Source organism: Hemitrygon akajei, unplaced genomic scaffold (genome assembly GCF_048418815.1).
Source record: "Hemitrygon akajei unplaced genomic scaffold, sHemAka1.3 Scf000092, whole genome shotgun sequence".
NCBI classification, from domain to species: Eukaryota; Metazoa; Chordata; class Chondrichthyes; order Myliobatiformes; family Dasyatidae; genus Hemitrygon; species Hemitrygon akajei.
The window spans coordinates 894,194-966,127 of NW_027331978.1; the positions used below are offsets into that span (position 1 = coordinate 894,194).

Here is a 71,934-nt window from a genome sequence, read left to right on the forward strand (position 1 = left end):
TTTATATGGCGTTAAAACTGTGGCACTTTAAGTTAATAATACATAAAAGAAGATCCCAGCTGCACGTCAAGAAAGACTGTGTGAGAGTGTTTCAGTTACTGTGGGGCGAGGAACCCATGCAGCTCAGTGGGAACAAGGAATAATACCAATGGAGAGAGTCAAACTGAGCCAAGGCACTGATTGGAGATGGCAGAAATGCCCCATTCTTATAGAGACAGGAAGAGCATCAGGGAATTGATGGTCATTCCAGATACCAGCACTCTGCCCAGTCAGGAGATGATTTCTCTGTCCAACTTCCGTTGAACCTCACTGTAACAGTGTGATACCAGATCAAACCTTGGTAACTCAAGTAATCTCATCTGAAATGTTGTCCTACACCCATTGATGGATTTTGTAAATCTTTTTACAGGTTAAAAATGAGAAGGAATTCATCTCCAGGAAGCTCAAACATGGCACAGCAGTTTTGTTGTCTCTGTCTAGATATTTAAGAAGTGGAGCAAGGGAGCCAATTGACCACCCTTCCTGCTCAGACTGTGGGGAGGGATTCACTTGATCATTTGACCAACTGGCACGCCTGTAATTTACACAGGAGAAAGGCCTTTCACCTGCTCAGACAGTGGGAATGGATTCTCTCGATTATCACAATTGAAGGTACGTCAGCAAGTTCACACTGGGCAAGGCCATTCACCTGTTCTGTGTGTGAGAAGGGGTTCAGTTGGTCATCCCACCTGTTGACACACCAATTAGTTCACACCACACCGGGCAGAGGCTGGTCATCTGCTGAATTTCTGGGAAAGGATTCACTCTGTCATCTGACCTAATGACTCACCAGCAAGTTCACACTGGGGAGAAACCGTTCACCTGCTCAGAATGTGGGAAAGGATTCACTCAGTTAGCTCACCAACAGAGACACCAGCAAGTTCACACTGGGGAGAAGCCGTTCACCTGCTCAGAATGTGGGAAGAGATTCACTTGGTCATCCGGTTTACGGAGTCATCACCGAGTTCACACTGGGGAGAGGCCATTCACCTGCTCAGAATGTGGGAAGGGATTCACTCGGTCATCTCATTTACAGAGTCACCAGCGAGTTCACACTGGGGAGAAGCCGTTCACCTGCCCAGTCTGTGGGAAGGGATTCACTCACATACCCCACCTACAGAATCACCTGCGAGTTCACACTGGGGAGAGGCCATTCACCTGCTCAGTCTGTGGGAAGAGCTTCACTCATTTATCCACCCTACGGAATCACCAGCGAGTTCACACTGGGGAGAAGCCATTTATCTGCTCAGTCTGTGGGAAGAGCTTCACTCATATATCCACCCTACGGAATCACCAGCGAGGTCACACTGGGGAGAAGCCGTTCACCTGCTCAGTCTGTGGGAAGGGATTCACTCGGTTAGCTAACCAACAGAGTCATCAGCGAGTTCACACTGGGGAGAGGCCGTTCACCTGCTCAGTCTGTGGGAAGGGATTCACTCAGTCATCCCACCTACAGAGTCACCAGCGAGTTCACACTGGGGAGAGGCCGTTCAACTGCTCAGTCTGTGGGAAGGGATTCACTGAGTTAGCTAAGCTACAGAGTCATCAGCGAGTTCACACTGGGGAGAGGCCATTCACCTGCTCAGTCTGTGGGAAGGGATTCACTCAGTCATCTACCCTACTGGTACATCAGCGAGTTCACACTGGGGAGAAGCCGTTCACCTGCTCAGTCTGTGGGAAGGGATTCACTGAGTTAGCTAAGCTACAGAGTCATCAGCGAGTTCACACTGGGGAGAGGCCATTCACCTGCTCAGTCTGTGGGAAGGGATTCACTCAGTCATCTACCCTACTGGTACATCAGCGAGTTCACACTGGGGAGAAGCCGTTCACCTGCTCAGTCTGTGGGAAGGGATTCACTCGGTTAGCTAACCAACAGAGACACCAGCGAGTTCACACTGGGGAGAGGCCATTCACCTGCTCAGAATGTGGGAAGGGATTCACTCAGTCATCCCACCTACAGAAACATCAGCGAGTTCACACTGGGGAGAAGCCGTTCACCTGCTGAGAATGTGGGAAAGGATTCACTCAGTCATCCCACCTACTGGCACACCTGTCAGCTCACAATGGGGAGTGGCCATTGTTATGAATCCCTAGGTTTTGTTTGCTGTAGACTGTCATTTTAAGAGAGAGAGATTAAGAAGGCAAATCCACAGACTCAGAGTCAGACGGAGACGAAGGAGGAAAAATGGAAGAATCGAAACCGGGGAACTAGTGGCCAAGGGTCACTGTTTGGAACTTTCCTTTGCCCACAAGGGTGGGCTAATTATCGATTCACCGTACATCGAATGTGTGGTTGTCACCTCATTTGATCCATAGGAGTGGATCTGATTTGGGGTATCCTGCGGAGACCACATGTGTCAACCCTTGCCTGGCTGTGGTGTGGTAATTCATTTGAAGACGATACCCCTTATGACAAGTCACTTCGGGTGATAATTAGTATGTGGATTTGGAAGGATGACAGATAAAATCTACAGCGACTGTTGGTCTCTTTTTACCACCATGGAACCTGTGGAATATGACATAATTGCCTTCTCTCAACATTTACCCTGGATTACAAATATCTCTCTCATCACCTATTCTGTGGTTGAACTGAACTTTCATACTTTACCATCTCAAGACTCCAAGCCTTGTTACCCCTGAGCTCAATAGTTTGAGAGTTATATTTATACACATAACACTCACGAGGAAATCTGCAGATGCTGGAAATTCAAACAACACACACAAAATGCTGGTGAAACTCAGCAGGCCAGGCAGCATCTATAAGGAGAAGAACTGTCGACATTTCAGGCTGAGACCCTTCGTCAGGACTAACTGAACGGAAAGATACTAAGAGATTTGAAAGTAGTGGGGGGAGGGTGAAATGCGAAATGATAGGAGAAGACCGGAGGGGGTGGGATGAAGCTAAGAGCTGGGAATGTGATTGGCAAAAGTGATACAGAGCTGGAGATAGGAAAGGATCATTGGACAGGAGGCCTCGGGAGAAAGAAAGGTGGGGGGGAAGCACCAGAGAGACATGGAAAACAGGCAAACAATTAAATATGTCAGTGATGGGGTAAGAAGTGGAAGAGGGGCATTAACGGAAGTTAGCGAAGTCAATATTCATCCCATCAGGTTGGAGGCTACCCAGCCGGTATATAAGGTGTTGTTCCTCCAACCTGAGTTTGGATTAATTTTGACAGTAGAGGAGGCCATGGATAGACATATCAGAATGGGAATGGGACGTGGAATTAAAATGTGTGGCCATTGGGAGTAGTCTGTTGCTGCTGGTTCGTTTCTAAAGTGTTACGGTTTGTAACAAAATGGGGCCTGCTTCTGGGATATGAACAAATTTAAGGATTGATTTAATATCGATTTCATTGGGGAAATCCCTTTTGATTTATTTGTGTGTGGAAAATCAGCAGCAATAGATGTTGATAGATATCTGGAAGTGTGAACCTCTCAGGCATTAGAGGACACCAGAAGGATTGAGTTGTTGAGTATTGCTAAAACGTCAATACTTGCTAAGGTGAAATTGACAATGAGGAGGGCACAGATGCAGAGGATAATAGCTGAACATTATATATCTGAGGGTGTATTTAAAGTGGAGGAGTTGGAGGTGTTTCCTGAAAGTAAACCTAGTGAGCTTGAGCTCCAGTACAAGTTAGAAAAATTAAAGATGGAGGCTCCGGAAAGGCAGAGGCAGTTTCAGGCTGGAGAGGCAGAAAAGCAGAAAGAAAATTCTCTTATAAACTGTAATTAAGAGGGAGGCTTAGCAAGCCTATTCTGCTTTGACAGTTGCTGAAGCAGCTTATTATTTATTTATTTATGCTGCCCCAATCATCGCCACTGGGCTATAAATGTGCAGGAGCAGTGTGTGGTTCAGTGCTTTGCTCAAGGACACACACGCTGCCTCGGCTGAGGCTCAAACTCATGACCTTCAGATCGCAAGTTCAACACCTTAACCACATGGCCACGCACCACACATTATGACATAGTGAAACAGGCTGTGCTCAAAGCTTACGAGTTGGTCCCAGAAGCAGACAGGCAAAAGTTTAGAAATTTGAAGAAATCTGTGAACCAGACATACGGAATTTGCTTATGAGAAATTTGTGTGTATTGACCACTGGTGCACATCTGAACATGTAAATGATGATTTTAACAGCTTGAGAGAGTTGGTTTTAATTGAAGAATTCAGAAGGTGAGTCCCTGATGGCATAAAGACGTATTTAGATGGAAATAATGCTGCCACTATGCAGGAATCTGCTGGATTAGCAGATCAGTTTGCTTTAACTCATAAAGTTATGTTTACCCTGAATAAGAGTTTCCAAAAGGCACTTGTTAAGTTGTGGGTAAACCGAATGAGCTCACCCCAGTGGACTATACCTGCATTCGGTGAACACTTTTCCAAAGTTATAGTGGATTGTGTTGGCCCATTGCCAAAGACTAAAGCTGGCCATCAGTATCTGCTAACTATTATGTGTACTGCATCCAGATTCCCAGAGGCAATACCTCTCAGAAATATTAAAGCTAAAACTGTGGTGAAGGCTCTTACCAAGATTTTCACATTATTCGATTTGCCTAAAGAAATCCAGTCTGATCAAGGATGTAATTTTACATCTGGATTATTCCAGCAGGTAGTTTCTGAACTGGGAGCAAAACAAATTGCATCATCTGCGTACCATACAGAATCACAAGGGGCTTTAGAAAGATTTCATTCTACCCTCAAAACAATGATTAAGACATATTGTGTTGAAAATGGAAAAGACTGGGATGAAGGAATACATTTGCTTTTGTCCACAGAAAGAGACTCAGTACAGGAATCACTGGGCTTTACTCCATTTGAACTTGTATTTGGTTGCAGAGTGACCTTTGACCTTGTTATAAGGAACGGTGGATTGATGTTAACTCGTTAGACTATGATTTGAAGTTCAATAATAAACTAATAAAAATATAATAATAAAATACACCAAGCCTGTAGTCTAGCGACACAAAACTTAAAGATTTCTCAAGACAAAATGAAGTGTTGGTTTGATAAGCGGGCTTGCGAATGAAAATACCAGGTGGGAGATAAGCTGCTTGCCTTATGTTGACAAATCCACTTCAGGCAAAATTCAATAGACCGTATGAAATAGTCTCCCAAAATAATGATGTGAATTATGTTAGTAAAACACCAAACTGACTTGAACTAACACAGGTGGTACACATAAATATGATAAAGCCTTTTTTGACAGGCAGGTACCATCTGTGTGTGTTGTTGTCAAAACAAATGAAACTGGCAACCCTGAGAATGAAACAATTGACTCGTCTGAGACTTTTCACAAGCCAAACATGGTCCCAGTTAGGCTAATGAACTCGGTTGTTCCAGAAAACATTGATAACAAGTTGTCTCATCTGCAGCCAAAGCAACAACAACAGCTGAAGGAATTAATTCTGAAGTTTAAAGACTTATTTCCCAATGTTCCCAAGCAAACCACGGTCATAGTACATGATGCAGATGTTGGTTAAGCCAAACAGATTAAACTACACCCATATTGCATGAACATAGAAAAGTGTAAATTGGCTGACCAGGGAATTGAGTATATGCTGGAGAATGGTATTATTAGGCCTTCAAAATGAGATTGGAGTCACCCTGCATTATTGTGCCCAAACCTGATGGTCATGTTAGATTTTGCACTGATAATAGAAAGGTAAATGCAGTAACAAAAACAGATGCCTATCCTATCCCTAGAGTGGATCATTGCATCGATAAGGCTGGAAAAGCTAATTTCTTACAAAGATTAATCTGTTGAAAGGGTATTGATGTGTTCCATTGACGGACAGAGGTAGAGAAATTTCTGCATTTGTGACACCATCTGGGTTGTATGAATACAATGTTTTGCCTTTTGGAAGGAAAAATGCTCCAGGAACATCCCAGAGAATGATTGATTTTGTAATTCGAGGGTTAGAACACACAGATACCTATATTGATGACTTAGTTACAGGGTGTGACACTTGGGAAGAGCATATCTCTGCAGTAGAAAAGCTATTTGACAGGCTTTCCTAGGACAATCTTACAGTTAACTTGGCTAAGAGTGAATTTGGCCATGCCAGTGTGACCTGTCTTGGCTATGTTGTTGGTCAAAGCACTTTGGCTCCTGTTCGGGCAAAAGTCCAGGCAATTTCTCAAGTTCCTATTCTGACTGCTAAGAAGGCTCTTAGAAGGTTTCTGGGAATGGATCGATATTATCGTAAGTTCTGTAAGAACTTTGCCGCTATCGCTCTTCCTCTGACTAATCTCCTGAAGAAGGGTGAAAAGTTTGTTTGGACCGAGCCTTGTCAGAAGGCATTTGATTGATTGTTATCAGTATTTCGGTTTAGGCCAATCAATGTAGTGCTGTCAGCAAATTTCAATAGCAGATTGGAGCTGTGGGTGGCAACGCAACTCATGGGTGCACAAAGAGTAAAAGACAGGGCCAAAGAGACAACCCTATGGGGTATGTGTGCTGAGGGTCAGAGAGACAGAGGGGATGGGGCCCACTCTTACCACCTGCTGGCGATCGGACAGGAAGTCCAGGATCCAGCTACACAAGGCAGGGTGAAGGCCGAGGTCTCTGAGCTCCTTGTCGATACTTCACGTCTTCGTATGGCTACTGCTCTGCCCATGACTGCAAGGAACTGCAGCGAACTTTGGAGAACAGAGAACATCAGGGAAACAAGCCTCCCCTCCATGGACTCTTCCTACACTTCCCCTCCCTCGGAAAAGCAGGCCATGTACACAAAGAAGCTCATAACCTGGACATTCTTGCTGCAAATCCGCTCCCCCATCGGGGAAGAGATACAAAAGCCTTAAAGTGCGTAACACCAGGCTAAAGGATGGCTTCCTGTCTGTGGTTATAAGCCAAATGAATGATAAAATGGACTCGGCCTCACAATGTAACTCGACGTGACCCTGCACCATATGTCTATCTGCACTGCACTTTCTCTGCAGTGTTATGCCCGCAGCCCCCTCCTTTGTGAGAACCGCAAGGGCACTAGTGGGTTGGGTCAGTGGACCCAGGAAATGGGAGAGAGACGTGCCGAATGCCTCGTTCCCCGACGATGCAAAATGACGCGACATTGGCTATTGTCTCTTGGAGACATATTTGTGGATTGGGGACTATGCTACGTGCAAGCCCTCGGGCAAAGTGGGCTGGTTGAGAGCGAGATTGCATCACCCCCAACCTGATTGACATCTACTACCCTGTGAGTCAAGATAAAAGAGGGGCTGTAGAGACGGCCCCTCAGACGCACCAGAAGAAACGCTAGCGATCCCGTAATAGCGGGAAGCCATTTGAAGGAAGCCACATGCGTTCGGTTCCCTTGTCTGGGAACCGGTGGCTGATACCACAGAAAACGACTTTGAACTAACAACGGGGAACCAACTCCCCCGACGCAACGGATTGGCCTCATCAAAAGACCCGGGCAAGTTTAAGACTGTCTCTCTCCCCAACCTGAAAAAGAGCTGCATCTTTAATGACAATTGACTTTTATTTCTTCATCGGACAATACAGTAACCCTGAGACAAACGATAGAGTTATTTCTTATTGATGATTATGATTATACCCGCTCTTTAGATTGAGTATTGACGACATATATTATATGAATGCTTGTATTAATCCTATTTTTGTGCCCCTTTATAAATAAAGACTTCTAAAAATAGTACCATCAGACTTCAACGGACCTCTCTATCTTTGCTGGTAAGTGACCCAGTTACGGGGTACGTAACAGTAGCACAGTGCTTAGTTACAGTGAGTGTTTTGTCGTATATCAGCTCAATGTAGTGTTGTAATGTATTGATCTGTGTGGATGGTACATCAGGCAAGATTTTCACTGTAGCTCAGTACAAATTCCCCATTTTAATTGTGTGGAAATATTAGACAGACTGAGCTTCTGCTCTGGAACCGCAGAAGGAAACTGAACTGTTGTCATTTCTGTGGAAAGCAAATATATGGAAAATGCTTCAATCTCACATTACGATCTGCGGTAACTGGGATCAGGTGACCGGTGGTGTGTCTCCCATATCAATATCAGAATCAGGTTTAATAACACCGGCATATGACATGAAATTCGTTGTCCCTGCGGCAGCAGTAGAACCTAATTCATAACAATAGATTTTAACAATTGTGATTTAAAATAAGAATATACATATATATAGTACAAAAATGGGAAAAAAAGTAATAAGCTCTTTTAATTGTGTGGAGCAATTTGACTGACTGGGTGTTGCTTTGGAAATTCTGAAGTGAAGCTGAATTAAACTTTACACATTTATGAGAAGCTCAGATAAATACAAATGGCTAAATTCTCACATAAACGGGTCAGACACCCAGAAACATCGGCTGCAGTTCAGCACGTCGAAACAGTTAATGAAACATGCAGAAAATATTGCAGGAAAAAGACATTGTCCACCCACAATGAGAGGACGTGACAGATCCGGATCTCACTGCCTTGTCTGAACGGGTGAAAGATGAAGCTACACGGACACGTAGAGCAGTGACCCGCAGATGCTGCAGATCTGCAGAAAAACATGAATGGGAAACGGGATCAGGTGACGGGTGGGGGGTCTCCCTCCTGAACTGGTGACTCTGCTCCTCGCCCCTCACACACTGCCCGACCCATCCACCACATTCCCCACATTATTCCATATTTACACCAGATACTTGATTATTTTTCTACACCATATCTTCCCCGATTCCTTTCCCTCCACCTGCAGGTCACAGAGTCACCGGCTTAATTCCCATCCCGGTCCAAAACATAATTCAAACCCAAACAGGAAATGTTCACTTTTCATTTAAATCAGTTCTGTGTTTATAAACACTAATTTATATTCACTTTCCTCCGGAGCCTTGCTGGACAGGAACACTGAAACAGCAGGAAGAGGCCATTCAGCCCCTCTAACCATCAGCAAGATGGCGGCTGCTCTCCCATCTCAGCCACATGTTTCTGTCCGATCCTCATTTCCTCCACCCCTTCGGTCTGCACACATCTGCCGGCCTCTGTTTTACGTGAGGACGATCACCGAGTCTTCACCGCCCTCTGTGGTGGGGATTTACAGACATTCACCACACTCTGAGTGGAGACATTTCCCCTCATCTCAGTCCCGGACAGTCCATCCCTGTTTCAGAGACTGGAATCCCTGGTTCAACCGATAATGATGTTGGGCATTTCAATGTGTCTCAGTCCTCGATTCTCTAAATGAAAGGATTATCGCATTTCATCTTTCTTCATATGATGACCCCACCACCCCAGGGATCTGTCTGGTGAATCTTCATTGCACTCTCTATAACAAATACTCTCTAACCTCTTTGTTAATCCTCTGTGGAATTAATTTCCATCTTCTGCAGCCCCGTGTTGCCCCAACTACTCACCTCCCACCCCTGTCACTATTTCCACCTTCCCACCTCCCCCCTCGCCTGGATCCACCACTCTCTCCCCAGCTCTTGCCCCATCCCCGACCCCTCACCTCTGTTCTCTGACTATTTCCCGTCCACTCTCAGTCCAGAGGGAGGGTCTCGGCCCGAAATGTTGACGGTCCATTTCCCTCCACAGATGCTGCCCGACCCGCTGTGTTCCTCCGGCAGTTTGTTCTTTGGTCTGTATAACCCGTGTTAGTATGGGGATCGGGATTTTACACCATATTCCAGGTACAATCTCAACAAAGCACAAATAATTGTCACTTTGCCCGGACCACTGGCCCCGCTTGCAGGGCAACAGTCTGCCGGTGTTTGCCCCCAATGTGGTGAATCTCTCTGCTCGACACCACGGTGGGCTCGGACATTTCCACAGATGAGCCCTCCTGTCCCCACCGGGACAAACATCCTGTCCGCCCCCTCTTACACCATCTTCATCCTTGCAATAAAATCCCCCCTCTCCCTCCCTCCCCAGGGAACCGGCATCAAACCGATGGGCCGAGTGGTCCCCTCCTACCTCTCGGCGATACATCAGACTCCGGCCGCAGGAGACGCTTCACAAACGCCCCAACTTCCCTCGGAGGGAAATAGAAATAAATCAGAAAGCGGACATTTACTTTGAGGTTTTCTCCGCTCTGAGGAGGCGGTCGGCGCCTGAGCGGGAGACGGACTTCTCTAGTGCCTTTAACACCATCCAGCCCAAGATCTTAAGGCATAAACTAACGGAGATGGGAGTAGACTCTCACATGGTGGATTGGATAGTGGACTACTTGACAGATAGACCTCAGTATGTGCGGTTGGGAGACTGTAGGTCTGACACGGTGGTCAGCAGCACAGGAGCGCCGCAGGGAACCGTACTCTCTCCGGTCCTGTTCACCCTGTACACATCAGACTTCCAATATAACTCGGAGTCCTGCCATGTGCAGAAGTTCGCTGATGACACGGCCATAGTGGGGTGTGTCAGGAATGGACAGGAGGAGGAGTATAGGAAACTGATACAGGACTTTGTGATATGGTGCAACTCAAACTACCTGCGTCACAATATCACCAAGACCAAGGAGATGGTGGTGGACTTTAGGAGATCTAGGCCTCATATGGAGCCAGTGATCATTAATGGAGAATGTGTGGAGCAGGTTAAGACCTACAAGTATCTGGGAGTACAGTTAGCCGAGAAGCTAGACTGGACTGCCAACACAGATGCCTTGTGCAGGAAGGCACAGAGTCGACTGTACTTCCTAAGAAGGTTGGCGTCATTCAATGTCTGTAGTGAGATGCTGAAGATGTTCTATAGGTCAGTTGTGGAGAGCGCCCTCTTCTTTGTGGTGGCGGGTTGGGGAGGAAGCATTAAGAAGAGGGACGCCTCACGTCTTAATAAGCTGGAAAGGAAGGCGGGCTCTGTCGTGGGCAAAGTACTGGAAAGTTTAACATCAGTAGCCGAGCGAAGGGCGCTGAGTAGGCTACGGTCAATTATGGAAAACCCTGAACATCCTCTACATAGCACCATCCAGAGACAGAGAAGCAGTTTCAGCGACAGGTTACTATCGATGCAATGCTCCTCAGACAGGATGAAGCGGTCAATACTCCCCAATGCCATTAGGCTTTACAATTCAACCGCCAGGACTTAAGAACTTTTTAAAAGCTATTATTAATGCTTTTTTACTGAGTTAAGTGTTGTATGTAATTAGTTTTGCTACAACAAGTGTATGGGACATTGGAAAAAAATGTTGAATTTCCCCATGGGGATGAATAAAGTATCTATCTCTCTATTTAAAAGCACCTTAATGGACTTTTCAGTGGGACAACAACATTAGTCACGGGTTTCATCACTGAATCCAGTGTTGTGGGATGAAAAGTCCCCTGTTATGTGTCCGGCTGTGCCGTGTTGTTGGTGGAGTGGGCAGCGTGGTGTTTGTCTCGATTCGGGTCACAACACCAGAATTGCCAGCGGGGTCCACACACAGTGTATTAGTCAACAGAAAACCTCCCGTCCCTGCAGTCTTTGTCTCCTGGTAAACTCAACACCCTGACAGTGTGGACCATAGATACCCCTTCCTCTCAGAGTCAGGGAATCACTCATACAGCTGATCGCTGAGAGGAATTATATTTATTGGTCATTAAAGTTCACCCAGATTCGTTTGGACAGATTTGATGTGGAGTTCGGGGTGTCACAGTGAAAGGGCCGGACGGCCGAACTCTCTCCGTTGTCCAAACATCCTTCCAGGTGAGGCGACACTTCACCTGTCAATCTTCCGGGGTCGCCTGTTGTGTCCGCTGCTCCCGATGCGGCCGCCTCTACACTGGCGACAGCGGCTGCTCCGCAGTTGTGCGGGGTAGGAGTGTTTTTTGGGGGTTGATGATTGGGATGCTGTTCTTCTTGATGCGGGCGGTGAGGTGAGAGTTCGATGTTTTTCTCTGAATGACTTTCATGCTTTTTCTTTCTTTCGTGGCTCTCTGGAGAAGAAAGAAAACTTGCAGTTGTTTATAGATACCTGATTTGATAATAAATTAACCGTTGAACTCTCCGCTCCGAGCAGGACTTCCCGGTGTCTAAGCATTTTCATTCCGATGCCCATTCCAGTTCCGGCATGTCAACCCATCGTGTCCTCTTGCGCCAAGATGAGGCCACCCTCAGAGTCCAGGATCAGCACCTCATATTCCGTCTGGGTACCCCCTTCCCCAACTTGATAGCATAAGTATCGATTACTCCTTCCTGTGAACAAATTTCCCTCACACCCCTCCCTCTCTTCCTCTCTGACTTTTTACATCCTCTTAGCTGCTTATCACTTCCCTCTGGGTCCACTGCTCCATATCTTTCTCCTATTCTTCACTCTCCTCTCCTATTAGACTCTATTTTCTTCTGCTCTTGAGCTTTCCCACCTACCTGGCATCACTTATCACCTTCCAGCGAGACATTTCCTCCCCCGCCCCGATTTTATTCAAATTTTCCCCCCATTCCATCTCAATCCTGAAGCAGGGTTCAACTGGAATTGATTCTTTCCGATAGATGCTGCCCGGCCTGCTGAGTCCCGCCAGCATTTTGTTTGTGTTGCTCTGAATTTCCAGCATCTGCAGACTTCGTCGTGTTTGTAATTTACCTCTCCGTTGTCCCTCCCGCCTCCGGCCACTGGTGGCGCTGTGCGGACCTCCGGCCTCCGGCGACTATGTGCAGACCTCCGGCCTCCGGCGACTATGTGCAGACCTCCGGCCACCGGCGACGATGTGAAGACCTCCGGACACTGGTGGTGCTGCGGAGAACCTCCTGCTAAACGCATGCGGTTTGCTCACTGCATCTGTTGTTGGCGGTTCTCCGATTCGAGCGGGGTTGAGTCAGAGTTGATCCCGAGATTGTGTGAATCTGGGCCGGTTGCATTGAGCTCTGCGGCTGGAGCAGGGGTGCATCGCCAATTTTTTGCTGCCGGAGCTGTATGAGGGGTGATTGATAAGTTCGTGGCCTAAGTTAGAAGGCCTGAAGTTATACAGCTCTCGGTACTTGCACGTGTAGCTCAACTCTTTGAGTGATTATGCAGAAAGTTTGAAATTAATAACTTTTGTGGTATTTCTGTTTCAGATAATTGAAAATAGCTAGGTTTTGTAAACACGAGGAAATCTGCAGATGCTGGAAAGGTTTTGTAAAATTGACCTTCCACCTTCAGCCACGAAATTATCAATCACCCCTTGTATGTCACACCCAATTTTTGTACCTGCTCATTTCTCTTCCTTGCCCCATTCACGTAACATATATGTAATGAGCAGGTACACAAATATATATATGTGTGTGTGTGTGTGTGTGTGTGTATACAAATATATGAGAATATGCCTTTTTATAATGTCTAGCAAGATGAAAGAAATATATATGTATTCCAGAGCTCCACAGAAATATAGTGATAGTTAAGTCATAAGTTAAGATTATAGCCAATCACAACATTTCAGTATATAACTGGTACAATAAAACATATAATACTTAATTTAATAATATGACAAAGTAGCGCACGGTTGCATTCACTAATTATCACAAAATATAATTATCAAGCAAGTTAACGTTGTTTGCTTAGAAGCCATAGGGTTGTTTGTGAGATAAATTTAGTTTTGTATTAGCAAATAATCCACAGATCACCACAGTCACATTTCCTGGATTTCACCAAAAACAATCAGATATCCTATCCTAATGTTATTAGTGGTATTTTCCCCACCAGCCACCAACCCCTCTCCCCAAGCCCCACTTCTGTAAATTTCCCTCTATTTAATATGCGGCCGCTGTTAAATTCCCCGCTTGTTTATTTTGACTGTTTTTTACAGAGGTGCTGGAGTGGCGTTCCGGTGAGCTCCGGCAGCACTGCACCCCTGTTAGATCCAAGTAAAATGGACCCGGGGATCAAGCTGCCCAGGTGTATGAGGTGTTGAGTGAGTATTTCTGGTCTGGGATCAGATGTTTGTTTCTGGAGTTCCTTTGGAAGCAATGACTGCCAGTCTGAGGAGGGAATGAGTTCCCATTCCATCCCTCACAAGGAGAGGCTGTGAGTAAATGGGCTGTTCTGTGTTTGAACCAGTAGAAATAAACCTGGGGGGGGGGGTGTTCAGTGTTCGGACTGTGTTTGGAAATTCCTCCTCACTGTCACCTGTCTGTCAAACAGTGGAAATCAAACAGAAACTCAAGTGGCTGGAGATCTGCACTAAAAATGAGAAATTCTGAATCCATTCTGACAAAAGGTTGTGAACCTGAATCCTTAAATTTGTTGCTGTTCCCACAGCAGTTCCTTACCTGTTGAGCGATTCTGGTGATTCCGGTTTCTTTTTATTCCATTCACTCTGGAATGGTTTAATTTTCCTGATTGTCTGTTATACTTGGGAATGTGTTCAGTGCAGTTGTTGCTAACAAGGTTCACATGAATAATCTCAGGGATGATCGGCTTTATGTATGAGGAGTATTTGATGGTTATGGGGCTGTGCTCAATAGAGTTCAGACAGGGGTGAAAGGGGACAGGGTGGTTAAGTAAACCTACCGAATGCTGAAAAGCCTGGATACAGTGGACGTGGAGGGGATATTTCCATTAGACGGGGAGTCTGTGATCTGACAGCACAGTCTCAGAATAAAATTGCTTCCCTTCAAAACTGAGATGAGAAAAATTTCTTCAGCCAAAAGATGGCTGATCTGTGGAATTTGTTGCCACAGAGGGTAGTTGAGGCTGTCATTTGGGTATATTTATGGCAGAGATTAATATATTCATGACTGGTAAGTAGCTTCAGGGTTACAGGAGGAAGACAGGAATATGGTGTTGGAATAAATCTCAGCCATGGTTGAGTGGTGGAGCAGACTCGATGGATCAAATCACCTTATTCTGTTCCTGCATCTTATATCTGACCATGACTGAACGATGACTCCTTCCTATCCCATATCAGGTTTTGTGACGTGTCAGGGACAATTACAGATTTGTTCACTGAGATCATTATATTTGTCTTCAATGCTTCGATTTCAGTGAGCAGAAATATTTTGTTCTCCTTTGTATTGTTAATGTGCTTCATTATCTCTCTGGTTAAAGTTAGACCTGCAGTGAGAGATTTATTGGAAGAAATAACACGACTGAAGTCGAGGGAACAGCAACAAGTGAACCAGCCCGAGGACTGTGAGCACCAACTGGAGAGAACCTTTCTGACTCAGGGTTTCCATTGATTCAGTCAGGAGAAAGTTTGGTGAGTCTCATTTACTCAAACACTGGTCCATTAGACATTACATACCTGTACAAAGGAAGGTAAGGAATAGTTGGGATGAGACTGAATGTGCCCAGAAGTACCAATTATGCCTCTGTCAGACCCAGTTGCAATCACTCCAGGTCTGGTGATGTACTGTCGGTATCCCAGCTCTTTAAACTCACTCACATTCCCTCAGTGTTTGCTTATTTGAGGAACTTGCATCTTCTGAAGTAGCTTTTGGTCGTTTCTGAGGGTGGAGAGGGAAAGAGGGGTGTCTATATTTACTATCTTGCAAAAAGAAGTAATTGTTTGAAATTACTTGCTGCAAGCTCACTACCCATATCCTGTACATTCTCAACCAGATTATTGACATCGATGACAAGTAGCAATGTGTGTTACCCTGGGGAGCTCCAGGAGGCACGGGCCTTGACTCCAGTAAACTGCCTCTCGTCATCACCATCTGCTTCCCACCATCGAGCTGTTCCCAGACTCTGGGCTCTGTGACAAACACAGTGTTAGCAGCAAGATTAGACGCTGATTAATGTAAAGAGAGATTTGTTGCTTCCTGAAAGCCGTCTGATGCAATGGACCAGATCCTCCCTTGCTTACAACTTAATCTGCCATAGGACCCATCCTCCCGGGTCACACTGTGTCCGATAACCCACATCCCCAACGTCCTTCCACTCCACCAGTAGCCCCATAACTTCCCCACCAATTACCCCACACCCGTACACGTAAACAGATCCACGTCACTGGCATCCACTCTCACAGCTTGAGGAACCAGAACTAACTGATCCTACATTCCCGGCACAGACTGTGCAGCTGTCCGGCTCGGTCCCGGCCCTTTTTCACTGTAACCGCCCTTCGAGTTACGTAAACCCGAGATCAGCCCCCTCCTCATCGCCGCCCAACCAGGCTCGGAGCTCGTTAAGGAGCCTCACGTGAGGTACTTTGTCAAAGGTCTGAAAATCCACGTTACACAATATCAACCAATTCTCCTTTGTCTACCCTGCTTATTATTTCTCAAAGCATTCCGACAAATTTATCAGGCAAGATCTTCCCTTGAGGGAACAATGCTGACTCTGACCTATTTTATCATGTGCCTCCAAATATCCCGAACTCATCCTTAACAATCGACTCCAACATCTTCCCAACCACTGTCAGACTTAGTGGCCTATAGTTTCCTTTCTTCTGCCTCTCTCCCTTCTTGAAGTGTGGAGTGACATTTGCAATTTCCCAGCCTTCAGATCTTCAGTTTCCAAAGACCCTTCTGTACAGATCCCACCTTCCCTGGAAGACAGCCATGGATCCAAAAATCTTACCCCTCCCCTTCCCTTCCCCCTCCACATGCCTGATGCCATGCATGGATTTGCTACACAGGGGTCTGACGCCACGTGTGCAGTTCCTTACGTCTGCGGGTTTGTTTCTCATGGTTGTGCAGTTTAATCTTTCTTCCGTTCAGGCAAGGGAGTGAGATCCAGATCTGTCACGTCCTCTCATTGTGGGTGGGCATCTTTTATCATTGACTCTATTCCAGTGTTACAAATTGCCAAAGTGCAACCAATGTTTCGAGGTATATAGCCCGATTAATGCAAGAAGGAAGCCTTTTCTGTTTTTCCAGGCTTCTCAAACATTTGTACTCTTCAGTGAAATCTCCCTCCAGAAGTTACAGCCGAGAAGTTCAGTCTTTCTAATATTTCCACACAATTAATGTGGGGAATCGTTTATTATTGTCACGCACCGAGGTTTAGTGAAAATCTTGTCTTGCATACTATCCTTTCAGATCAACACATTACAACAGCAGATTATGCTACGTACCCCGTAACTGGGTGTCTGACCAGCAAAGATAGAAGTATCCGTTGGAGTCTGTTGGTACTATTATCAAAAGTGTTTATTAATAAAATAAGCAAATCAAAACCAATAATGCAAATATATAGATAATACAAGTTAGCAATAATAATCCTAAAAATCTGGGTATAATAATAATCAATAATAAACAAGCTCTATCATTGTCTAGGGTATAATGAATTGTCATGGAAAAGTATAAAGTTCAGTTCAGTTCACACGGGCTGAGGTAGTTGTTGGTTCCTGTGTTTTAATCGTTGGAGGGAGAGAGAGAGCGAACAAACAGTGACAGCTATTGTCTGGCAAACCTTCCTTCACACGTTCTTGATCCGTCGTTCCGTTGTTGCGTTGGTCATTCGGTTATGACCTCCTCTGTTCTTCAGCTAGACCGTTCTTCTGTGGTGGACCCGTCACTCTGGCATGAGTGGACACACACACAAGCCCCCACCGGCCCTGCTGTAACACTGTGAGCTTTACTGACCGATCCTTTGTTCGGTCTCCGATGCCCCACACCTTCACGTGGGTTCCAACACTCAAGCAGTGCTCACTAGTGTGTCTCCTGGTGTGTCTGAGGGGTGTCTCCCCAGTCCTCACTTTTATCCCTACTCACGGGGTATCAGTTGTCAATCAGTTTTGAATGGTTTAGCCCATCAAACCAGCCCACTCCGGCTGTCCACTGTGGAATTTTAATGAACAGAATGGTACCACGTAAAGAGCCCTCTCCGGAGCCATAAGTCTGTCAGGAGTCATAATGTGGTGGGTCAACAAGTCTCCCTCTCCCGGTGTTATCTCTCTCTTATCTGTAACAAATGTTCCAGTCCTAGTCTGTTTTCCTTGGTCTCCTTTTCTCTCTCATGATCACCATAGCAACAGTAACGGTTTGTGATTCTCCCGGGGGTGGGGGGACATGGGCAACTCTGCACCCTTCTGCCCATCAGAGTTGTTCATCCTTCGTAACAATTATGGTAAAACATTAACAGAGTGTAACAGAGTATTATGGTTACAGAGAAAATCCACTGCAGGTAGACATATGGTGCAAGGTCACATCGAGTTACATTGTGAAGTCAAGCGTCCGTCTTATAACGCTGAGGAATATTCAGTTTGCTTGTAACAGCATAATGCAAAATGTCCCTAGGCCTGGTGGTACATTTTCTGTTTTTATGTTTTCATTGATCTTGGACTCGATTGGTGGTTGAGAATTGAGAATGTCTGGTCTGGAGTTCTCTGAATCTTTAATTACGTTGCCTGATTTACTGAGGCAGCAGGAAGTATAGAGCGAGTCCATGGAGGGGAGTCTTGTTTCCATGACGTGCTCAGCTGTGTCCGCAGTTCTCTGCTATTTCTTCAATTCAAAAGAAGAGAGTAGCCGTACAAAGGTGTGATATATCCGGATGGGATACTCTTTATGGTGTAAACTTAAATTCGCTGGACCAATAACCACATCACAAACAGTTCTTTACTTTATCCTTATGACCAGTTTATTTGTTTGAAGTCAGCCGGTGAGAAGCTCGGAGCCAAGCATCAGAGAGACAGAATTCCTCTCCTTCCGGTGGCTCGTGACGAACCTTTGTCTAACAAAGGTACAAGTTATAGAACTAGCGAAACAAAGAGCACTTTAGTTCAACTGGTATTCCCAGCAAGTCTGTTGGAGCAAAACTTAATTTCTTAGATAAGAGAGTCCACTGAATCAGGGTTTTAATTACAAATGAATGTTCTGTCCAATTCTTAACAGTTATTCCCCTTCATTAGAGAAAGGAGGGAACTTAGTTCAATTCATGTCTCATGAGAACTCAACTCTACATAACATTCCCAAGAGACATCTGTGAGTCGTTAATCTAAACAAGCTGCAAGCAGATTCCTCAGTGAAGGACAAAACAGCAATTTGCACACTAGCCGGAACAGAGCACACATACGTTTGCACTTAATTTTAACCCGTTATTTACAAGAGTCCAAGAATCATTTCTTATGTCCCCAATAACCCTTAAAACTTCATCATTCCTCTTTTTTATTATTACATGATAACCTTCCAGAACAGAAAATCTCTCAGATTGCGTTATACCCCTTCGTTGGCTATTCCAATGGGGGTGATCCTGAGGCTGAGCCAGGATCCCCAAGTATGGCACAAGGTCGGCCAAGTAGCAACAGCCACTCCAACCCTCGTCCCGCCCTCGAGAACCCGTCTGATCGGGTGTGGTTCCATGTCGCTGCCCTGTTCTTTCTCCCGGCAGCCAGGGGTAGGCCCCGTTTCCACAAACCCAATAAGTTCCGTTTCGTGATCCAGCGGTATCATGTTTGATTCTCGGTACAGTTACCACTTCCCACTTGATAGGGTGCACTCTCATTCTGGTTACACCAACAAGTAGTACTAGCCACTGCTGGAGATGTAACTCTTATCCCCGGCCATAGCTTGGAGGGGTCTTGTGGAGGAGATCTACGACTCCAACCCTCAAAGCGACACCATCCCCCGTCTCGCCTTCCAGACCTGGATATGGTGCAATTGCCGATGCTACCATTACGGCTATCAAAAAACACCAGAACTGAATTTACTTCGCTAGTGTTCAGGGATCATAGTCTGACCATGTTGGGGAATTTCATCACATACCCAACATGCTCCCCGCTCCACGTGCTTGGCGTAGGTGTGGTAGAGGGACAGGAAAGTGTTAAACTCGGGGCCTCCCGAGACAGGGGCAGGTTCCCCTAGGGTCATTAAAATCAGCATGAACCAGTACATTTTTCAGTCCTTATCAGTTCGACCAGTAAGGTGTTTTACAGTCCGTTCGACGCATCCACCGGAGCTGCCCTTCCACCGTCTCTGCAGGAGGTGGTGTCAATAGCACTTGGTACGGTCCATAAAACACTTCGGTCCCAACTCCTTACCATCCCAGTTCTTGAGCAGGACAAAATCTCCAGGCTCCATGGTGGAGTAGGCTGGGTGTCGTCCTCTCGATAGGACTGTCATACCTGTGAATGCAAGTTCTGGAGAGTCTTAGTTAATTTGCGTAAGTATTTTCCCATCTCCTCCCCCAGGGTATGCAGATCCAATGTTGCAGGTGAGCTTGCGGGGAGGAGTGGCAAACAGGGTCGGGGTCCCCGTGGGCTTCCCGTAGATAATTTCTGCAGGTGACAACCCCATCTTACTCGATGGCGTGATTCTCATATGGAATAGGGCTAAGGGTAAAGACTTCCACCAGGTCAATCCAGTTTCTTGTGTCAGTTTGGCCAACTTGTCTTTCAAAGTGCCGTCGGCTCGTTCCACTGTACCGGCTGCTTTTGGGTGACGGGTGCCGTGGAACTGCTGTTTTATAGCAAGTTCTTTACAGACTTCCTCAGTTATTTTGGCGACAAAATGTGGCCCATTGTCCGAGCTTACCATTTCTGGAAGTCCATAGCGAGGAGTTATTTCTTTTGGCAATATTTTCACAACAGTCACAGCGGTATTATTAATTGTAGGAACAGCTACAATCCATCTGCTAAACAGATTTACTGTCACTGAGCGATACTTATAACAATGTGATTCTATAAAATCAATTTGCAAACAAGAAACAGGTCCACCAGGCAAGAGGGTAGTTCCGGAAACACAAAGCATCCCCTTACCACCATTCATTTTGCTCTACAAGTTAAACATGCTGTGGCTTGTTTTTCAGCTGCTTTCTGGAAATCAGGGTGCCACCAAGATTGTAATAATATATTAACCATTCCCTCCTTGCCCAGGGGTGTACAGTTCTGTACATAATCTATCAAAATAGGTAAGAACACGGAGGGAACACAGACCTGTCTCGCAGGGGTCACCCATAAGTTGGTCTGAGGTTCAAGGTGGCAACCCATTTGGGACCGTAGTTTGCTCTCTCCTTCAGGGGCGTCCCCCTGGAAGTTAAGTATTTCCCCCATGTCCGGCATACCCGTCCATAGATTTTGTCTAATAGGAGCTTGCTGGGTTCCCGAGGGGACTAAAAGTGTGGGATTCAAGGCTGTCTGTTCGGCCACTGCATCAGCCCCAGCATTACCCTTAAATATCTCATCAGATTCCCCAGTGTCGGCTGCACATTGAATAATGGTCAAAACTCGAGGTAGCTGTAGAGCGGTGAGTAAGTTGTCTACAAAGGTAGCATTACTAATGGGGTGGCCAGAGGAAGTCAGGAATCCCCATGTTCCCAGAGAGCCCCGTAGTCATGTACAATTCCAAATGCATAACGGGAGTCTGTGTAAATGTTTGCACTTTAGTCTGTTGCTGGGATACAGGCACGAGTCAGAGCAAACAGCTCAGCCTTCTAGGCGGAGACAGCCGCTTCAAAAGATGCCTGCTCAAGTACAATGGCATGCAAAAGTTTGGGCACCCCGGTCAAAACTTCTGTTACTGTGAATAGTTAAACAAGTGAAAGTGGAACTGTTTTCCAAACGGCATACAGTTCAAGATGACACATTTCTTTAATATTCTAAGCAAGAGAACTTTTTTATTTCCATATTTTACAGTTTCAAAATAACAAAAAAAGGGAAAGGGCCCAAAGCAAAAGTTTGGGCACCCTGCATGGTCAGTACTTAGTAACAACTCCTTTGGCAAGTATCACATCACAGCTTGTAAGCACTTTTCGTAGCCAGCTAAGAGTCTTTCAATTCTTGTTTGGGGGATTTTCGCCCATTCTTCCTTGCAAAAGGTTTCTAGTTCTGTGAGATTCTTGGGCCATCTTGCATGCACTGCTCTTTTGAGGTCTATCCGCAGATTCTCAATAATGTTTAGGTCAGGGGACTGTGAGGGCCATGGCAAAACCTTCAGCTTTCGCCTCTTGAGGTAGTCCATTGTGGATTTTGAGGTGTGTTTAGGTTCATTATCTTGTTGTAGAAGCCATCCTTTTTTCATGTTCGGCTTTTTTACAGATGGTGTGATATTTGCTTCCAGAATTTTCTGGTATTTAATTGAATTGAATTCTTAAATTTAATTTAATTCAATTTAATTAAATTGAATATTTAATTGAATTCTTTCTTCCCTCTACCAGCAAATGTTCCCCGTGCCACTGGCTGTAACACAGGCCCAAAGCATGATCGCTCCGCCCCGTGCTTAACAGTTGGAGAGGGGTTCTTCTCATGAAATTCTGCACCCTTTTTTCTCCAAACATACCTTTGCTCATTGTGGCCAAAAAGTTCTATTTTAACTTCATCAGTCCAGAGGACTTGTTTCCAAAATGCATCCGGCTTGTTTAGATGTTCCTTTGAACCTTTTGAACAGAACTCTGAGCTCTTTGGCTTTAACCCAAACAGTGGTATGGGGAACCACCAGTCCTCTCTGTCGCCAAAGGAAATGTGGAACTTCAGCCAGTAATGCACTGCCCTCTCTTCCTTCATCCACATCCAATCACCGTGACTGTCCCTCGAGGGGTGCATAATATTGGCTTTCCTCAGTGACGCACTCCGCAGGGTCATAGCACAGAGTCACATGAGAGTCGGCTGCTGGCAGAAGTGGTTCTGTCTGTTCATTGTCATTATGGTTTCTCGCCTGTAACTCCTGATAGGTTTGGTATCTCAATTCTGCCTTCCATTTCCGCCCCTCATCAGCTGAGAGAATCACACAGCAGAGACCGAATAAATCTTGCAGAGTCGCATTAAACATTTGTGTAGTACTGTGGACATACTGAGCAAACTGTGCTGGTTTTTCTTTTCTATCTGGGGCCTGATTCATGATCATTATCATTTCTTGAGGCTTCCAGGGAGCATACACAGGAATCACTGAGGGCTGTCCCTCCTCTTAGTCCTAGGGGGAGCATTTGCTACTGCTGTTCAGGAGGATTTAAACTAATGTGGCAGGGGGATGGGAACAAGTGCAGAGAGACAGAGGGGTGCAAAATGAGAGTAGAAGCAAAAAGTAGTAAGGTGAAAAGTAAAAGTGGCAGGCAGTCAAATCCAGGGCAAAAATCAAAAAGGGCCACTTTTCAACATAATTGTATAAGGGCTAAGAGTGTTGTAAAAACAAGCCTGAAGGCTTTGTGTGTCAATGCAAGGAGCATTTGTAATAAGGTGGATGAATTGAATGTGCAGATAGTTATTAATGAATATGATATAGTTGGAATCACAGAGACATGGCTCCAGGGTGACCAAGGATGGGAGCTCAACATCCAGGGATATTCAATATTCAGGAGGGATAGACAGGAAAGAAAAGGAGGTAGGATAGCGTTGCTGGTTAGGGAAGAGATTAACGCAATAGAAAGGAAGGACATTAGCCTGGAGGATGTAGAATCGATATGGGTAGAGCTGTGTAACACTAAGGGGCATAAAACGCTGGTGGGATTTGTGTACAGGCCACCTAACAGTAGTAGTGAAGTTGGGGATGGCATTAAACAGGAAATTAGAAATGCGTGCAAAAAAGGAACGGCAGTTATAATGGGTGACTTCAATCTACATATACATTGGGTGAACCAAATTGGTAAGGGTGCTGAGGAAGAGAATTTCTTAGAATGTGTGCGGGATGGTTTTCTGAATCAACATGTCGAGGAACCAACTAGAGAGCAGGCCATTCTAGACTGGGTATTGAGCAATGAGGAAGGGTTAATTAGCAATCTTGTCATGCGAGGCCCCTTGTGTAAGAGTGACCATAATATGGTGGATTTTTTCATTAAGATGGAGAGTGACATAGTTAATTCAGAATCAAATGTTCTGAACTTAAAGAAGGACAACTTTGAAGATATGAGACGTGAATTAGCTAAGACAGACTGGCAAATGATATTTAAAGGGTTGACGGTGGATAGAAGCATAGAAACAGAAAATAGGTGCAGGAGTAGGCCATTTGGCCCTTCGAGCCTGCACCGCCATTCAGTATGATCATGGCTGATCATCTAACTCAGAACCCTGTACCTGCTTTCTCTCCATACCCCGATCCCTTTAGCCACAAGGGCCATATCTAACTCCCTCTTAAATATAGCCAATGAACTGGCCTCAACTGTTTCCTGTGGCAGAGAATTCCACAGATTCTCCACTCTCTGTGTGAAGAAGATTTTCCTCATCTAGGTCCTAAAAGTCTTCCCCTTTATCCTTAAACTGTGATCCCTCATTCTGAACTTCTCCAACATCGGACAGAGAGTGGAGAATCTGTGGAATTCTCTGCCACAGGAAACAGTTGAGGCCAGTTCATTGGCTATATTTAAGAGGGAGTTAGATATGGCCCTTGTGGCTAAAGGGATCGGGGTATGGAGAGAAAGCAGGTACAGGGTTCTGAGTTGGATGATCAGGCATTATCATACTGAATGGCGGTGCAGGCTTGAAGGGCCGAATGGCCTACTCCTGCACCTATTTTCTATGTTTCTATGTGTGGAAAATTAAAATCTCCCACAATCACAACCTTGTGCTTACTACAAATATCTGCTATCTCCTTACAAATTTGCTCCTCCAATTCTCACTCCCAATTAGGTGGTTTATAATGCACCCCAATAAGTGTTACTATACCTTTACCATTCCTCAATTCCACCCAAATAGGCTCCCTAAATGAGCCCTGTAATCTATCCTGTCAAAGCACTGCTGTAATATTTTCTTGGACAAGCATTGCAATACCTCCCCCTCTTGCCCTTCTGATTCTATCACACCAGAAGCAATGAAACCCAGGAATATTTAGTTGTCAATCACACGCCTCCTGCAACCATGTTTCACTAATAGATACAACATCATATTTCCAGTTGTCAATCCATACTCTAAGCTCATCCACCATTCTTACAATGCTCCTAGCATTAAAACAGATGCATTCAAGAAACTTTCCCGCTCTTCCTTTCTGTTTATCCCTAACGGTGCAAACAAATTTATTATCTCTTTTCTTCCCCTTCTCCCCTACTTCTTCGGTCTGAGCGCTCCTACATCAGGGAAGAAGTTCAAATCAGCTCCGTGTTAAATGTTTAACCATCACGGTGACTGAAGGCAGCTGCAGGTTCATGAGGGACTGTTACTCTCAGATTCTGCAGTTCTTGCGGCTGCTCATCGCACCCGGGACTGAACCCTGGTCACTGAGTATTGGAGGAGTCCGTTCTGCTGATGTTAGTCTTAAACTAGACTGGTGTTTAATATTGTGGATCTGTGAACGATAAATCAGTTCTGTATCAAATCCCGTGTCTCAGGTACTCACTGTCTCTACCACACTCACAATGTACATGAGAAAGGCCACTCAGCCCATCTGGTTCCTGCCCATGTTTCTGTTCCATATCCGTATATCAAAATCTCTCCCTGCCATTCCCCTCTCACTCTTCCTGAGATGACAGGTTGCAACTAGTCACCACTCCGTGGGATAGGAGATTTCCCGTGAATTTCATGGAAACATATAAATGCACAACATATTACAGATGCTTTGTCCCACATTGCTGTGCCGACCATGTATCTTACTCTAGAAGCTGCTTAGAATTACTCTACCACATAGCCACCTATTTTCCTAAGCTCCATGTACCTATCTAAGAGTCTCTTAAAAGACCCTATTGTATCCACCTCTACCACTGTTGCTGGTGGTGCATTCCACACACACACCACTCTTTGCTTAAAAAAGTTAGCTCTGACATCTCCTCTGTACCTACTTCCAGGCAGCTTAAACCTATTCCCCTCATGTTAGCCATTTCAGCCCTGGGAAAAAGCCTCTGGCTATCCACACGACCAATGCCTCTCATCATCTTAGACACCCGCATGATTTTGTCCAGGCTGAATAAGACGATGAGCTCACTGTGGTTTTGATGTTCTCTCTCTCTCTCTCCTTGTGTCTGACGTCACAGCCCCGCCTCACTCAGGCACTTAAAGCGACACTCACAGTAAATGAACCTGCGGTCTCGTAACACAATTCACCTCTAATGTCTGACAGCAGACCAGCGAGTAAATCTTCGATGGTGCAGAGTCAAAAACCAAAGTGTTGCCAGCCTGAGTCAGGGCTTTGGGGCTCCAGAGAGAGATGGGGTCTAGAGTTTACCAGGAGGAGGAGGAATCAGACCAGCAGGACGTGGCTACAAAAGAAAGGTCAGAAACATTTGTAAACTGGTTGACTGATTAAAAAGGTGGTTAATTTCAGGCAGCAAATGTGGAGAGGAATAAAAAGACAACGTTTAGGCCGAGCCCCTTCAGCGTGCCTAGACTGTGTACTCCGCTGCTTAGTTGCTCTCTGAATTCCAGAGTTCCTCCAGCTTTTGTGTGTGTGCGTCTCTGTATTTCCAGCAACTGCAGAATCTCCTGTGTTTTATATCTGCATTTTACTTTGGCATTAGATACACGTTGATATTGAGTATATTGCTTATGGGAGCCACTTTCTGCGTTAAAACAGCTGCAGATTTTTCACAGGGAAAAAGAATGAGGTATGGACATTAAGCCGGTGCTTGCAGAAATGTTTAATGGCACCGTGATTACCCATAGGGCCATGCGTTAAGAATTTCGCCGGCGCTGAAGCACCAATGAAATGCACAGGCGTCAGGCTGAGGACGTCCCCGAGTATCACGCATGCGCGCAGTACACAGAAGGCCTTGAAAATGTCGGGTGCAGGTAAGAACGATTCTCCGTGTTTTTATATTATACAGCAACTTCGGGACAATTCCTGTGAAATGCGGACACCGTGGCCAACAATCCCGGGACAGTCCTGCTCTCTTCCCTCTCTCTCAGCCCCACGATCCGTACACGGGCCCCGGGGAGCTTCCGGCTGCTGAGGGAATGGGAACCGATGGATCTCTCAGACAGAGCTGAGCTCCGGCTATAATAAAGGCAAGGATTAGGAACTCAGAGAAAGGGAACAAAATCTTTTGCATCAGCAGTAGAGAAAATTACCTTTGTTCTACCTCCAATCACAAAGAAGAGGAAATCTGCAGATGCTGGAAATCCAAGCGACACACACAAAATGCCGGAGGAACTCAGCATTAGTACTCTTTTCCATTGATGCTGCCCGACCTGCTGAGTTCCTCCAGCATTTTGTGTCTGTGTTGTTTGTTCTACCTCATCCTGTTTTGAACTTTTCTACAGGTGAGAACATGTTTTGACCCATTCTCTCTGGGTACATGATAATATCAAACACCTTTGCCCTGGGCAACAAGTAGCTTTCACATCACAAATGTGCCAAACTCCAGTGAGACAGACTACTGCCCTTCCCTTCACATTCATTGGTATTGCCATCACCGAGTTCATCACCGTCCGTCACCTGGAGAGGGTTCAGGGGGAATATTTATCTACAACACAGAAACTGCTGTTACCTGTCTGTATTGTGGTGATGCAAAAGTTGCTGGAGAATTTGCAAATGGGAAGAAGTGGCGTGAAATTTGGAAATCTGACTTTTTAAAGCGTCATTTAGCAAACAAGTCACATATGGACAGTGTGCAAAAGCTCTGGCGAGAATATCCTTCATAACCCACTATAGGCCTGCTAGGTAGGTTGTGTGAGAGTGCAGATGAACTCAATCGAACCCAGAGGAGATCAAAGTTTTTATTGACAGTGATTTGCTAGCTGTGAACTTGAATACCTCTCTATATAAAATTCACTGTGCACATGTTGTCACTGGGTAAAAAAATACACAGTACATGGTTTATGTGCACACCTGTCATTACAAATTAGAGGGGACATTGGTGGGAAGGTGGGGAGACCTCCAGTGTCCCTGATGCCCTCACCTACAAGATGTGCATCCAGCTGCAGCTTGTAACCCGGCACTTTAAGGAGTTGGAACTGGAAATGGATGAATTCCGGATCATCCAGGAGTTGGAGGGGGTGATAGATATGACAGGAAGAGAGGTGAGTTACACCCAAGGTGCGGGACACAGGAAACTGGGTGAGAGTCAGGAAGGGGAATGAGGTTACATACCCATCGCAGAGCACTCTTGTGGCCATCCCACACAACAACAGGTGGAACACTTTAGAAAGTATTGGGGTGGATTACCTGGCAGAGGAAAGTCAAAGGAGTGATAGGGGATTCATTAGTTAGGGGAACAGAACAGGAAGGGGACTAATATCCTAGTGGTAAGGGTGCGAGAGCAAGTGTGGTGGAGGGGGCTGCTGATGTGGTTAAAATAATTTGTAGGGGGAATGGGAGCCAGAATGATAGGACAGATAGTGGAGAGGGTGATTTGAATTGAATTGACTTTCTTACATACATATACATGAGGAGTAGAAGTCTTTACGTTACATCTCCATCTAAATGTGCAATGTGTAATTTATAGTAATTTATAATAAATAGTTTGTGCATAGAATAGTCAGTATAACATAGATATGCAATTGTATTAGCATGAATTAATCAGTCTGATGGCCTGGTAGAAGATGATGTCCTGGAGCCTGTTGGTCCTTTTGCTGTGGTACCGTTTCCTAGATGGTAGCAGCAGGAACAGTTTGTGGTTGTGCTGAATTGGGTCCCCAATATCTTTTGGGCCCTTTTTCCACACCTGTCTCTGTAAATGTCCTGAATAGTGGGAAGTTCACATCTACAGATGCGCTGGGCTGTCCGCACCACTCTCTGCAGGTTTATGAGATTAAGGGAAGTACAGTTCCCATACCAGGCAGTGATGCAGCCAGTCAGGATGCTCTCAATTGTGTCCCTGTAGAAAGTCCTCAGGATTTCGGGCCCCATTCACAACTTCTTCAACTATCTGAGGTGAAAGAGGTGCTGCTGTGCTCTTTTCACAACACAGCCGGTATGTACAGACCATGTGAGATGCTTGGTGATGTTTATGCCGAGGATCTTAAAGCTGTTCACCCTCTCAGCCCCAGATCCTTTGATGTCAACAGGGGTTAGAGTGTCTCCATTCCTCCTGCAATCCACAATCAGCTCCTCTGTTTTTGTGACAATGAGGGGGAGTTTGTTTTCTTGACACAAGTCAGATGTTGTTCAGACTTCAGACAGAGTCAGCAATCAAATGGTTGAGCATGGTGCGATGAATGTGCTGAGCTGTGTATATCACCATGCAAGAAGCATCGTAGGAAAGCCAGATGAGCTCAGGACAGGGAATTATGATATTGTAGCCATTTTAGGGGCTTGTTTACACCCAACAGTCTGACGGATTTAGAGATATTTGTAGAGAGATTGCAGACCATGCCAAGAACCAAAGGTTGTTCCAGTAAGTGATTTTAACTTTCCATATATTGACTGGGACTCCCATACTGTAAAAGGATTAGATCGGGTAAAGTTTCTCAAATGTGCCCTTAATCAGTATGTAGAATTCCCGATGTAGAAGCTGTTAGGAAATGATCCAGGGTGGTGACAGAATGCCATGATATTCAAAGTAAATATGGAAAAACAGAGGTCTGGACCACGGGTTGAGGTACTAAATTGCAGAAAGGTCAATTTTGAAGGTATCAGAAAGGATCTGACAAGTGTGGTTTGGGACAGGTTGTTTCCTGGCAAAGGAGTACCTGTAAGTGGGAGGCCTTCAGATGTGAATTTTTGAGGATGCGGTGTTTGTATGTGGCTGCCAAAATGAAAGTTGAAAGGTAACTGGTCCAGGGAACCTTGCTTTTGAAGAGAAATTGAAGCCTCGTATATTTTGTTCCTCTAAATGCCTCAGACTGTTGGGCGCTACCGAGACCCATTAATGACTACAAATCATGATTCCACGCACTGAGCTCAGCTGACTTTTTTTGTTGTCTTCTTTTGGTTTCTCAAAGCTTCTGAATAGTTTTTGTTCTTTTGTTTGCCCTCTCTTTGACATTTATGTTGGCTTTGGCTTCTCATTTTAGCCACAGTTGTGTCCTCCTGTCTTTCTAATGCTTCCACTTCTGTGGAACCACTCAACTCCCGAATTGCTCTAGAAACCCCAGCCACTGCTGCTCAATTGTCACTCCTACCCTTTCCCTTCCAAACAAGTTTGGCCAGCTTCTCTGTCATAGAAACATGGAGAAGTTCAGTAAAGAAACAGGCTCTTTGGCCCACCTAGTCAATGTCAAAAAAGCATTTAAACCTGCAGTGCGATCTGGACCAGCTGGCAAAACGGTTTGAGAAATCGAAAATGGAATTTAATGCAGACACGTGTGAGTTGTTGCACTTTGGTATGACCTACCTTTCACAGTGACTGGTTGGGCATGGAGGAGTCTTGTAGAAGAAAGAGACCTGTTGTAGAAGAAAGTCCTTAATTCACTGAAAGTGGTTTCACAGTTAGATAGAGATGGAAGGGAAGATTTTAGCCCAATGGCCTTCATGAACAAAAGTACTGACAACAATAGATGGATGTTATGTTGACTTGTAGAAGACATTGGTGAGGCCTAATTTGGAGTATTGAGTGCAGTTTTGATCACCAACCTACAGGAAAGATGTAAAGACTTTGAAAGAGTTCAGAGAAAATTCACAAGGATGTTGCCAGGTCTAGAGGACTTGGGTTATAAGGAAAGATTGAACAGGTCAGGAATTTATTCCTTGGAATGTAGGAGATTGACGGGAGATTTGATTGTGATAGAGGGGCATAGATAGTGTAAATGCAAGCTGGCTTTTACCACTGAGATGGGGTGGGAGTACAACCAGAGGCCATGTGTTAAGGTGAAAGGTGAAATGTTAAGGGTAACATGAGGGGAAACTTCTTCACACAGACGGTTATCCGGCTGTGGAATGAGCAGCCAGCACAAGTGGTGCATGCGAGCTCGATTTCAACATTTAAGAGGTTCGTGTAGGTACCTGGATGGTAGGGGTCTGGGAGTGGGCAGATTAAATAGTTCATCACAGACTAGATGGCCCAAAGTGCCTGTTTCTGTGTTGTAATTTTCTATGACTGTGACAATAATACAAAAATTCATTCTAAGTCCTTTTAACAGCTGTGCGGACCAACCATTCATCTCAGCAGGAATTTTTTATATGGCGTTAAAACTGTAGCACTTTAAGTTCATAATACATTAAAGAAAATCCCAGACGCACATCAAGAAAAACTATTTGCGTGAGACTGTTTCAGTTACTGTGCGGCCAGGAACCCATGTTGCTCAGCAAAAACAGGGAGTAATACCAATGGAGAGAGTCAAACTGAGCCAACGCTCAAATTGGAGATGGCAGAAATGCCCCATTCTTACAGGGACAGGAAGAGCATCAGGGAATTGGTGGTCATTCCAGATATCAGCACTCTGCCCAGTCAGGAGATGATTTCTCTGTCCAACTTGGGTTTAACCTCACTGTAACAGTGTGATACCAGATCAAACCTTGGCAACTCATGTAATCTCATCTGAAATGTTGTCCTACACCCATTGATGGATTTTGTAAATCTTTTACAGGTTAAAAACAAGAAGGAATTTGTCTCCGGAAGCTCAAACACGGCACACCAGTTTTGTTGTCTCTGTCTAGATGTTTAAGAAGTGGAACAAGGGATCCTATCGACCATCCTTCCTGCTCAGACAGTGGGGAGGGATTCACTCGGTCATTTGACCAACTGGCACACCCATCATTTTACACATGAGAAAGGCCGTTCACCTGCTCAGACAGTGGGAATGGATTCACTCGGTCATCACAATTGAAGGTACATCAGCAAGTTCACACTGGGCAAGGCCATTCATCTGTTCTGTCTGTGAGAAAGGATTCAGTTGTTCTTCCCACCTGTGGACACACCAGTCAGTTCACACCACACTGGGCAGAGGCTGGTCATCTGTTGAATTTCTGGGAAAGGATTCACTCAGTCATCTGACCTAATGGCTCACCAGCGAGTTCACACCAGGGAGCGGCCGTTCACCTGCACATTCTGTGAGAAGAGATTCACTCACTCTTCCACCCTATGGAAACACCAGCGAGTTCACACAGGGGAGAAGCCATTCACCTGCTCAGTCTGTGGGAAGGGATTCACTCAGTCATCCAACCTGCAGAGTCATCAGCGAGTTCACACTGGGGAGAAGCCGTTCACCTGCTCAGAATGTGGGAAGAGATTCACTCAGTTATCCAGCCTACAGAGACATCAGCGAGTTCACACTGGGGAGAAGCCATTCACCTGCTCAGTCTGTGGGAAGAGATTCACTCATTTATCCAGCCTACAGAGTCATCAGCGAGTTCACACTGGGGAGAAGCCGTTCATCTGCTCAGAATGTGGGAAGGAATTCACTCAGTCATCCCAACTACAGAGTCATCAGCGAGTTCACACTGGGGAGAAGCCGTTCATCTGCTCAGAATGTGGGAAGGGATTCACTGATCCATCCAACCTACAGAGTCATCAGCGAGTTCACACTGGGGAGAAGCTATTCACCTGCTCAGTCTGTGGGAAGGGATTCACTCACTCATCCAACCTACAGAGTCATCAGCGAGTTCACACTGGGGAGAAGCCGTTCACCTGTTCAGAATGTGGGAAGAGATTTACTCAGTCATCCCAACTACAGAGTCATCAGCGAGTTCACACTGGGGAGAGGCCATTCACCTGCTCCGTCTGTGGGAAGAGATTCACTCAGTCATCCCAACTACAGAGACACCAGCGTGTTCACACTGGGGAGAAGCTGTTCACCTGCTCAGTCTGTGGGAAGAGATTCACTGATCCATCCAACCTACAGAGTCATCAGCGAGTTCACACTGGGGAGAGGCCGTTCACTTGCTCAGTCTGTGGAAAGAGATTCACTCATTCATCAACCCTACAGAGACACCAGCGAGTTCACACTGGGGAGAAGCCGTTCACCTGTTCAGAATGTGGGAAGAGATTCACTCAGTCATCCCAACTACAGAGACATCAGCGAGTTCACACTGGGGAGAGGCCATTCACCTGCTCAGACTGTGGGAGCAGATTCACTCAGTTATCCAGCCTACAGAGACACCAGCGAGTTCACACTGGGGAGAAGCCGTTCATCTGCTCAGAATGTGGGAAGGGATTCACTGATTCATCCAACCTACAGAGTCATCAGCGAGTTCACACTGGGGAGAAGCCAGTCACCTGTTCAGAATGTGGGAAGAGATTTACTCAGTCATCCTAACTACAGAGACATCAGCGAGTTCACACTGGGGAAAGGCCGTTCACCTGCTCAGTCTGTGGGAAGAGATTCACTCTGTCATGCAACCTACAGAGACACCAGCGAGTTCACACTGGGGAGAAGCTATTCACCTGCTCAGACTGTGGGAGCAGATTCACTCGGTCATCCACCCTACAGAGTCATCAGCGAGTTCACACTGGGGAGAGGCCGTTCACCTGCTCAGAATGTGGGAAAGGATTCACTCAGTCATCCCAACTACTGGCACACCAGTCAGTTCACAATGGGGAGTGGCCGTTGTTTTGAATCCCTAGGTTTCGTTTGCTGTGGACTGTTATTTTGAGAGAGAGAGGGAGAGAGAGAGATTAAGAAGGTGAATCAGTCTGACTTGCAGCTTGTTTACATTGCTCGCAGTTTGTTTAGTTTTAACCGAGGACACAGACACTCTGAGTCAGATGGAGATGAAGGAGGAAAAATGGAAGGATCGAAACCAGGGAACGAGTTGCCAAGGGTCACTGTTGGAATTTTCCTATGCCCAGAATGGTGGGTTAATTATCGATTCAGCATAAATCAAATGTGTGGTTGTTACTTTGTTTGAGCTATAGGAGTGGATCTGATTTGGGGTATCCTGTGAAGACCACTGTTGTGTAAACCCTTGCCTGGGTGTGGTGTGGTAATTCATTTGAAGACGATACCCCTTGTGACAAGTCACTTTCGGTGATCATTTGTATGTGGATTTGGAAGGATGACAGATAAAATCTACCGTGACTGTTCTCTTGTTTTACGACCATGGAACCTGTGGAATTCGACATAATTGCCTTCTCTTGACATTTACCCTGGATTACAAATATCTCTCTCATCACCTATTCTGTGGTTGAACTGTACTTTCATACTTTACCATCTCAAGACTCCAAGCCTTGTTTCCCCCGAGCTCAATACTTTGGGAGTTTTATTTACACACATATATACACATAACACTGTTAACTTCTGTATATCTTGTTTAAGTTACTATTGTTACAAAGGATGAACAGCTCTGATGGGCAGAAGGGTGCAGGGTTGCCCATGTCCCCCTCCCTTGGGAGAATTACAAACCGTTACTGCTGCCAGGCTGCTAATGAGAGAGAAAGAAATGGAACAAAAACATACTTGGACTGGAACATTTGCTTCAGATAAGGGAGAGCTAACACAGGGAGGAAGAGACTTGTTGTTCCACCATATTATGACTCCTGTAAGACCTATGGCTCCGGAGAGGGCTGTTTACTTGGTACCATTCTGTTCATTAAAACTCCTCAGTGGACAAACGGAGTGGGCTGGTTTGATGGGCTAAGCCATTCAAAACTGATTGACACCTGAGACCCCGTCAGTAGGGATAAAAGTGAGGTCTGGGGGGACACCCCTCAGACGCACCAAGAGACACACTAGTGAGCACTGCTTAAGTGTTGGAACCCACGAGAAAGTGTGGGGCATCAGAGACCGAACGAAGGATCGGTCAATTTTAACTCACAGTGTTTATAGCGAGGCCGGTGGGGGCTTGTGTGTGTGTCCACCCTTGCCTGGCTGACGAGTCCACCATAGAAGAACGGTCTAGCAAAAGGACAGAGGGGTCATACCTGAATGGCCACAACAACACATCGATGGATCAAGAACGTAAAGGAATGTTTGACTGGCTGTCACTGTTTGCTTGCTCTCTTTCTCTCTCTCTCCAACAATTACAACACATCGACCAACAACTACCTCAGCCTGTATGAACAGAACTGAACATTATATTCACATATGACAATTCATTATCCCGTAGACATCGATAGAGCTTGTTTATTATTGATTATTATTATACCCACACTTTTAGGTTTAGTATTGCTAACGTGTATTATCCGTATATTTGCATTGTTGATATTGATTTGTATATTTTACTAATAAACACTGTTTTGATAATAGTACCAGACTCCAATGGATACTTCTATCTTTGCTGGTAAGACACCCAGTTACGGGGTACGTAACACTATATTATAAGTAGATCCTAATAAAGGTAGTTTAAACATCAAAAACAGACTCCAAGTGTAGTTTATTGCTGCTGGTTCGTGTCTAAAGCGTTGCGATTCATAACACAATTGGGGCCTGCGTCCGAGATATGAACAGATTTGGGGACGTATTGATTTATTATCGATTTCATTGGGGAAATCCCTTTTGATTGATTTGTGTGTGGAAAATCAGCAGCAATGGATGCTGATAGATGTCTGGAAGCACCAACCTCTGAGGCATTAGAGGACGTCAGAACTTTTGAGTTGTTGAGTATTGCCAAAAGGTTAAAACTTGATAAGGTGAAATTGACAATCAGGAGGGCACAGATGTGTTTAAAGTGGAGGAATTGGAGGTGTTTCCTGAAAGTAAACCTAGTGAGCTTGAGCTCCAGTACAAGTGAGAAAAATTAAAGATGGAGGCTGCGGAAAGGCAGAGGCAGTTTGAGGCTAGAGAGGCAGAAAAACAGAGGGAGGAAGCAGAAAGACAGAGGCTGTTCGAGCTGGAAAAGATAGAGGGATTGCAGCAAAGGGGTCGAGTGTTAGACTCTGGTGATAAGTTTGAGGCCAGCCGGGAAGTTAAATTGGTACCTCCATTTGACGAGGCAGAGGCTGATAAATACTTCCAGCATCATTGTTTCGAGAAGTTTCTGTCCCACTCTCTCATCGCTCTGGACGCCTCCCCCTCTCTCTCTTAATAGCAGCAGAGTTCATGGGGTCTATTTTGGACCCCGTTACAAAGTAGGGTTACCCCTAACACCCCGAATAAGAGCTTCCAAAAGAGTAGCAGGGATCATCAGGGTAAACCAGAAATTAAAGCTGGGACTAGTGACAAGAGTAAGGATGAAGGGAAACAGTTGAAGGAGAAATATTCTAATCTTACTTGTTACTATTGCCAGAAAGCTGGTCATAAGATGGCAATTTGTTCCATCCTGAAGAGGAAAAACGAAAAGAAGGCAGTCCCAAATGCCGGTGTTCAGTATGTTGAAGCACCTCTAAACCCACAGTGTTTTGAACATTCTGTTAAGGCTCAGATAAGGACTGAGAGGTCTGACCGAGTTAAGAAGCGATTCGATCATTTTATGTCAGATGGGTTTGTATTAGTAAAGGAGGAGTCAACCCCGGTACCAGTGAAAATTCTTCGAGTTACTGGGGCTTCCCAGTCACTTATATTAGACAGTGTTCTAAAGTTTGGTGATGCATTGGGGGCAGCATGGTTTCTGTGCCGTTGTACAAGGTAACTTTACAGTCAGGGTTGGTTTCGGGACCTGTTAAAATCGGATTGTGCTCCAGTTTACCGGTGGAAGATGTTACTTTGTTGTTAGGGGATGACCTGGCAGATGGTGAAGTTGTTCCTGCAGTGCTGTTGACAACTAAGCCAACCACTGACGACCCACAGATGGATTTTAACATTTATCTTTCCTGCCCAGTATCTCGAAGTATGGCTAAAAAGTCTGCCGACGCAGACGGTCTGTGCAGCATGATTCTGATACCCATGATGGCCAAAATCAGGATTCCGGTTATGATGCATTGTCAGGGACTTTACTGCCTTCATTGTTTCAACAGGATTCCGTTAGTAAGTCTGATGAGAAAGATTTATCCCTGTCAAGGAAGGAGTTTATAGCAGAACAGAACCCAGACCCTGAGATTGAAGTTTTAAAAATTAGCTCTCTCAGATGATGAGATCAAGAAAATGCCAGTAGGGTATTATCTCAAGGATGGAGTGTTAATGAGGAATTGGAAGCCACCTGCTATAGAAGTGAGTGAGGCATGGGCAATTGTTCACCAAGTTGTAGTTCCTACAGTTTATAGGACTGAAATTTTAACCATGGCCCACAGTATGGCTTTAGGTAGATAGATAGATAGATACTTTATTCATCCCCATGGGGAAATTCAACATTTTTTTCCAATGTCCCATACACTTGTTGTAGCAAAAACTCATTACATACAATACTTAACTCAGTAATAATATGATATGCATCTAAATCACTAACTCAAAAAAAGCATTAATAATAGCTTTAAAAAAAGTTCTTAAGTCCTGGCAGTTGAATTGTAAAGCCGAATGGCATTGGGGAGTATTGACCTCTTCATCCTGTCTGAGGAGCATTGCATCGACAGTAACCTGTCACTGAAACTGCTTCTCTGTCTCTGGATGGTGCTATGTAGAGGATGTTCAGGGTTTTCCATAATTGACCGTAGCCTACTCAGCGCCCTTCGCTCAGCTACCAATGTTAAACTCTCCAGTACTTTGCCCACGACACAGCCCGCCCTCCTTACCAGCTTATTAAGACGTGAGGCGTCCTTCTTCTTAATGCTTCCTCCCCAACACGCCACCACAAAGAAGAGGGCGCTCTCAACAACTGACCTATAACGACATTTTGGAGTGAATAAAACTGTAAACAGGATTATGAAATAATTTTACTGGCCGAATTTGAGGAAAGATGTTGTGACCTTTCGCAGAAGCTGTCACATTTGTCAAGTTGTGGGTAAACCTAATCAGGTCACCCCAGTGGCCCCACTCCGGCCTATACCTACATTCGGTGAACCCTTTTTAACATTTATAGTGGATTGTGTTGGCCCATTGCCAAAGACTAAAGCTGGCCATCAGTATTTGCTAACTATTATGTGTACTGCATCCAGATTCCCAGAGGCAATACCTTTCAGCAATATTAAAGCTAAAACTGTGGCGAAGGCTCTTACCAAGCTTTTTACTTTATTTGGTTTACCTAAAGAAATCCAGTCTGAACAAGGAAGTAACTTTACATCTGGATTATTCCAGCAGGTAGTTTATGAACTGGGAGCTAAACAAGTTATATTGTCTGCATACCATCCGGAATCACAGGGTGCTGTAGAAAATTTTCATTCTACCCACAAAACAATGATTAGGACATATTGTGTTGAAAATGGAAAAGACTGGGATGAAGGAATACATTTGTTTTTGTTTGCAGTCAGAGAGTTGGTCCAGGAATCATTGGACTTTAGACCATTTGAACTGGCATTTGGTCATAGAGTGAGAGGACCTTTGACCTTGTTAAAGGAACAGTGGATTGATGGAGATGTACATATTAACTTGTTAGGCTATGTTTTGAATTTCAAAAATATATTACACCAATCCTGTAGAGAAAACTTAATGATTTCTCAAGACAAAATGAAGTGTTGCTTTGATAAGCAGGCTCGCGAAAGAAAATACCAGGTGGGAGATAAGGTGCTAGCCTTATCTCCAATGTTGACAAATCCACTTAAGGTGAAATTCAATAGACCGCATGAAATAATCTCTCAAATTAATAATCTGAATTATGTTATTAAAACATCCGACCAACGTAAACTAACACAGGTGGTGCACATAAATATAATAAAGCCTTAATTTGACAAGCAGGCACCATCTGTGAGTGTTGTTGTTAAAACATATGAATCTGGCAACCCTGAGAATGAAACAATTGACTGGTCTGAGACTTTTCACAAGTCAAACCTGGTCCCAGTTAGGCTAATGAACTCGGTTGTTCCAGAAAACATTGATAACAAGTTTGCTCATCTGCAGCCAAAGCAACAACAACAGCTGAAGGAATTAATTCTAATGTTTAAAGATTTATTTCCGGATATTCCCAAGCAAACCACGGTCGCAGTACATGATGTAGATATTGGTCAAGCGAAACCTATTTAACAACACCTATATCGCATGAACGTAGAAAAGTGTAAATTGGCTGAGGAAGAAATTGAATATATGCTGGAAAATGGTATTATTAGTCCTTCAGCATCAGATTGGAGTCACCATGCGTTATTGTGCCCAAACCTAATGGTAGTGTTAGATGTTGCACTGATTATAGGAAGGAAAATGCAGTAACAAAAACAACGATAAGGTTGGAATAGCTAATTTCTTACAAAGATTGATCTGTTGATAGGGTATTGGTGTGTTCCATTGACGGACAGAGGTAGAGAAATTTCTGCATTTGTGACACTATCTGGTTTGTGTGAATACAATATCTTAATACAAAAATGCTCCAGGAACATTCCAAAGAATGATTGATTTTGTAATTCGAGGGTTAGAACACACAGATGCTTATATTGATGACTTAGTCACAGGGATTGACACTTGAGAAGAGCATATCTCTGCAGTAGAGAAGCTGTTTGACAGGTTTTCCCAGGCCAGCCTTACAGTTAATTTGGCTGAGAGTGAATTTGGCCATGACACGGTGACCTGTCTTGGCTATGTTGTAGGTCAAAGCAAGTTGGCTCCTGTTCGGGCAAAAGTCGAGGCAATTTCTCAAGTTCCTATTATGACTGCTAAGAAGGCTCTTAGAAGGTTTCTGGGAATGGATGGATATTATCGTAAGTTCTGTAAGAACTTTGATGCTATCGCTCTTCCTCTGACTAATCTCCTGAAGAAGGGTGAAAACTTTGTTTGGACCGAGCCTTGTCAGGAGGCATTTGATCGATTGTTATCAGTATTTCAGATTAGGCCAATCAATGTAGTGCTGTCAGCAAATTTAATTAGCAGATTGGAGCTGCGGGTGGCGACACATGTCATGGGTGCACAGAGAGTAAAGGAGGGGGCCAAAGAGACAACCCTGTGGGGTATGTGTGCTGAGGGTCAGAGAGACAGAGGAGATGGAGCCCACTCTTACCACCTGCCGGCGATCTGACAGGATCCAGCTACACAAGGCAGGGTGAAGGCCGAGGTCTCTGAGCTTCTTGTCGATACTTTACTCCTTCGTACGGCTACTGCTCTGCCCATGACTGCAAGGAACTGCAGAGAACTTTGCAGGGCAGAGAACATCAGAGAAACAAGTCTCCAGTCCGTGGACTCTTCCTATACTTCCCCTCCCTCGGAAAAGCAGGCCATGTACTCAAGTAACCTCATAACCAGGACATTTTTGCAGCAAACCCGCTCCCACATTGGCGGAGAGATACAAAAGCCTTAAAGTGCGTAACACCAGGCTGAAGGACGGCTTCCTGTCTGCAGTTATAAGCCAAATGAATGATAAAATGGACTCGGCCTCACAATGTAACTCGACGTGACCCTGCACCATATGTCTGTCTGCACTGCACTTTCTCTGCAGCCATAATGCTTTGTTACAGTGAGTGTTTTGTCGTATATCAGCTCAATGTACTGTTGTAATGTATCGATCTGTGTGGATGGTACATCAGGCAAGATTTTCACTGTATCTCAGTACGTAATAAGAATAAACAAGTACCCCATTTTAATTGTGTGGAAATATTAGACACACTGAGCTTCTGCTCTGGAATCTCAGAAGGAAACTGAACTGTTGTCATTTCTGTGGAAAGCAAATATATGGAAAATGCTTCAATCTCTCATTACGATCTGCGGTAACTGGGATCAGGTGACCGGTGGTGGGTCTCGCATATCAATATCAGAATCAGGTTTAATAGCACCGGCATATGTCATGAAATTCGTTGTCTCTGCGGCAGCAGTAGAACCTAATTCATAACCATAGATTTTAACAATTGTGATTTAATATAATAATATAAATATTACATAGTTAAATTATATAAATAGTACGAAATGAAAAAAAAACGATGTAATAAACTATTTTAATTGTGTGGAACTATTTGACTGACTGGGTTGTTGCTTTGGAAGTAGTGGAGTGAAGCTTCACTAAACTGTACACATTTATGAGAAGCTCAGAGAAATAGAAAAGGCTAAATTCTCACATAAATGGGTCAGACACCCAGAAACATTGGCAGCACTTCAGCAGATAAAAACAGTGAAATGAAACATGCTGAAAATATTGCCGAAAATCCATATTATCCACCACAACGAGAGGACGTGACAGATCCGGATCTCACTGCCTTGTCTGAACGGGGAAAGATGAAGCTACACGTACACGTAGAGCAGTGACCCGCAGATGCTGCAGATCTGCGGAAAACGTGAACAGGACACGGGATCACGTGACAGGATTGGTGTTTCCCCCCCCCCCCCAACCCCAGGCAGTGACTCGAGCTACCCACTACTCTGTGGAAAGAAGCAAACTTGGCTCTCAGATCTCCTCTCACCTTAAATGTATTAGACATTTCAAACCCCAGGAAAAATATATCGTCTGTCCACTCTATCTATTCCTCCCGTAATCTTATAAACGTCCATCCAGTCTCACCCCAGCCTGCTCCGCTCTGGAGAAAACAACACAAGATTGTCCAGCCTCTCGTTATAGCTCATGCCCTCTAATACAGGCAGTATCTGGTAAACCTCTTCTGCGCCCTCTCCAAAGCCCCGACAGCACTCCGAGAATGGGGGCGACCAGAACTATATGAAACACTCCAGATGTGGTGTAACTAGTTTTATAAAACTGTGTTACGAACTGTAACGTTTCAGAAACGAACCAGCAGCAATAGAGTTCACACTGGAGTCTGGTTTTGATGTTAAAACCACTTTCTTTATTAGTGTCTACTTATAAAATAGTAACTTAACGAAATAAAGGAAAGTTAACAGTGTTAAGTGTATTTATGCGTAAATATAACTCCCAGACCACCGAGCGTGAGGGAACAAAGCTCAGAGTCTTGAGATGGTAAAGTAGGAAAGTTCAGTAATCCACGGAATAAATGATGGGAGAGAGATATTTGTGATCCAGGATGAAACGTAGAGAAAAGGCCGTTACATCAAGATAACCGTCAACGAAGTTCTTATCCGTTGAATCCGTCCACATACGAGTTATCAGCGAAAGTGACCTGTCACAGGAATACCGTCTTCCAGGGGTTATCACACAGGCAATCCCAGGCAAGGATTAACACAAGATATTCCAAAACCCACTCCTATGGATTTTACGAAGTGACAGCCACACACATTCGTTGTGGTTCCGTGTACCGATGATCAACCCACTCTTGTGGGCATAGGAGAGTTCCAAGCCTCAGCTGCGACTAACTGAAGCGATCAGCTTTTCCAGTCTCTCTCTCTCTTTAGACTGGCCGACTGCCTGTCTGCAGATCGCTCTCTCTCTCTTATAGTTCAGTCCACAGTCAGCGCTGTCAGCCTGTGACTGACGTCATAGCCCCGCCTCCTCACGCCGGCGCTCCTAAAGAAACAGTCACAGTACGACCGCAGGCTCTTAACAGCCGCAAAACAACTTCCCGACTTTTGAACTCAATGCTTCAACTAATAAAGACAACCATGTCATTTGCCTTCTTAACCACCCGATCAATCTGTGCAGTCTCCTTCAGGGAGCGATGAACTTGGAGTCTAAGATCCCTCTGATCATCGACACTGTTAGGGTTTTGCATTTAACAGTGTACTGTCTCATACATTCCACCTACCGAGCTGCCAAGATGATCATCACTAATCAAATCTCATCGAGCTTTCTCAGGTCGTGTTGAATTTATTGCCAAGTGCACAAATACGGGAAGGTACAGGGACAGAGAAACACTGACTTGTGGCAGCATCACAGGCAAGTACATTCAGATAACACACGGAACACAAATTGTACGATTCTCTGTCAGTAACAATCTATAAATATGTTTTAAGTCATTAACAATATATAAAATACATTGTGTCATGATCAATATAAAAATGTGCATTTTGTGTCAATAACAGACTTGGAAATTTTGAATTTGGTCCCTGTGTCCATTCCTCCTGAAATCCACAACCAGCTCCTTTGTTTTTGTCACAATGAGGGAGAGGTTGTTTTCTTGACACCACTGTGTTGGGGTGATGACTTCTTCTCTGTAGGCTGCCTCGTTATTATTTGGGATCCGGCGGATCAATGTAGTGCCGTCAGCAAATTTAATTAGCAGATTTGAACCCGCCAGTGCTCCCCACAGTGCACTATGTACTGATTGCAAAGCTACGAAATTGCATGTGAATGGCCTCCCCTCCCCCAACTCCACTCTTTCTGCCTCACCAGCAGACTGGGGCATCTCACATCTCGTTGCCTCCGCCAGGACATTAAACTGTGAACAACTGTGGTCAGGGACTGATCTCTGGGGTACTCCAAACGCTACCTCCTTCCAGTCTGAAAACGACCCACTCATCCAGACACACACTACCGGCAGTTTATCGATCTCCAACAAAAAAGCCTAATCACCTACTCCCGATGTTCAATACCATTGCTGACTCTGAGTTTACCACCGTCAAATGCCGGGAGGGACATAATAATCAGAAAGTCTCTAGTCACAGCCGTGTAAATAAATTGTGATCTCAGTAGGTGTGTGGCGGCATGCTCAGAATGCTCAGAAGTCAAACTGAGCCAAGTCACAGACTGATGAAGGGGAGGAGTGATCCATTTTGACACAGAGAGGGAAGCAGAGAGTTTGATATTGTGCCTGATACCGGAACTGTGGCCAGTTAAAAGATGAAGCTTTGTTCCTTCAAAATGTTTTGAGTTGTGACAGTGTTTTTATCAGAAGGCACCATGAAGACTCAAATTATTTCAGTTGAATTGTTGTCCTTCACACACTGACGTGCTTTGCAAAATTTTAGCAGTGTAGCAATGTCAAAGGATTTGTGTTTGGGAAATCCCAACACAACAACACGTTAGTTCCGCTGTATCTGTCAGTTCACCAGCGCTTGAATGCCACCGATCCTTGAATGTGGAGGCGGAGATGCTGGAGAAGACAGCGCCCCACTCGCTACAAGGAGTGATCCATTTGTCCATGTCCGTGATCTGATTGGATACACCGCCATGACGTTCAGAGCACTGTGACGTCATTCACTGGCTCTCATTTTGGAAGGGATTCAGTCGGCCATCGCAGATACACCAACAGCTTCGCTCTGGAAGCGGCCGTTCACCTGCTCCGTGTGTGCGAAGAGACTCATTCAGTTAACCCACCTTGTGATGCTCCGGTGAGTTCACAATAAATAGAGGCCACATTTCTGTCCGGAGTGAGCAAAGAGTTTTACTCAATCATCCCAGCTGCTGCAACACCAGCAACTGCACATCAGGGAGGAAGTTCAAATCAGCTCCGTGTTAAATGTTTAACCATCACGGTGACTGAAGGCAGCTGCAGGTTCATGAGGGACTGTTACTGTCAGATTCTGCAGTTCTTGCGGCTGCTCATCGCACCCAGGACTGAACCCTGGTCACTGAGCATTGGAGGAGTCTGTTCTGCTGATGTTAGCCTTAAACTAGACTGGTGTTTAATATTGTGGACCTGTGAAAGATAAACCAGTTCTGTATCAAATCCCGTGTCTCAGGTACTTACTGTCTCTACCACACTCACAATGTACACTAGAGAGGCCACTCGGCCCAACTGGCTCGTGCAGTCTGTTCCATATCAGTATATCAAAATCTACCCCTGCCGTTCCTCTCTCACTCTCCCTGAGATGACAGGTTTGCAACTAGTCTCCACTCCGTGGGATAGGAGATTTCTCTTGAATTTCATAGAATCATCGAAATCTACAACATATTACCGATGCTTTGGCCCACAATGTTGTACCGACCATGTATCTTACTCTAGAAACTGCTTAGAATTACCCTACCGCATAGCCACCTATTTTCCTAAGCTCCATGTAACTATCTAAGAGTCTCTTAAAAGACCCTATTGTATCCGCCTCTACCACCGTCGCTGGCAGTGCATTCCACACACACACCACTCTTTGCTTAAAAATCTTAGCTCTGACATCTCCTCTGTACCTACTTCCAAGCAGCTTAAATCTATTCCCCCTCGTGTTAGCCGTTTCTGCCCTGGGAAAAAGCCTCTGGCTATTCACACGACCAATGCCTCTCATCATCTTATACATCTGCATGAATTTCCTGCATGATTTTCTCCAGGCTGAATAAGACGATGAGCTCACTGTGGTTGTGACGTTCTTCAGGGCTCTGGACGAAGTTGGTTAAACTCCTTCTTCCCCCCTCTTTTCAACGTTTTGGGTCATTTTCACCAATTTTAAAGGACTGTGCCTCAGACAGCTGGGTTGTTTGCAATTGTTACGTACCAGCAGCAATAGATACTAATGGAGTTTGGTTTGGATGTTATAACCACTATATTAGTATTGTTACGAAAACCCCGTAACCAGGTAACTTACCAGCAAAGATAGATGGGTCAGCTGAGTCGGATGCTACTATTTTCAAACGGTTTTATTCAAAAAGGGCACAAACGTATGGTTAATACAAAACATTCAGATCATCAAAACTCAATCTAAAACACGGTGTAATAATAATCATTCAAAACACAAGCTCGATCGTCGTCTAGGGGTAATGTAGATTTATATCGTTCACTGGATATCTAAAAGTCTTTTAGATCACGGCAGTTTCACTTAGTTGCCGGCGGAAGTGTCGCGTTGGTGCACTTTTAGTTAGAAAGACAGAGAACATTAAGCATTTACCCGACAGGTTTTCCAACCTGTAGGAGGTAGTCGGAAGTCTCGTTGGGGGAATGGACTCTCATCTGTGGCTTCCCCTGTAGCTAGGCCGTCTTCCGTGGTGAAGTCGCCAATCCCAGGCAAGGGAAGGACGCACACGAACCCCACCACCGGCTGTAGCTATATACGCTGTCGCAGGATTTCTAGCGTTTCTCCTTCGTGTGTTTCCTTGGTGCATCTGAGGGCCCTCCCCTCAGACCCGCCTTTATACTTCTTCACGGGATCGCAGGTGTCAATCAAGTTGCAGGTAATGCGATCTCTCTCTCAACCAGCCCACTTTGCCCGAGGGCTTTTCAGGTGGTCTCCATGAGACAATAGTCAAAGTCACTTTTATTCTGCTTCTTGGGAGAACGTGGCCTTTCGCACGTCTCTCTCTCTTGGGTCAGTTGACCCCCCTTAACTAGAGTTCTTGCGATTTTCACAAAGGAGGGGGCCAACGGCATAACAGTATCTACTCCAAATATGAAAGATTAAACAAAATAAACAGAAGTTAACAGTATTATGCGGATATATAGCTCCCAAACTATCAAGCTTGGGTAACAATGTTTAAAGTCTTCAGATGGTAAAGTGAAAAAGTTCAGTAATCCACGGAACAAGTGAGGTGAGAGGAGAGATTTGTAAATCCACACGAACATGTAGAGAGAAGGCAATTACGAAGAATTCCACACACATTCCACGCTGGGTAAACGAAATATCTGTCGCCGAAGATCTTATCCGTCGATTCGTTACGAAATCCACTTAGAAATATCACCAGGTGACAGTGGCAGGAATATCGTCTTCAAGTGGTTAGCACAGAACACCCCGATTCCAGGTAAGGGCCAACAAAAGTCATACCACAGGATACTCCAGCAAATCCACACATATGGATGATACGAAGTGACAGTCACACATCCGTTGTGCACTGCGTGCCGATGATCAACCCAATCTTTTGGGCATAGCAGTGACAAGCTGAAGTCTCTCTCACACACTCTCTCTCTCTTCCTCTCCCTCTCCCTCTCCCTCTCCCTCTCTCTCTTTCCTCCCTCTCCTCCCACTCTCCCGCTCTGTCTCTCTTGACTCTGCTGCAGCGCGTTTGTGACGTCACAGCCCCGCCTCCCTCAGGCACTTAAAGCGACACTCACTCCGCTGAATGTGTCAGTTCACTAGCGCTTGAATGCCACCGACCCTTGAATGTGGAGGCTGAGATGTTGGAGAAGACAGCGTCCCACTCGCTACAAGGAGCGCCCGAACACGTGCTCATGTCCGTGAAATGATTGGATACATCGCCAGGACGTTGATAGCAGTGAGATATCAGTTACCGGCTCTCATTTTGGAAGGGATTCAGTCGGCCATCGCAGATACACCAACAGCTTCGCTCTGGGGAAGCGGCCGTTCACCTGCTCTCTGTGTGCGAAGAGACTCATTCAGTTAACCCACCTTGTGATGCTCCGGTGAGTTCACAATAAATAGAGGCCACATTTCTGTCCGGAGTGAGCAAAGAGTTTTACTCAATCATCCCAGCTGCTGCAACACCAGCAACTTCACATCAGGGAGGAAGTTCAAATCAGCTCCGTGTTAAATGTTTAACCATCACGGTGACTGAAGGCAGCTGCAGGTTCATGAGGGACTGTTACTGTCAGATTCTGCAGTTCTTGCGGCTGCTCATCGCACCCAGGGACTGAACCCTGGTCACTGAGCATTGGAGGAGTCTGTTCTGCTGATGTTAGCCTTAAACTAGTCTGGTGTTTAATATTGTGGATCTGTGACAGATGAAATCACTTCTGTATCAAAATTCCGTGTCTCACTAGAGAGGTCCCTGCCGATGTTTCTGTTCCATATCAGAATATCAAAATCTACCCCTGCCATTCCCTTCGCATTCACCCTGAAATGACAGGTTGCAACTAGTCACCACTCTGTGGGAGGAGAGATTTCCCTTGAATTTCATAGAATCATAGAAATCTGCAACACATTACAGACGCTTTGGCCCACAATGTTGTGCCGACCATGTAACTTACTCTAGAAACTGCTTAGAATTACCCTACCGCATAGCCCCCTATTTTCCTAAGCTCCATGTACCTATCTAAGAGTCTCTTAAAAGACCCTATTGTATCCGCCTCTACCACCGTCGCTGGCAGTGCGTCCCACACACACACCACTCTTTGCTTAAACAAAGCTTAGCTCTGACATCTCCTCTGTACCTACTTCCAAGAAGCTTAAACCTATTCCCCCTCGGTGTGTAGCCGTTTCTGCTCTGGGGAAAAAGCCTCTGTCTATCCACACGACCAATGCCTCTCTCATCTTATACACCTGCATGATTTTCTCCGGTCTGAATAAGACGATAAGCTCACTGTGGTTTTGACGTTCTCTCCCCTCTCCCGCATCTCCCCCCTCGCCCCTCTCCCCTCTGCCCCTCCCCCCTCTCCCCCTCCCTCTCTCCCCCTCTAAATCCTTCCATCCTCCCCTCCCCCCCTCCTCCACCTCCTCCCCTCTCCCCCTCCTCCCCTCTCCCCCCCTCCCTCGTCCCCCCTCCCCTCTCCCCTCCTCCCCTCTCCCCCCTCCCCTCCTCCCCTCCCTCTCCTCCCCTCCCGTATTCCCCTCCCCTCCTCCCCACTCTCCCCCTCCCCTCCTTCGTTCCTCCCCCCCACTAACCCTTCCTCCCCTATCCCCCCCACCCTCCCCTCCTCCCCTCCCCTCTCCCCCTCCAACCCTCTCACGCCTCCCCTTCCCCTCCTCCCCTCCCCTCCCCATCAGCCCTCCCCTCTCTCCTCCCCTCTCCCCTCCCCTTCTCTCTCTCTCTCTCTCTCTCTCTCTCCCTCCCTCCCTCTCTCTCTCTCTCTCTCTCTCTCTCTCTCTCTCTCTCTCTCTCTCTCTCTCTCTCTCTCTCTCTCTCTCCTCTCTCTCTCTCTCTCTCTCTCTCTCCCCCTCCTTTGTGTTTCACGTCACAGACCCGCCTCACTCAGGCACTTAAAGGGACACTCACAGTAAACGAACCTGCGGTCTCGTAACACAATGCACCTCTAAAGTCTGACAGCAGACTAGCGAGTGGAATCTTTGATGGTGCAGAGTCAGAAACCAAAGAGTTGCCAGATTGAGTCAGGGCTTTGGGGCTGCAAAGAGAGATGGGGGTCCAGAGTTGACGACGACGAGGAGGAATCAGACCAGCAGGAAAAGCTGCAAAAGAAAGATTAGAAGCATTTGGAAACTGGTTGATCGAAAAAAAAATGCTGGTTAATTTCTGCAAAATACTGGTGGAAATCAACAGTCAAGCAGCAAATGTGGGAGAGGCATAAATAGACAAAGTTTAGGCCGAGCCCCTTCAGCATGCCTAGCCTGGGTACTCCGCTGCTTAGTTGCTGCTTGAACTGCAGAGTTCCTCCAGCATTTTGTATGCGTGCGTCTCTGTATTCCCAGCAACTGCAGAATCTCCTGTGTTTTATAACTGCATTTTACTTTGTCATTAGATACAGGTTGATATTGAGTATATTGCTTATAGGAGCCGCTTTCTGCGTTAAAACAGCTGCAGATTTTTCTATACACACGAAAAAAAATGAGGTATGGACATTGAACAGGTGCTTGCAGAAATGTTTAATGGCACCGTGATTACCCATAAGGCCATGCGTTAAGAATTTCGCCGGCGCTGAAGCGCCGATGAAATGCGCAGGCGTCAGTCTGAGGACATCCCCGACTATCACGCATGCGCGCAGTACACTGAAGGCCTTGAAAATGTCGGGTGCAGGTAAGAACGATTCTCTGTGTTTTTATCTTAAACACCGACTTCAGAACGATTCCTGTGAAATCCGGACACCGTGGCCAACAATCCCGGCACAGTCCTGCTCTCGTCCCTCTCTCTCAGCACCACGATCCGTACACGGGCCCCGGGGAGCTTCCGGCTGATGAGGGAATGGGAACCGATGGATCTTTCAGACAGAGCTGAGCTCCAGCTATCTAAATGCAAGAATTAGGAACTCGGAGAAAGGGAACAAAATCTTTTACATCACCAGTTGAGAAAATCACCTTTGTTCTACCTCCAATCACTAATATGAGAAAATCTGAAGATGCTGGAAATCCAAGCAACACGCACAAAATGCCGGCGGAATTCAGCATTAGTACTCATTTCCATAGATGCTGCCTGGCCTGTTGAATTCCTCCAGCATTTTGTGAGTGTTGCTTGAGCTCCCTCCTCTCGTTCTGCACTTTTCTACCCGCGAGAACATGTTTTGACCCATTCTCTCTGGGTACATAATGATATCAAGCACCTTTGCCTTGGGCAGCAAGTAGCTTTCACATCTCAAATGTGCCAGACTCCAGTGAGACAGAAAGACTACTGCCCTTCCCTTCGTATTCATTGGCATTACCATCACTGAGTTCACCACTGTCAGTCGTTGTCTGATGTGTGTATTGTGGCGATGCAAACATTGCTGGAGAATTGGGGGAGGCTTCAGGGGAATATAGAAACTGAGTTCACCACTGTCAGTCATTGAGTGGGGGGAGGGTTCAGGGTAAATATTTATGTAGAATATAGAACTGGTGATACTTGTGTGTATTCTGGTGTTGCAAAAGTTGCTGGAGAATTTGCAAGTGGGAAGAAGTGGACTGATATTTGGAAATCTGACTTTTTTTTAGTGTAACTTAGCAAGCTAACCATATATGGACAATATACAAAAACTTTGGTGAGAAAATCCTTCATTACCCATTACAGGCCTGCTACATAGGTTGTGTGAGAGTGCAGATGAACTGGATCGAACCCAGAGGAGATCAAAGTTCCTATTGACAGTGATTACTAGCTGTGAAAATGAATACCTCTCTATATAAAATTCACTGTGCACATCTTGTCACTGGGTAAAAAAAAATGCAGTGCAAGACTTATGTACTCACTGGTTATTACAAATTAGAGGGGGGTATTGGAGGGAAGATGGGGAGACCTGTAGTGTCCCTGATGCCCTCACTTACAAGAAATGCATCCAGCTGCAGCTTGTAACCCTGCACTTTAAGGAGTTGGAACTTGAAACGCATATGGGGATTGATGGTCATTCCAGATACCAGCACTCTGCCGAGTCAGGAGATGATTTCTCTGTCCAACTTGGGTTTAACCTCAGTGTAACAGTGTGATACCAAATCAAACCTTGGCAACTCAAGAAATCTCATCTGAAATGTTGTCCTACACCCATTGATGGATTTTGTAAATCTTTTACAGGTTAAAAACGGGAAGGAATTTGTCTCCAGGAATCTCAAACACGGCACAACAGTTTTGTTGTCTCTGTCTAGATATTTAAGAATTGGAGCAAGGGATTCAATCGACCATCCTTCCTGCTCAGACAGTGGGAATGGATTCACTCGGTCATTTCAATTGAAGGTACATCAGCAAGTTCACACTGGGCAAGGCCATTCACCTGTTCTGTGTGTGAGAAAGGATTCTGTCGGGCAACCCACCTGTGGAGAAACAAGTCAGATCACACTGGGCAGAGGCTGGTCATCTGCTGAATTTCGGGGAAGGGATTCTCTCGGTCATCTGACCTAATGGCACACCAGCGTGTTCACACCAGGGGGCAGCCATTCACCTGCACAGTCTGCGGGAAGGGATTCACTGCATCATTCAACCTACAGAGACATCAGCGAGTTCACACTGGGGAGAAGCCGTTCACCTGCTCAGACTGTGGGAAGGGATTCACTCAGTCATCCCACCTACAGAGTCATCAGCGAGTTCACACTGGGGAGAAGCCGTTCACCTGCAGAGTCTGTGGGAAGGGATTCTCTCAGTCATCCAACCTACAGAATCATCAGCGAGTTCACACTGGGGAGAAGCCATTCATCTGCTCAGAATGTGGGATAGGATTCACTTAGTCATCCCAACTACTGGCACACCAGTCAGTTCATAATGGGGAGTGGCCATTCACCTGCTCCGTCTGTGGGAAGGGATTCACTCAGTCATCCCACCTACAGAGTCATAAGCGAGTTCACACTAAGAAGAGGCCGTTCACCTGCTCAGTCTGTGGGAAGGGATTCACTCAGTCATCCCAACTACAGAATCATCAGCGAGTTCATACTGGGGAGTGGCCGTTCACCTGCTCAGAATGTGGGAAGAGATTCACTCAGTCATCCACCCTACTGAGTCATCAGCGAGTTCACACTGGGGAGAGGCCATTCACCTGCTCAGTCTGTGGGAAGAGGTTCGCTCACTCATCCACCCTACAGAGACATCAGCGAGTTCACACTGGGGAGAGGCCGTTCAACTGCTCAGTCTGTGGGAAGGGATTCTCTCAGTCAGCCATCCTACAGAGTCATCAGCGAGTTCACACTGGGGAGAAGCCGTTCACCTGCTCAGCCTGTGGGAAGGGATTCACTCAGTTATCCAGCCTACAGAGTCATCAGCGAGTTCACACTGGGGAGAAGCCGTTCACCTGCTCAGTCTGTGGGAAGGGATTCACTCGATCATCCATCCTACAGAGTCATCAGCGAGTTCACACTGGGGAGAAGCCATTCACCTGCTCAGTCTGTGGGAAGGGATTCACTCAGTTATCCAGCCTACAGAGTCATCAGCGAGTTCACACTGGGGAGAAGCCGTTCACCTGCTCAGACTGTGGGAAGAGTTTCACTCGGTCATCCCAACTACTGGCACACCAGTCAGTTCATACTGGGGAGAAGCCGTTCACCTGCTCAGTCTGTGGGAAGGGATTCTCTGAGTCATGCAGATTACTGAGTCATCAGCGAGTTCACACTGGGGAGAAGCCATTCACCTGCTCAGACTGTGGGAAGGGATTCACTCAGTCATCCAACCTACAGAATCATCAGAGAGTTCACACTGGGGAGAAGCCGTTCTCCTGCTCAGTCTGTGGGAAGGGATTCACTCGGTCATCCCACCTACAGAATCATCAGCGAGTTCACACAGGTGAGAAGCCATTTATCTGCTCAGACTGTGGGAAGGGATTCACTCAGTCATCCACCCTACTGAGTCACCAGCGAGTTCACACTGGAGAGAAGCCGTTCACCTGCTCAGTCTGTGGGAAGGGATTCACTCGGTCATCCACCCTACAGAGTCATAAGCGAGTTCACACTGGGGAGAAGCCATTCACCTGCTCAGTCTGTGGGAAGGGATTCTCTGAGTCATCCACGTTACTGAGTCATCAGCGAGTTCATACTGGGGAGAAGCCATTCACCTGCTCAGTCTGTGGGAAGGGATTCACTCAGTCATCCCACCTACAGAGTCATCAGCGAGTTCACACTGGGGAGAAGCCGTTCACCTGCAGAGTCTGTGGGAAGGGATTCTCTCAGTCATCCAACCTACAGAATCATCAGCGAGTTCACACTGGGGAGAAGCCATTCATCTGCTCAGAATGTGGGATAGGATTCACTTAGTCATCCCAACTACTGGCACACCAGTCAGTTCATAATGGGGAGTGGCCATTCACCTGCTCCGTCTGTGGGAAGGGATTCACTCAGTCATCCCACCTACAGAGTCATAAGCGAGTTCACACTAAGAAGAGGCCGTTCACCTGCTCAGTCTGTGGGAAGGGATTCACTCAGTCATCCCAACTACAGAATCATCAGCGAGTTCATACTGGGGAGTGGCCGTTCACCTGCTCAGAATGTGGGAAGAGATTCACTCAGTCATCCACCCTACTGAGTCATCAGCGAGTTCACACTGGGGAGAGGCCATTCACCTGCTCAGTCTGTGGGAAGAGGTTCGCTCACTCATCCACCCTACAGAGACATCAGCGAGTTCACACTGGGGAGAGGCCGTTCAACTGCTCAGTCTGTGGGAAGGGATTCTCTCAGTCAGCCATCCTACAGAGTCATCAGCGAGTTCACACTGGGGAGAAGCCGTTCACCTGCTCAGCCTGTGGGAAGGGATTCACTCAGTTATCCAGCCTACAGAGTCATCAGCGAGTTCACACTGGGGAGAAGCCGTTCACCTGCTCAGTCTGTGGGAAGGGATTCACTCGATCATCCATCCTACAGAGTCATCAGCGAGTTCACACTGGGGAGAAGCCATTCACCTGCTCAGTCTGTGGGAAGGGATTCACTCAGTTATCCAGCCTACAGAGTCATCAGCGAGTTCACACTGGGGAGAAGCCGTTCACCTGCTCAGACTGTGGGAAGAGTTTCACTCGGTCATCCCAACTACTGGCACACCAGTCAGTTCATACTGGGGAGAAGCCGTTCACCTGCTCAGTCTGTGGGAAGGGATTCTCTGAGTCATGCAGATTACTGAGTCATCAGCGAGTTCACACTGGGGAGAAGCCATTCACCTGCTCAGACTGTGGGAAGGGATTCACTCAGTCATCCAACCTACAGAATCATCAGAGAGTTCACACTGGGGAGAAGCCGTTCTCCTGCTCAGTCTGTGGGAAGGGATTCACTCGGTCATCCCACCTACAGAATCATCAGCGAGTTCACACTGGTGAGAAGCCATTTATCTGCTCAGACTGTGGGAAGGGATTCACTCAGTCATCCACCCTACTGAGTCACCAGCGAGTTCACACTGGAGAGAAGCCGTTCACCTGCTCAGTCTGTGGGAAGGGATTCACTCGGTCATCCACCCTACAGAGTCATAAGCGAGTTCACACTGGGGAGAAGCCATTCACCTGCTCAGTCTGTGGGAAGGGATTCTCTGAGTCATCCACGTTACTGAGTCATCAGCGAGTTCATACTGGGGAGAAGCCATTCACCTGCTCAGTCTGTGGGAAGGGATTCACTCAGTCATCCCACCTACAGAATCATCAGCGAGTTCACACTGGGGAAAGCCATTCACCTGCTCGGTCTATGGGAAGGGATTCACTCAGTCATCACAACTACTGGCACACCAGTCAGTTCACAGTGGGGATTTGCCGTTGTTATGAATCCCTGGGTTTCCTTTGCTGTGGACTGTCATTTTAAGAGAGAGAGACAGAGATCAGGATGCTGACTCAGTCTGACTTGCAGCTTGTTTACATCGCTTGTAGCTTGTTTAGTTTTAACCGAGGACACAGACACTCAGCGTCAGATGGAGACAAAGGAGGAAAAATGGAAGGATCGAAACCAGGGATCTAGTGGCCAAGGGTCACTGTTTGGAACTTTCCTATGCCCACAAGGGTGGGTTAATTATCGTTCACCGTACATCGAATATGTGATTGTCACCTCGTTTGATCCATAGGAGTGGATCAGATTTGGGGCATCCTGTGGAGACCACTTATGTGTTAGCCCTTGCCTGGGGTAATTCACTTGAAGACGATACACCTTGTGACAAGTCACTTTCGGTGATAATTTGTATGTGGATTTGAAACGATGACGGATAAAATCTACAGTGACTGTTCTCTCGTTTTACCACCGTGGAAACTGTGGAATTCTACATATTTGCATTCTCTCGCCATTTACCCTGGATTACAAATCTCTCTCTCATAACCTATTCTGTAGTTGAACTGAACTTTCATACTTTACCATCTCAAGACTCCAAGCCTTGTTTCCCCCGAGCTCAATAGTTTGGGAGTTACATTTACACACATTTATAAACTTAACACTGTTAACTTCTGTTTATCTTCTTTAAGTTGCAATATTAGAAGTAGATTCTAATAAAGATAGATTTAACATCAAAACCAGACTCCATGTGTAGTCTATTGCTGCTGGCTTGTTTCTAAAGCATTATGGTTCGTAACAAATTTGGGGCCTGCGTCTGGGATTTGAACAAATTTGGGGGCTATTGATCGATTAATTATCGATTTGATTGGGGAAATCCCTTTTGATTTATTTGTGTGTGGAAATCAGCAGCAGTGGATATTGATAAATTTCTGTAGGTTGGGTGACTGAGTGAATCCCTTCCCACGTACTTCCTCATCCAAGTCATCCACTCTTGGTCTTCCTGGAATCATTCTTTGAAACTTCTCCGGACCCACTCCAATACGAGCACATCTTTTGCTCAGATAATAAGTCGGAAGTACAGGTTGGGATCTGCTCACCATACACCAACAGTGATCTGCCCAATGCGTTATAAAGCTATAGTATCGCATCCTTGCTCTTATATTGCTAACATTGCAGTTGTCATCCTTAATCAACTCAATCTGCAAGCAAACCTTTAGGGCCTCTTGCTCAAGGACTCACAAGCACTTATGCACCTCTAATTTTTTCAAGTTTCTCCCATTTTTTTTTTTTCTATGCCCAATTACTTCTACCAAATGTACATGACTTGCATACACTGTATTTCAACTGCTACTTTGCAGGCATTCTCCAGACCTATCAAAGTCCTTCTGCAGACTCCCAGTTTGCTCTAAACTACCTGTCCCGTACCTATCTTTGTATCAACTGCAATGTTCGTCACCAAGGTAACAATTCCGTCATCCATATCATTCAGATTTAACATGAAACGATGCGGTCTCAATACTGACCCCTGCAGAACAGCATTAGTTACCGACAGCAAAACAGAATTGCCCACATTATTCTGACTCTTTCTCCCTTGTCAGTACAAGTTTCTTTCCTGTAATTCCATGAGCTGTGATCCTGTTCAGCAGCCTCACGTGCAGCACCTTAGAAACATAGAAAACCTGCAGCACGTTACAGGCCCTTTGGCTCACAAAGCGATGCCGAACATGTCCTTGCTCTAGAAATGCCAGGGGTTACCCACAGTTCTCTATTTTTCTCAGCTCCGTGTACCTATCCAGGAGTCTCTTAAAAGACCCTATCGTGTCCGCCTCCACCACCATTGCCGGCAGCCCATTCCAAGCACTCACCACTCTCTGTGTAAAAAACTTACCCCTGACATCTCCTCTGTACCTACTTCCAAGCATCTTCAAACTATGCCCTCTCGTGCTAGCAATTTCAGCCCTGGGAAAAAGCCTCGAACTATCCACACGATCAATGTCTCTCATTTTCTTGTACACCTCCATCAGGTCACCTCTCATCCTCCATCACTCCAAGGAGAAAAGACTGAGTTCACTCAACCTGTTCTCAAAAGGCATGCTCCCCTTTCCAAACAACATCCTCGTTAATCTCCTCAGCACCCTTTCTATGGCTTCCACATCCTTCCTGTAGTTTGGCGACCAGAACTGAGCACAGTACTCCAAGTGGGGTCTGACCAAAGTCCTATATAGCTGCAACATTACATCTCGGCTTTTAAACTCAAGCCTGCGGTTGATTAAGGCCAATGCACAGTATGGCTTCTTAACCACAGAGCCAACCTACAGAGCAGCTTTGAGTCTCCTATGGACTCCGTCCCCAAGATCCCTCTGTTCCTCAACACTGCCAAGAGGCTTACCATTAATACTATATTCTATCATATTTGACCGAAGAAAATGAACCACATCACACTTCGTTGGGTTGAACTTCATTTGCCATTTCTCAGCCCAGGTTTGCAGACTATCAATATCTCCCCGCAACCTAACCCAACCTTTGTGTCATCAGCAAATTTACTAACCCATACCTCCACTTCCTCATCCAGGTCATTTATAAAAGTCACGAACGGTAGGGGCCCCGGAACAGATCCCTGAAGCAGACCACTGGTCACCGACCTCCATGCAGAATATGACCAGTCTACAACCACTCTTTGTCTTCTGTGAGCAAGCCAGTTCTGGATGCACAAAGCAATGTGCCCTTGGATCCCATGCCTCCTTACTTTCTCAATCAGCCTTGCATGGGGTACCTTGTTGAAGATCATCTGAAAATCCAAGCAAACAACATACACTGCCTCTGCTTTATCTATCTTGCCTGTTATTTCCGCAAAGTATTCCAAGAGATTTGTCAGTCAAGATTTCCTCGAAAGAATCCGGCTGACTGCACCGAGCTGCCAGAGCAAGTGGCAGGGACGATTGTAATCTAAGAGAAGTTTGCTTAGGTGACTGGATGAGAAGCATATGGAGGGCTATGGTCCAGGTGGAAGTTGTTGGAACTCGGAAGATTAATGCTTTAGCACGGACTAGACTGGCCGAATGGCATTTTCCTGTGTTGTAGTGTTTTATGACTCTTATGCCTTCACAATCTCTTCAGCTACCTCTTTATGAACTCTGCGATGTCTTATCTACCTTCAGGCCTTTCAGCTTCAAAAACACCTCTCCTTGGTAAAAGCATGTATCCTCACTTCTGCCCCAGGTACTGCTGAATGTTTGGCATTTATGTAATAAATTTAACGACGCAACTGTAGTGGGTGACTTCAATCTGCAGGAGGATTGGGAAAGTCAGATTGGCGTGAGATCGCAAAAGAGGGGATGTATTGAATGCAAACGAAATGGCTTTTTAGAGCAGCTGATGGTTGAGCCTACTCGGGGAACTGCTATCTTAGATTGGGTGTTGTGTAATAACCCAGATCTTATGAGGGAGGTTAATGTAAAGGAACCATTAGAAGGCAGTGATCATAATATGATTGAATTCCTACTGCAATTTGTGAGGGAGAAGCACAGGCAAGATGCATAGTATCTCAATGGAATGAAAGGGAATTTCAGAGGCGTGAGAGAGGTGATTCCTCAGGTGGATTGGAGAAGGATGCTGGTGGAGATGACGCTAGAGCAGAAATTGCTGACGTTTCCGGGAATAGTTCATAATGTACAGGATAGATATGTCCCACAGACATAGTTCTCAAACAGCAGGGCTAGGCTATCGTGGCTGACAAAGGAAGTTAAGGACTGTATAAAAGCATATAAGGTATTAAAAGTGAGTAGTTGGTTGGATAATTGGGTAGCTTTTAACATCCAACAACAGGCAAATTTAAAATAAAAGCTATAAGGGGAAAGGTGAAATATGACAGCAAACTATACAATAATATAAACCAGTTATAAAAATATACGAAAGGGAGGCGAGAGTTGATATTGGACCACTGGAAAATGATGCTCATGGGGTACAAATGGGGAAGAGATGGTAGATGAACTTGATAGGTACTTTGCATCCATCTTGTCTGTGGAAGACACCACCAGTGTGCCAGAGATCCGTGAGTGTCAGGGAACAGGAGTGAGTGTCATTGCTATTACAAAGGAAAACGTGCTAGGCAAACTCAGGTTCTTAAAGTGGATAAGTCACCTGGACCAGATGGACTACATCCCAAAATTCCTGAGAGAGGTTGCTGGAGAGATAACAGATGCATCGGTCATGACACGTCAAGAATCACTTGATCCTGGCATAGTCCTGGGGGACAGGAAGATTGCAAATGTCAATCCACTCTTTGAGAAGGGAGGAAGGCAAAGTAAAGCAAATTCTAGTCCAGTAGGCCTAACCTCAGTGGCTGGGAAAGCGTGGAGTCATGATAACAGTTGAGGTTTTGGGGTACTAGGAGACTAATGATATAATAAGACAAAGTCAGCATAGGTTCTGTAGAAGGAAATCTTACCTGACAAGTCTGTTACAGATCTTCGAGGAAGTCATAAGCAGGATGGACAAACGAGAGGCATTGGATATCATTTACTTGGATTTTCAGAAAGCATCTGATAAGGTGTCACACATGAAACTGCTTAACAGGATAAAAGTCAGAAGTAATACTGGCATGCATAGAGGAATGGCTGACAGCCAAGAGGCAGTGAGTGGGAATAAAAGGGGCCTTTTCTGGTTGGCCAGCAGTGACTTGTGGTGTTCAGGGGTCAGTATTCGGTCCGCTACTTCTCACATGGTTTGTCAGTGATCTGGATAATGGAACTGATGGGGTTGTGTGGCTCAGACTGTGGGAAGAGATTCACCACATCATCTCACCTAGTGACTCACCAGTCAGTTCACACTGCAGTGAGGGATTTCACCTGTTCAGTCTGTGGGAAGAGATTCACTCAGTCATCTAACCTACAAAGACACCATCATGTTCACACTGGGGAGTAGCTGTTCACCTGCCCAGACTGTGGGAATAGATTCACTCGATCTTTCAACCTACAGAGTCACCAGCGAGTTCACACTGGGGAGAGGCTGTTCACCTACTCAGACTGTGGACAGGGATTCACCAAATCATCTCACCTAGTGACTCACCATTCAGTTCACACAGCAGAGAGGGATTTCACCCGCTCAGATTGTGAGAAGGGATTCACTCAGTCATCTGATCTGCTGGCATACAAGTGAGTTCCACTGGGGAGAGGCCTTCGACCTGTGAATGTGGGAAGGCATTCACACGATCATCTCGTCTACTAAAACACCAGCGAGTTAACACCACTTAGAGGCCGATCGTCTGCTCAGACTTTGGGAAGAGATTCTGTCAACTGTCTCCACCAAGGCTGCATCATTGTGTTCCACTGGGGAGAGGCCATTCACGTGCTGTGAATATGGGAAGGGATTCACTCAGTAATCTAACCTTGTAACACACGACCGGGTTCACATTGGGGAGAAAGTTTCAATAAGCTGTAGGCTGGATATTTGCCCATACCCGTTGCTGAATGCAATTTCGACAGTGACTGGGGGAGTCTAGTACAAGAGGGCATGACTTAAGGTTTACAGGGCACCCATTCAGAACAGAGATGCGATGAATTTTTTTTTAGTCAGAGAGTGGTGAATCTGTGGCATTTGTTGCCACGGGTAGCAGTGGAGGCCAAGTCATTGGGTGTGTTTAAGGCAGAGATTGATAGGTATCTGAGTAGTCAGGGCATCAAAGGTTATGGTGAGAAGGTGGGGGAATGGGACTAAAGGGCAGATTGGATCAGCTCATGATGAAATGGTGGAGCAGACTCGATGGGCCAAATGGCCGATTCTGCTCCTGTGTCTTATGGTCTTATGTGATTTTTTTTCTCATTTGTGTTATTCCTCTTCCTCCTTCTGTCCAAAGTCGTGTTAATCTCAGTGGGTTTGAGTGTAAATATTCTTTTCTAAACTTGTCATTTCAGTTCTTACTTATCTTTGTAAATTTTACTGATTGAAATGGGACTAAGATATTTTCATTAAAAAAAAGTCAATGTCGGTATTGATGGAAGTGTTTATTGCCTTTGTTGTATTTGTTAACTATTGAGCTCTGTTCCGCAGTTTTTTAAAGCCTTGAAATAAATTTTGTCAAAGGTTTTCCCAATATTGCACTACTTTCTGTTGTCTTTGCTTGTTGATTTTTCAGATACGTGGTTATCACGAGTCCCGGTAAAGGGTCATGGCCGGAAATGTTGATTCCCATCCATAGATGCTGCCCGACCTGCTGAGCTCCTCCAGCATTTTGTGTGAATTTCTCTCGATTTCTTGCATCTGCAGGTCTTCCTGTTTCCAAAATATTTATATGTTTAGTGAAATAACAAGCTGGTCGTGGGTTTGTGTGGCTCTGTTGGTAAAATATTAAATAAAATCATTAGATAAGAGGTGGCATAGGGTTGGGCAGTGTGGAATCTGTGGGTAGTATTAAGGAACAGCAAATGTACAAAAAAATCCTTGATGGGAATTGTATAGTGACCCCAAAACAGTAGTAAGTATGTGGTCCACAAATTACAATGAGAGATAGAAAATGAGTGCCAAAAGGGGCAATGTTACAATAGTCATGGGGGATTGCCATGCAGGAGATTAGGAAAATCAGGATGGTGTTGGTCTCAAGAGGAGGAATTCCTAGAATGCCTACAAGATGCATTTTTTTTAGAGCAGCTCGTGGTTGAGCCCACTTGGGGATCAGATATTCTGGATTGGGTGCTGTAATGAACCGGAATTAATTAGGTCACTTGAGTTCAAGGAACCCTTCGGGACAAGTGATCTTCATATGATCAAATTCACCCCGACATTAGAGAAGGAGAAACTAAAGTCAGATATGAATAAAAAGAGAATTAGAGAGGCCTGAGAGAAAAATTGGTCAAAATTGATTTGGAAAGAACACGGGCAGGGATGAAAACAGAGCAGCAATGGCTGGAATTTCTGGAAGCAATCTGGAAGTGACGGGATATACACATCACAAAGAGGAAGTAGTATTCTTAAGGTAAGGTGACAAAACCGTAGCTGCTAAGAGAAACCAAAGACAACATAAAGACCAAAGAGGGCACAGAACAAAAATTACTAGGCAGTTAGAGAATTGGGAAGTTTTAAAAATGAACAGAATGCAACCAAAACCATTCAGAAGGAAGAGATGAGATACATAGATGAGCTAGCCAGTAATATTAAAGAGGATACCATTTTTAATTTCAGGTACATATTGTGTAAAAGAGAGACAGAAATGGATATCAAACCACTGGAGAATGATGCTGGAGAGGGAATAATGGGGTGAGGGTGAAAGGTGATGGCTGATGAACTGAATAAGTATTGTACTCACTCTTATCTGTGGAAGGCACTGGCAGGAATATGGAAGTCCCAAATGTCAGTGGTCAGAATGTGTAAAGATACGTTACTCGGGAGTAAGTAGAAGGAAAGGCAATGGGCTGTGATTTTTTTTTACTGGAAGGAGAAATCGATATTCATGCCTTCAGGTTGGAGCTACGCAGGTGGAATATGATGTGTTTCTCTTCAACCCTGAGGTTGTCAAGTGGAGCAACTCCAGCCATTGCTATTCTGCCATCATCCCTGCCAGTGTCCCCTTCCAATCAACTTTGGTAAGCTCTTCTCCAGTGCCTCCGTAGTTCCCCTCACTCCACTAATAATGATTCATCTTGTTTTACCTTTCCCCTCTCAAAGTGAAGGGTGGATTCAGTCATGTTATTATCACTGTATCCACATGCTCCCTTTACCAAAAGCTCCCCAATCAAATTTGGTTCATTCCAGAATTAACTTTTCCCTAGTGGGCACAATCACAAAGGGAAGGTAGGTCACATCCGGAATTTTCAATTTAGCGGGCGATTTCCTCTGACGTATTGGGAAATCATGTACGAGGATAGTTACAGCAATGGCTTGCCATTGTTGTATTTGCCTTCTGCCGGGTGAGATTTTTTTTTAAGAGATCAACAGCTCTTAACCCAGCACGGATGGAGAGCATGCAAGGGTGCCGGCTGGATTCAAACTCAGGACCTCCCGCCACTGATGCCACTACGCCACCAGCCGGCTGCACAATTCCAAGCTGTTCTAAAAGGCATCTCATTGGTATTTTCCAAATTCCCTCTCCTGAGATCAAGCACCGATCTAATTTTCACAATCTACCTCCTCCCATCCCACTCATGGACTATTTGTCTCACTCCCATCGGGGGTAGATACACAGCGTCCTCACCAGGACTACCAGCCTCTGGGACAGCTACTTTTCCCAAGCAGTAAAGCTGATAAATATCTCTACCCTCTAACCCACCCTTCCACAACACCAAACACCTCTATCATTTCCTGTCTGTCATCTTATATGCAGGCATCCTATGCCGAGCGTCACTTTATGAACATACAATCAATCCGTGCACTGTATATAAGTTGTGGATATATGTTGTTACCGTTGTGTTTCTGTGTTGCATTGGAACCGGAGTAATAATTATTTCGACCTCATTTACACGTGTCTGCTGGAAATGGAATTAAACAACCCTGAATCTTGAAGAAACATTTCAGCAGGCTGCAGCGTCACATTTCTGTCTCTCAGCGTTATTGCGACAGAGCGCCACCTGGTGACAATGGAGTCCACAAATCAGGGGGTCCTGTTATTGTGGTAAATCACCACGATAAGAATGGGTGTAGGGGCTGGACGCCAACTGCACGTGGATGAAGTGCCAGAGATGCCCCTAACCTCTCTCCTCACCACTAGTCAGGGTCCTAAACAGTCCTTCCATATGAGGCAACTTTTCAACATCGTGCTTGTTGGGGTCATCTACTGTTTCCAGTTTTGCAGGTGTGGTGTCCTCGACATTAGAGAGACCCGATGTAGTCTCTGCATTCTGCACTCTGTCCCGATGCGATTCTGCAGATGTTGGAGATGCAGAGTAACATACACAAAATGTTGGAGGAAGTCAGGAGGTCTGGTAGCTTCTATAGAGGGGGTAAAGCCAAAGAGAGATTTCCTGCCGAGACCCTTCATCGGGACTGGAAGTGGGGAGGAGCCAGAATAAGATGGTGTGGGGAGTGGAAAGAGTCCAAGCTGGTAGGTGATAGGTGAAGCCAGATAAGAGTGAAGGTGAGTGGGTGGGGGAGGTGGGAGATGAAGTGAGACGCTGTGAGGTGGTTGGTGGAAAATGCAAAGGACTGAAAAGGAGGAATCTGATAGGAGAGGAGAGCTGGCAATGGGGAAGTAAAGGGGAACCAGAGGGAGACGATCCGCAGTGGAGAAGAGAGAAGTGAAGAGACAGAATGGAAGAGACTGGCGTGTGGGTTGATGAAATGAAAACGTGGAGATAGAAGTTAAAGATATCGATGTTCATGCCCGGATGTAATATGAGTTGTTGCTCCTCCAACCTGAGAGTGCACTCATCGTGTTAGTTAAACAATGAAACGGAAGGGAGAGTGGATTAATAGTTTTCCCCTGGGATCCCTATTAACTGAATCCTCTCTCACCTTAAACCAGTCCTCTCTGGTTGTTGATTCCACAAAAATGGGGTAAAAGAAAAAAATAAACATAGAAAACCTACAGCATAATACAGGCCCTTCGGCCCACAAAGTTGTGTTGAGCATGTCCCTAAATTAGAATTTACGAGGGTTACCCATAGCCCTCTATTTTTCTAAGCTCCATGTACCTATCCAGTAGTCTCGTAAAAGACCCTATCGTATCCGCCAGCAGCCTGCAGCACATTCCACACACTCACAACTCTGAGTAAAAAACTTACCCAGGACATCTCCTCTGTACCTGCTCCCAAGCACATTAAACCAGTGCCCTCTGTGGCAGCCATTTTAGCCCTGAGGAAAAGCCGCTGACTATCTACACGATCAATGCCTCTCATCATCAGTTTGCTGATATATAACATTGAGGAGGTGGGATACAAGGCGGACTGAGGATGACCCAGATGGTTGATGTATATCACTGAAGCGGGGTTGGTGGGTGTGAGGAGACTGGACAGAGGTTGAACAAGATGAGCAGATGGAACCAGGTGGGAGAAGGGATCAAGGACGATCACTGATGGTCCTCCAGCAACACATAGGTACTGAATGAATAGTACATACTATTGTACAAAAGATTCTAAAATGACAGAATTAGCAAAAATAACAAGAACTTTGCCAGATATACTTTGACCCTCACCAAAATTTTATCAACACACCACAGGAGGTTTCCATTCCGGACACTTCACGCTTTGCATGGTAACTGCTCCGCCCGTGACTGTCAGGATCTGTAGAAACCTTTGGATCCAGATCAGCACATCACAGAAACCATTCTCCCCCCTAGACTTCCCAGTCCCTCGGTAAAGCAGGCAGTGAAATCAAAGATCCCCACAACCTGGGACGTTCTCCTTTATCACCCACCCCAGTCCGGGAGAAGGCACAACAGCCATAACGCTCCATGACAAATGTGAGGAGCCTCAGGAAACGAGGCGAGTTCGGGGGAAGTTAACGGGACTCAGTGGCCAACATCAGATTTCCCAACACAACAAGGAGGATGCGTGACCGCCCATCTGGAGATTGTGAACATGCACAAAGAGATCGTTACATCTGCGGTTAAATGGGAGGGGCAACTGGGATCACGTGACCGGTGGGGTCTAACACCCCAGGCATAGACTCCAGCTCCCCAGCATTCTGTGGAAATAAACAGACGCCCCTCACACCTCCTCTCACCTTAAATGTATTCGACATTTCAAAACCCAGGAAAAATATATCGTCTGTCCACTCTAGCTATTCCTCTCGTAATCTGAAAAACGTCCATCCAGTCTCATCCCAGCCTGCGCCGCTCTGGAGAAAACAACACAAGTTTGTCCAGCCTCTCGTTACAGCTCATGCCCTCTAATCCAGGCTGTGTCCTGGTAAACCTCTACTGCGCCCTCTCCAAAGCCCCGACATCCTTCCGAGAATGGGGGCAACCAGAACTGTATGAAACACTCCAGATGTGGTCTAACTAGTTTTACAAAGCTACAACACAACTTCATGACTTTTGAACTCAGTGTTTCAACTAATAAAGACAACCGTGCCATTTGCCTTCTTATCGACCCGATCAATCTGTGCAGTCTCTTTCAGGGAGAGATGAACTTGGAGTCTAAGATCCCTCTGATCATCGACACTGTTCAGGATTTTGCATTTAACACTGTACTGTCTCATACATTCAGGGGTGCAGTGCTACCAGAGCTCACCGGAGAGCCGCTCCGACACCTCTGTAAAAAAGTCAAAATAAACAAGCACGGAATTTAACAACCCCGGATATTAAATAGAGGGAATTTTACGGAAGCGGGGGTGTTGGCTGGTGGGGAAAATACCAGTAATAACATTAGGATATTTGATCGTTTTTGGTGAAATCCTGGAGCTGTGAATGTTTTTAATTTAGGTATTTGTGAAATTCCTTCTCGCTTGACCCATTGTCCAAAGAAGCTGGGAAATACCTGTACACAAATGTGAGCATTCTTCCGCTCTTTCCAATGGGCACCATTGGATACCAGGAAGCAGCTATATTAAGCACGGAATGAGCATCGAAACCCAAGTTTAAAAGTCGAAAACAATGAAAGAAAAATTCACTGCTCGCTCATCTTCGGCCTGATATTGATGAAATATTCAAGGTAATCATCCAAAATCTTCTTCTACACCTGGATAAATTTAGTTTTGTTTTGGAAGCCAAATGGAAAAAAATATTCTAGGCGACAAGCTAGTTTTACGTCATTTCATATCATTAGTAGCTGATTAACTCCTTGGCCTCGCTCCACCAACTGTAGTTGATTCAAAAGAGGCTCTTTTTCTCTTTGTGTTGATAAGAAAAGAGTAATTTAGTGAGGCAATGAACGAGATGAAATGCAGTTCCAAACCTCCCAAATGGTTGCACTCCTCCCGTTAACATTTGTCACTTCCAAAATACAATATTTTTTATTCGTATAGTTGCGATAATAATTTATGTAAAGATTCAAGCTTCTTTAACTTTTTATATATTTAAACACTAAAGAGGATGTATAAAGGTCGAACCATGTAACACCTGACGTGTGAGGATATTTTGAGTATCGACACTCACAGGTACACTTCAATATATTGAGAAAGGGATGGAGCAGTGGACCCAGAGTGAAGTGATAAGCAGGTGAGAGGACGTACAAAGACAGAGAGGATGAGAGGGAGCGGGAGGGAGGGGTGTGAGGTAAATTTGTTCACCGGAAGGGGAAATCGATATTCATGCCATCAGGTTGGGTGGGGGCACCCAAACGGAATATAAGTTGCTGATCTTGCACCCTCAGGGTGGCCTCATCTTGGCAAGGGATGGGAGGACTCGTCGGAATGGGAATGGGAATCAGAATTGAAATGTTTGGACACCGGGAAGTCCCGCTCAGAGTGGATAGTTCAAAGGTTAATTTATTATCAAAGCAGGTATTCATAAATAACGCTGAGTTTTTTTCTTCTCCAGAGAACCACGAAACAAAGAAAGCATGAAAGTCGTTCAGAGAGATGTTAAATACTCATGACACGTGACAGTGGTACCCTTGTCACGTGACTGGGGTTGAAGCTATACTGGACTTGAGGTAATGGTCTTGTGATGGTGGAGTGACGTCATTTTCCCGCCAGTAGAGATCATGTGACAGGTTTTTTTTTACAGGGTATAAAAGGAGGACCCCTCCCTGTGAGGAGGGGCAGTTCATGGCTGGATTTGCCATGTTCACTTCATGCCACTGCGTGATTTAATGTTATGACGCAGTTTAGTTGAAAGATGAAGTTTTATCTAATGCCTAAAGTTCGAAAGGTCATTGCCAGCAGTTTCTTTACAATACTGTTAGTTGAGAATCAGTGGAGAGTGAAGATTGGAGTTCGGGAGTTAAAGATCGAGAAGAATCGATTTTCGACGGTGAAACGGGTTCGACCTTGTTTGATCCTTATTCGGAAGGATTTCGTTGACTATTCTCGTGTTAATCCCTGGGATTCCAGAAAGGATTGAGAATAGTGCGGTGAAGGAAAGGTCAGTGCCTTTAAGCCGTTTCGTTTCGTAAAATTCTTCGTGGGAAAAGTTTGACTTCGGGGACTGAAGAAAAACGACGTGAAAGAGAAATTAAATCGTCTTAAAAAGTCTCTCCTTTTAAATGGACTGTGAGAATTTCGAACTTTTGGCAATACTACTTTAAAGAACTGTTCTTGCAACATCGCTTTAAGAACTGTAAGCTTCATTGCTTTAAGAACTGTTTAAGCTGCCGCACAGCAGTTGATTTCCAGTTACGTTAGTGTTTTGTTTACTTTTGGGGGTTTGTTTTCAGTGTTTAACAAACGTGTTATTTATTATAAAAACCCTTGCCTAACTCATATATTTATTGTTGCTTGAATCCGTAACATAAATATGGGGGCTGCGTCCGGATTGGATCATTTGAGTTTAAATGCTTGTTGAATTTTGAGTCGGTGTTTTGGAAACGGGGAATACTTGATTCTTTTGTTTGATTGGCTTCTGAGTGGTATTCGGCAACGATGAATATTGATGAGTTTCTGGCTTCGCCAGGCGCGGAGTTGTTAGCGAAGGCGAAAAAAACTGCGGTATCTGAGATAGCTAGTAAATTGCAGCTTAAAGGTATTTTGCAGTCTACATCTAAGGCAGTAATACAGAGAAAAACCGCGTCACACTATGTGGATTCGGGTTTTTTTGATGAATCGACTTTAGAGTCGTTTCCAAGAAGTAATATAGAGATGCAGTTGCAAATTGAACAAATGAGAAAGTGCAGTGCAGATAGACATATGGTGCAGGGTCAAGTCGAGTTACATTGTGAGGCCGCGTACATTTTATCATTCATTTGGCTTATAACTGCAGACAGGAAGCCATCCTTCAGCCTGGTGTTACACCAGGTACACCTTTAAAGCTTTTGTATCTCTTCCCCGATGGGGGAGCGGGTTTGCAGCAAGAATATCCAGGTTATGAGGTTCTTTGTGTACATTGCCTGCTTTTCCGAGGGAGGGGAAGTGTAGGGAGAGTCCATGGAGTGGAGGCTTGTTTCTCTGATGTTCTCTGCTCTCCAAAGTTCTCTGCAGTTCCTTGCAGTCATGGGCAGAGCAGTAGCCATACAAAGGCATGACGTATCGACAAGGAGCTCAGAGACCTCTGCCTTCACCCTGCCTTGTGTAGCTGGATCCTGGTCTTCCTGTCTGATCGCCGGCAGGTGGTAACAGTGGGCTCCATCTCCTCTGTCTCGCTGACGCTCAGGACACATAACCCACAGGGTTGTCTCTTTGGCCCTGTCATTTACTCTCTGTGCACCCATGACTTGTGTTGTCACCCACAGCTCCAATCTGCTAATTAAATTTGCTGAGAATACTACATTGATTGGCCTAATCTCAAATAATAACTTTCAATCGATCAAATGCCTCCTGACAAGGTTCAGTCCAAACAAACTTTTCACCCTTCTTCAGGAGATTAGTCAGAGGAAGAGTGATAGCAGCAAAGTTCTTACAGAACTTACGATAATATCCATCCATTTCCAGAAACCTTCTAAGAGCCTTCTTAGCAGTCAGAATAGGAACTTGAGAAATTGCCTGGACTTTTGCCTGAACAGGAGCCTACAACACAGCCAAGACAGGTCACAGTGGCATGGCCATATTCACTCTTAGCCAAGTTAACTGTAAGGCTGGCCTGCGAAAGCCTGTCAAACAGCTTTTCTACTGCAGAGATATGCTCTTCCCAAGTGTCACTGACTGTGACTAAGTCATCAATATAGGCATCTGTGTGTTCTAACCCTCGAATTTCAAAATCAATCATTCTCTGGAATGTTCCTGGAGCATTTTTCTTTCCAAAAGGCAAAACATTGTATTCATACAACCCTGATGGTGTCACAAATGCAGAACTTTCTCTAACTCTGACCGTCAATGGAACACACCAATACCCTGTCAACAGATCAATCTTTGTAAATTAGCTATTCCAACCTTATCGATGCAATCATCTACCGTAGGGATAGGATAGGCATCTGTTTTTGTTACTGCATTTACCTTCCCATAATCAGTGCCTCTGAGACCTACTGAATCTGTTTCCACACTTACAATTGTTCAGCCAATTTACATTTTCTACGTTCATGCGATATGGGTGTTGTTTAATCGGTTTGGCTTGACCAATATCTGCATCATGTACTGAGACCGTGATTTGCTTGGGAATATCAGGAAATAAATCTTTAAACTTCAGAATTAATTCCTTCAGCTGTTGTTGTTGCTTTGGCTGCAGATGAGCCAACTTGTTATCAATATTTTCTGGAACATCGGAGTTCATTAGTCTAACTGGGACCATGTCCGGCTTGTGAAAAGTCTCAGACGAGTCTATTGTTTCATTCACAGGGTTGCCAGATTCATATATTTTGACAACAACACTCACAGATGGTGCCTGATTGTCAAAATAAGGCTTTACCATATTTATGTGTACCAGCTGTGTTAGTTTACGTCGGTCGTGTGTTGTAATAACATAATTCACATCATTAAATTGAGAGACTATTTCATACGGTCTATTGAATTTCACCTGAAGTAGATTCGTCAACATAAGGCAAGCACCTTATCCCCCACCCGGTATTTTCTTCCGCAACCCTGCTTATCAAACCAACACTTCATTTTGTTTTGAGAAATCTTTAAGTTTTGTTTCGCTAGACTACAGAATTGGTGTAGTTTATTTTTGAACTTTAAAACATAGTCTAACAAGTTAACATGTACATCCCCAGCAATCCACCGCTCCTTTTACAAGGTCAAAGGTCACCTCACTCTGCGACCAAATACGAGTTCAAATGGAGTAAAGCCCAATGATTCCTGAACTGACTCTCTTACTGCAAACAAAAGCAAATGTATTCCTTCATCCTAGTCGTTTCCATTTTCAACACAGTATTTCTTAATCATTGTTTTGGGGGTAGAGTGAAATTTTTCTAAAGCCCCTTGTGATTCCGGATGGTATGTAGACGATGTAATTTGTTTTGCTCCCAGTTCATAAACTACCTGCTGAAATAACCCAGATGTAAAATTACTTCCTTGATCAGACTGGATTTCTTGAGGCAAATCGAATAAAGTAAAAAAAAAACTCGGTAAGAGCCTTCGACACATTTTTAGCTTTAATATTTCTGAGAGGCATTGCCTCTGGGAATATGGATGCAGTACACATAATAGTTAGCAGATACTGATGGCCAGCTTTAGTCTTTGGCAATGGGCCAACACAATCCACTATAACTTTGGAAAAGGGTTCACCGAATGCAGGTACAGGCTGGAGTGGGGCCACTGGGATGACCTGATTAGGTTTAGCCACAACTTGACAAGTGTGACAAATCCCAGCATTAATTTCTGGTTTACCCTGGTTATCCCTGCTACTCTTTTCGAAACTCTTATTCAGGGTAAACATAACCTTATGAGTTAAAGCAAACTGATCTGCTAATCTAGCAGACTCCTGCATAGTGGCAGCATCATTTCCATCTAAATATGTCTTTATGTCATCAGGGATGCACTTTTTGAATTCTTCAATTAAAACCAACTCTTTCAAGCTGTTAAAAATCATCATTTACATTTTTATATGTGCACCAGCGGGCAATACACACAAATTTCTCATAAGCAAATTCCATATAAGTCTGGTTCACAGATTTCTTCAAATTTCTAAACTTTTGCCTGTATGCTTCTGGGACCAACTCATAAGCTTTGAGCACAGCCTGCTTCACGAGGTCATAATGTGTGGTGCGTGACCATGTGGTTAAGGTGTTGAACTAGCGATCTGAAGGTCATGAGTTTGAGCCTCAGCCGAGGCAGCGTGTGTGTCCTTGAGCAAAGCACTGAACCACACACTGCTCCTGCACGTTTATAGCCCAGTGGCGACAATGGGGGGGGGGGGGGGGGGGGGGCGCGCGTGCAGCATAAATAAATAAATAATCAGCTGCTTCAGCAACTGTCAAGGCAGAATAGGCTTGCTAAGCCTTCCCCTTAATTACACTTTGTAAGATAATTTTCTGTCTGCTTAACTGCCTCTGCATTTCCACAGCCTCCATCTTGAATTTTTCTAACTTCTACTGGAGCTCAAGCTCACGAGGTTTACTTTCAGGAAACACCTCCAACTCATCCACTTTAAACACACCCTCGGATACATAATGTTCAGCTATTATCCTCTGCATCTGTGCCCTCCTCATTGTCAATTTCACCTTAGCAAGTTTTAACGTTTTAGCAATACTCAACAACTCAATCCTTCTGTTGTCCTCTAATGCCTGAGAGGTTCACACTTCCAGATATCTATCAAAATCCATTGCTGCTGATTTTCCAGGCACAAATAAATCAATAGGGATTTCCAAATGATATCGATAATAAATAAATCCTTAAATTTGTTCATATCCCAGACGCAGCCCCATTTTGTTACAAACCGTAACGCTTTAGAAATGAACCAGCAGCAACAGACTACTCCCAGTGGCCACACATTTTAATTCCACGTCCCATTCCCATTCTGATATGTCTATCCATGGCCTCCTCTGTCAAAACGAATCCAAACTCAGGTTGGACGAACAACACCTTATATACCGGCTGGGTAGCCTCCAACCCGATGGCATGAACATTGACTTCTCTAACTTTCGTTAATGCCCCTCCTACCCTTCTTACCCCATACCTGACATGTTTAGTTGTCTGCCTGTTCTCCACCTCCCTCTGGTGCTCCCCCCCGCCTACTTATCTTTCTCCCGAGGCCTCCCGTCCCATGATCCTTTCCCTTTTCCAGCTCTGTATCACATTCGCCAATCACCTTTCCAGCTCTCAGCTTCATCCCACCCCCTCAGGTCTTCTCTTATCATTTTGCATTTCACCCTCCCCCAACTACTTTCAAATCTCTTACTATCTTTACTTTCAGTTAGTCCTGACGAAGGGTCTCGGCCCGAAACGTCGACAGTACTTCTTATAGACGCTGCCTGGTCTGCAGTGTTCCATCAGCATTTTGTGTGTGTTGTTTGAATTTCCAGCATCTGCAGATTTCCTCATGAGTGTTATGTGTATATATGTGTGTAAATATAACTCCCAAACTATTGAGCTCAGGGCTTGGAGTCTTGAG

At 45.3% G+C, this 71,934-nt stretch overlaps 2 pseudogenes; both read left to right on the top strand.

Annotated features, from left to right (window-relative positions):
* Nucleotides 1-625: 625 nt before the first annotated feature.
* LOC140722874 (uncharacterized) lies at nucleotides 626-33,101 on the top strand (annotated as a pseudogene).
* Nucleotides 33,102-50,672: 17,571 nt separating this feature from the next.
* On the top strand, nucleotides 50,673-53,932 carry LOC140722875 (uncharacterized; annotated as a pseudogene).
* The last annotated feature ends 18,002 nt before the right edge of the window (nucleotides 53,933-71,934 follow it).